Here is a 72,089-nt window from a genome sequence, read left to right on the forward strand (position 1 = left end):
CCTCATGACAGGTGTAGAAATTTGGTTTCAGGAAGATCATCCAAATGCTTGTCCCGATTAAAGCACACACTGTCACTGATCTGTAAAGGTGGACTCATGCGACTCCATAAAGCTTTACTGACACTCTTTACAAACAACTCGGTGTGCACCTAAGCAGACTTGGAAGAAAAGCAAACGATATTCCCAACTGCAGCTTCCATGGCAAATACAGAAGGTGCTGAAACTGCTGTGTGTCTCTGGGGGGAAATCGGAAATGCTCTGTGTGTCTAACAGCAGCAAAAACTCCCGCACAAAACGCACTTCCTGGGTCTCTCACAACACCTGTCGGCACACAGATTCAGACTGAAAGAGACTGCACAGGGGACCACCCAGGCCTAGGAACAACTGGGAAGTTTTATCATTACATAACCTGATATTTTTTTTTAAAAAAAAGACCTTTCACAGAGCAGTTTTAAGTTTCACATGCCCAATATGTTTTGACTTGAATGGGTTCCTCCACACCCCCAGTCAGGGCTGAAGCAAACTCCCAAATCTCTCCCGCTACATGATGAACTCTTCCAAACTCGTTTCACGAAATAATTTTCTTTTCTTCCATTGACTCAAAACTTTGCTTTAAATCTCATGGTAAGACCCTGCACAACGCCTTCCATGGTTATCTCAAGACACAGCACTATTTTTCTTATTTGAGTCTCTAATCTTTCAGTAGTCTATGGTGAGCTGTCTTATCCTCAACAACCCTGACTTATTCTCTTCTGGAATTGCTTCAAATACTTTAAGCTTGGCCCCCCTATTTAGATGATAAAATAGAAAGGGACCACGGCATACATGCATTTCTTTAGCAGGGAGCAGTTTCTTGGATGTTTATATCAATACACAGCTTCAATTTTTCTGGATAAGGCAGCACATTGTACAGGTTTTTCTACTTCTGCCATCCCAATACCCAGGCTAAATACTCTAGGAATAGAAGAGTCTGCCCAAAGCAGTGCAGAACACTCCCATTTCCGTCCACTAGTCTGCTGAACCACGTCGCAACTCTCAACTCACTAACAGAGTAACAAATTCAGGTCCTCAACTCAGATTCCTTTATTTCCTTTAGAGCTGACGAAGACAAACAAATAGGTAAGATACTACATCTGCTCAGTTATTAACTTTATTTTCCATTTTCTCTACCCAACAGCTCTCTTCCTTGCTGTTACTTTTTGAAATAAAATAAATGTTGGTGTTCATTATATTCAGAATATGTGCTAATTGTAGATATTTTGGAAATATAGAAAAGTAGAATAATAAAATTATACATAATCCAGAAATAACCCTTTTTGATCATGCAAATATATATCTATATTCTTTCCATATTTTATTATAAAATCCATAGTAATCATAAAGTCTATATATCACACACGTTATTTAAATATATTTTTTCTTAAATGCCAAGTTAAGTGCTTACTTTTAAATATAAAAAAAATTAATTCTCAGAAATCATTTTTGAATAAAGAATATTAAGGTATTAGCACACTATTATTTACTAACTGTATTTAAGGGAATGCAGAAGACTTCTACCGCCATTTATTGTGATTATCCTAATAAGCTTAATTCTTTATAGACTATAAATTCAGATCAAATGTTACTGAGCCCCTACCAGATGTACAGACTAAATAAAAAGGAAATTGTTTCTCTCAAACCAAGTATTTTAGTTTCATCTACATCTTTGGTATTTATTTCACTACATATTTCAGTGACAACGACATATACATTCTAAAGAAATACTTTGGCTTCATTTTTGTTTCCAGCTCTTCCAAAACATTTTTATTAGATCAGTTTTATTAGATTATTTGGTATGAATACTTCTAAAATTAGGATTGAAACTGCTTTCTTTCTTTTCTCCAGAGCCTGCCTTTATACCTGGGTCAGTATTCCCCAGTGTTCCCCTTGCTTCCTTGGAGATGGAATGATGGCTCTTTGCCTCTAAAAACCCATGAATGTTATTTCCCACCTCAACACAATCAACCAGTACTGAATACTCAATAAATATCACTTATTATTTATTATGTAAATGTTCTACAGAACAGATTCCTCAATGTTACTGAAAAATAGCACCAACACCCTCACTTAGTTGTTTATGATTTTCTATTAGTTCTCACAGTGTTGGTACAAAATACTCATATTTTTTAAATGGTTGTATTCTTTTAATCCCTCAAAAGTTTAATTTGAAGAATTGTCACTAAATTTGACGATTCTCATAGAATAGTCATATGCGTACTGTGAGATGCAACTATTGTCTCCTCCTAAGGGAAGGAAAGGAGAGATATAGAAAGAAAGACCTAAGTTCTTAATTTTTAATAAGTCAGTTCACTAGGGTCAAAAGACTAGCTAGGCCTTCTTTTCCAAAGCACTTTCCACTAAACAAAGACAGAGTCTACATATTATGGCTGAATCCCAAACTGGGATTTGGGTCATGGCATATGTGGGAAGAAAGTGAATATGATAAATTTTGCACACTGACAAACAGACCAGGTGGAATAAAAAGAGGTCAAGGGCAAAGGCAAGATTCTGATTGGTAGCACTGTCATCCAGGGAGTACCACGTGATGCATCTCTGGGTGGACCAGTTGTCTGAAAAAACCAGTGATAGATAACCAACACTGGGAATGGGTTGCGGGAAGATGTGTTTTTATTTTTATTCCATCTACCCTTTATGAAAACATCATTTCCCTTTGTCTTATTTATCGTATTTGCCAACTAAAATTACCTTTAAAACTTCAAGTCTCTTAGAGCTTCATAAGAAAAAGAAGTATTTCACTTTTTCCATAATGAAAGTTAGCAACTCTCTAGCCAGTAAATAAAGAGAAGGAGCTTTGATTCTATTGATCAGAGGATTATCTAAGGCATTTCTGTTTTCTGTGAACCTGGAAAGAGCACACACAGTGAGATCACTAACAAGGAAATAAATAATCCCTGAAGGATTATTCTCGACAGATGAAACCTAAAGCAGAAGATAACAAATATCCCTCCATATCTTTGCAACCAGTAATGTATAGGGTATGCACATGTACGTTATACGTTCCCCAGGGCCAATGGGGAAAGAAAAAATTATCTGATTTTATTTCTCCTCCAGTACATGCTCCAGAGAGAAGGGAACGGGGAACAAGAGCTGGGGAAGAAACACATTTTATCTGTTTTTGGAGCTACTGTTTTTGGCCTCATTATTTTACTTGAATTCCTAGTTAAATTTAAATATCAAAAAAAATGTATATTCTAATTTTTAAAGTGATTAGGCATGGTGATAATTTTTAGTGTTATTAATTATTTCTTTTGAGTTGGATAATATGGAGATATATGACATGGAATTACAGGAGCTCATAACTTATTATCTAAGCACTATTGGTATATCAATTACTCAAATGAGAGAATTAAAATACAAATAAATTACATAGTTCACCCAAAATCACACAGCTACTAAGGGCCACAGTCAATACTCATGACAAATATGTTGGTTTAAATTGATGTCAGCCTGATAATACACCTAATTGTCTACCAGAAATGCATGCAAATCCTATTTGGAGGAATATGCTATCAAACAAGACTTCAAAGGAGTTCTACGTAGCTCCCACCAAGCATATAGTGACAAAAAAATCACAGGATCTACAGGTAAGCAAAGCATTATGATGGAGAGTCAGGAGGTAGAACAAACAGCAAAAATCACCACAAATTCAAATACTGCATTTACCTGAAAGACTAAAAATGTTTAGAATGTTTAAAGATATGAAAAAGAGATCAAGATAAATATATAAGAAGGGACTGTTAAAACTGAAGAAAGCTATTTTCAAAGAATAAAATCAAATTTGTTGAAATTCAACACTAGCAAAGAACTGGGTCAGTTAGAGAGTACAGTCAGGACACCCAAAGGACACAGTAAATTGGAAGACAGATCTAAAAAAATTATCCACAGTTCGAATAAAAAAATGAAAACATAGTAGTCATATATATCTAAGTCCTAGATGGATACGATAGCTTTTTACAAAGATTTTATTTTTTTATCTTTAGAGGGGAAGGGAAGGAAAGAAGGAGAGAAATATCAATGTATGGATGCCTCTCATGTGTCCCCTGCTGGGAACTGGCCTACAACCCAGGCATGTGCCCTGACTGGGAATCGAACCGCGGTCCTTTGGTTCATAGGCCTGCACTCAATCCACTGAGCTACACCAGCCAGGGCCAATATGATAGAGCTTTAATTAATGAAGGGAGGCAATACTTTTTTAAAGTAATACTTGAGAAAGTTTTAGAGCTGGAAAATATGCAACTGCAAGTTCTGGGTTGTCAGTGAAGCCCAAGCAGCAAAAATAATAAAAATCACACTTAGACACACTGCAGAAAATTCCCCAGGACCCCAAACACACCAAAAGTTCTCCAAAGAAATCCCCCAAAAAAGTTTTTCTCAGAACAAATGAGCAAACAAAAACAAGAACAACAAAGGTATCTGGCTTTCTGCCATTAGCAATAAAAAAGAGTAAAATAATATGTATATGTAAATTATTGAGAAATAATAACTATCGGCATTCCATATATTTATATATACTTTTCAAGAATAAGAATGAAATAATAAAAATGTCAAGCCCTGGCTGGCATAGCTCAGTGGATTGAGCGTGAGCCTGCAAACCACACGATTGTGGTTCGATTCCCAGTCAGGGCACATGACTGGGTTGCAGGCCAGTTCCCAGCAGGGGACTCACGAGAGGCAACCGTACATTGATATTCCTCTCCCTCTCTCCTTCCCTTCCCCTCTAAAGATAGATATCTAGACAGACATATTAGATAGATAGATAAATAAAAAATATTTTTTAAAAAATGTCAAATAATAACAGAAAGTTTCCCATAAAATACTCTTTATAAACTTTTAAAAATACTCCAGAAGGAGTATAAGAAGGAAAGAAGCTGTGAAATGCATGAAAAAAAAAAGTAAGCAAAGAAAGTAAAATGCATGGTGCCAATGCAAAGAAATATGGAGAGTATAATATTTTGGCAGCAAGCACATGTAGTAGAAAAAGGACCTGACTGAAGTCTTGATCTGACTCGGCAGTACCAGTGGCATGCGTGGAGGAAGGCAGAGACAGCTCAGTTTCTCCGTTGGCAAGATAAAGACATTCACTACTTCTTATATCGAGAGTTAATGCTGAGGTCAAGACAGAACATCAGTGTAATTCCACTCAAAATCTAGAGAGGGATACTGTAATTCGAGTTAGCTATGCTACTTTGTTCAGCTTCTAGATGGAAAAAATATATAAGTAAATCTTTAAACAATTGCACCCCTTATGAATACCTTTTAAACAACTTCTGTAGTGAGGGAAAGGTACTCATTCTTGGTACTTAAAATGAAATAAATTGAAAATTCTCAACCTTTTAATCAAGGAGCGTAAAATAGTAACTCAGCAAAATAGGCTAAAAGGGAATGGAAAGGGAAGGAAAATGATCAGTAGAGTGAATCAATGGAATTTTTAAATCAAAGTAATATAAGCTAAGATATTCATCCTCCCATTTCGTCTCTTTCTGGTTCTAAAGCACACTTTGCCTTTAAAACAGAATTGACATCCCCCTGGAAATGAAAGTGAAATTTGCACAGTTTGTAAATAGCCTCTTGGATACCTTAATAGTCTTGACAAAACAGGCATAGGGAGGCGTCTGTTGTTGTTACTCCCGTAGCATGCCACGGTGAGCTCAAGGAACGTTTGCAGGGATATCTAGTACAGGAAGCTGCGGCAGTAAACAAAAGCATCAGAAAACCGGGAGCAGCACCGGGCCCACTGCCTGAAGCATCTACAGTGAGAGAGTGGCTGTGTGTGCTTCTGACTACAAGTGGACCTGAGGCTGAGCGCTTAACTGTTTGTTCTATGTTATACTACAAACCACACTGTATGTGGTTCAGAATTTAGGAAGCTTAAATTGAGTGTGTTTGAGGAAGACGGAAGGATACAACATTGTAATACCTAGCATGGGCAGAAACCTGGATTGGGTTAAAATGACACAGTCCTCTTACCTTCCGCTCTGTTTACATAACATCAGTCAATAGCACCTGTCCGTCAAGCAACGGATCTATTTTTTTTTTCACATTTGAAACTGACTCCCTACCCACAGTGAGTTCTTAAAGGCAAACAGAAAGAAAAACATTTATTTTCTCTTTTAATTTTAGTGAAATTGTAACTTCAATTGCATTTTTTAAAATTTTTAAAAGAATTCTTCACTAATGGGAAGCAATCATGATTATACCAGGTTTCTTTGTTATGAACAGCCCTATGGGGAGCCCCACATGGTAAGGAAATGAAACCTCATGACAATGGCCAGGTGAGTGAGCTTGGAAGTGGCTCTTCCAGATCCTTCGGAGTGCTCCTGCGCGATGCTGAGCCAGAAGCACTCGGCTAAGCTCATCCCAGATTCCTGGGCCTAAGAAACAGCATGAAATGATGTTTGTGTTGTTTCCATCTGCTAAATGTTGGGTAATTTGTTACCCAGCAGCCAATAATGAAAACACCAAACCCTCTCAATTTACCTAACCAGAAGAGTCAACAAAGAAGAATGCATGACTTTTAGCCACAGGCGTATTTCTTTGGTCTCTCCTATGGATATTTTCAAAATGGACTCGTGAATCAGCCTCCCAAATTGTCATTATATCTGTAAGTACAGTTGCTTCCTGAGCAAAAGGCAAGCTCCTGCTAACTGGGTGGCATGATTCCTTGGGTAGGACACGTTCTAGCCGCAGTCCCTGTGCTGTTGGAATCCACGTGCGGAACAGTCCCATGCTTCTCTTTGGCCTTTGGGGGATCTGGGGACTGACCAGATGAGGGTGTGTTCTCTCCACTCATTGCTGCCATGTGACATAGGATGGGTTTTGTCTTTTATTGTCATATTTTGTTCATTAACTCTGGATGGCATGTTAAGTTCAGTAGAAATCAGAAACCCTTAGAGGTAGATGTTTGTCTTTTCTTGACAAGTAACAATTTGGGGTTAATGTAAAGTGACCCATTTAAATCAGCCCCTGTGGATAATAAGGTGATTTAAAGAGCTTTTTTAAAAACAGTCACGGATATCACCGTTAACAGGAATCTAAACAACAAAACAAACAAGCAAGCAAAATATGACCAATGACACTCAAATACGGAATAGGCTGACAGGGTCCAGAGGGGAGAAGGGAGAGAATCACAGGGGAAAAGGGGATGGACTCACATGAACAAGTATAAACGACACATGGACAATAACTAAGGTAGGGGGAGGAAATGGGAGGGAGGTGGGGAGCACTGAGGGGGTGGTCAGGGCTGGGAATATAAGATAGAAAACTGTACTTGAACAAGAATTAAATAAAATTAAAATTAAAAATAAAATAAAACAGGTCTGTGGTTTCTAATCAGCATGCAGCTTGCATTCTAACTTGGTTTATAGCACACCTTCCTTTGTGGTTGTTTTTCCCTCTCTTTCTCTTGTTTCCAATCACAACTAGTATGAGGACATATTGCATAGTTTATAAATAGTTCTGACATGTTTAGAGGGTTTTAGAGTGAGGTGAATTTGTTTTTTTTTTTCTTCCTTTCACTTTAAATGGGAGAGGAGATTATTGCCATTATGCCTCATGCTCTTTTATTAAAACGGAAAGTCTAAACTAAATTACCTTTCTGGCAGATAGTTCAACAGACTTTTCATGTTCTGCAGGCAGCATTTGTGGAGATGTGGTGATTATGTTTCCAGGGAGGGGGATGGAAGCATTCTCTGTAGGCACACACACCAGGAAGGCACCTCGTTAATTAAGCATGCTGCCACCTCCTGAAGAAGGAAAAGAGACTGGGAGATGTTTATTGATTTGTGTTCTTATTTGAGCGTTTGGTTTTTCACTATTCTTTTAATAGCAATATTTTACCTTGTGTTTTGTGTCTTTCTCCACATCTTTTTGTACCATCTAAGTGCAGAATAGACACAAGATGAACTTATGACTCATTTAACACTTTTTTGCCTAATATTTTCCCTAGATATAGTGTGTTAGCTTACATATGTTCTATTAAAAGGCTTTCGCAATTTTAGACCAGCAATTACCTGTTTAATCTGGCTTTCAGAAAGGGGCAGTTGTTCTATATTTTAGAAACATGAAATGGAGTGCTTGAATATCTGTCTGTAATTATACAACTATTTTACCATTGCATTTTATTATTAAACAATAAACTTTACATTACTGGGGTGAATGTCTTTCTCTCCCCTGATTTCTGAACTCTCTTGGGAAACAAGATATCTTTATTCCTACTGCATTCAGTGTTCCAGAGGGAAAGTTAGCAGATAGATGTCAAAAAACTCCAAACGTTCTGATACAGTACAGATTTACTCCTCCTTTCAAAGTAGTCCTGCTAAATAAAAATTGGGAGCAGAGAGCTATAAGGCCTCTAGTTAGGGTAATGTGGGCAGTTTTCATTCCACACTTCTTCCTGGTCCAATCCCCTTCTAGAACAAATAAAACTGGCCATGACTAAGCATATATTAATAGTCAAATCTCTTCATAAGAAATTATAGATAATTCCATAAACATGCTCCAAATCTGTCCTTCATGTTCTGAGAATGGATACAGTTGGCATATCTTATGTGTTAAACAACCACACTAACATTAATAAAAGAAGTATCCCAAATACCAAGTAAATGCTATTTTTCACTTGTCCTCAAACTATCTGTGGTAAAGGATCAGTGGGGTATTTTGCTCATTTATCTTTAATATCCAATTCATTCTGTATGGATTGAACTAAGAAATATATTTTTAAAGAATGAACAGTAAAACAAGACATAAAGAAAAAATACAAGCCTGTCAAGACAATATCAAATTTATCTTCAAGTTTCTAAACACTGTCTCTCAATTTCTATATTTAGGGCAAAAACCTGGAGAAGCCTCAGTCACAGGAGACAGTCTGAGCAGTGTGGCTATAACTGATGTGAAATAATGATGCAGCTGAAGCTCCAAATAACTTTTTTAACAAGAGCAGTTTTTCCCAAACTGTATCACACCCCAATATACTTGAGCACAACATACGCCCATGAGCACCATCAGCTTATTATGGTAGGAAAAACTAGGATCTTTAAGGGTTGTGTGTGAAGTTTGGAAAAAGCTCCCCATATAATTCTGGTGGATTTCTCCTTGTTCTCACTTCGAGTCACAGAAGTAAGGAATTTAGTGAAGATCCAATTTATTGTCCACAAATAAGTACTGAGCCTCTCATCTGTAAAAGGCCTTACATCACACACTTAAAAATACAAAGACATATGAGGCAGGGCCTGAGTGCAACATTAGAATGTGGAGATCACACAAAGATAACAAAATATAACAACGTATGAAAAGGAAGTTATATATCCATATACAGTTGAGTAGCCACATAATTATACATTTATAATAGTGGTATTTATAATTATAATAGCTAGAATGTGCTAATAGCCTTTTTAACATCAAAAACTATTCAAAGCATGGGACATATGTTACCTTATTTAATCCTCAAAAATCCTGATTCGTTGTGCATCCTAATCATTAATATTAGAGATCAGAAAACTGAAAAAATGGAGAGGTTCCATTGTCCAAAGACACAGAGCTAGTGAGCAGAAAAGAAGGAATCCAGGCCCAGAGCCTAAAACGTTACCCCTCACGTTGTTCTCCACATTGTAAAGCACGAGAATAGGACATTGCTTATGCTGTCATCCACACTCTGGCCCAGTCTTGATTGCATGGAATGATTTTCTGCTATTGTCATCATCTCTATGTCTTGCAGTGATATAAACAGAACCCGAATTTGCAGAGCAGAGGGCAACAAGCCAGGTATTTTGATTAGGAAATGAGAGCCAGGGCAGAAAAATCACACCACGGAACAGTGCATAGCCCATCTAGTTGTCATTTGATAGAGTGATTTTTTTTTTCCCTTTGGAGATGGTCCGAGTTTATGAGGCATCTCCAGTCAGCTGTGTGGAACTTCTCTCTGATAAGCAGAGTCTTTGCTGTGCCGAGAAGCAAATCCTATTTTCCTTTCCACACCACTGGATCTTCAAGACTGAGCACATATCACACAGCAATTTATTTTCTTATTTATTTTTTTACCTCGGTTCTTCATAGGTGTGCAGAAAGGTGATCGGTGGGAGGGATGCAAGGAACAGTCATCAGGGAAAGTCTGGCTGATGACATGGAAATATTTCTAATTAAAGATGGACAAGACACATGAACACAATCTCCCCACTTCATCCGTTTATCTCAGGGTTTATCCTCATTGGTGGCCACACGGAGCCCATAGAGTTGAAGCCTCATTAGGCATGCACCAAATGCTCTGGACCTCTCGCAACAACAATGGTTCGCCCTGCACTCATCTGTCTACATTACGGCAACATTAAATAAGCATTATGTCCAGCATAAAGAGCAATGACTGCTCTTTATCTCAAATGCCACTGATTCTTTATTTGTTTTTGAAGGAAATGTCAGTGGAGGGTGGGGGGGAAAGCATGCTAGTAGTATTAAAACAGGATGTGACTAAGTTACAAAGCACTTCGTATTTGTTGCCTAAAGAAATTTGGACTTCGTAACAGTCATTGCTATCCTGAGGGTGCTCCACCCCCGTTGGGAAGCACGGGTTCAAATTCCTCTGCAGCTCTGGCCCAACCCTGTTCACCCCCAGCCTTAATTTCCTTACTGTCTGTAATAGCACTTCTCTAACCTACCTTAGCAAGGTTTTGTAAGGGTGAAATGACAACATGTTTATAAATTCTAATAATAGCAAATGCAAAATCGCTACGTAATTGTTGGTTTACGTTATTTTGTTCAAGGAAAGGATTCATGTGCAAATTTAACACATAGTTTTACAATGGATCCTAGTAATTACGCTTGCTGTCAGTACAGATTACATTAATGTCTTTCTTCTATGATTTTATTCTCACACTGAGACCCTCCCAGTGGTTTCACGTGTAATTTTTACAAAGAGCCAATGAAAATCGAATCTGATTTCATATAAAAGTTTGACTTTTGCGTTATTGGTGATGCACAATTAAAACATTTTGTACTGGGCCCTGGCTGGTGTAGCTCAGTGGATTGAGTGCAGCCCTGTGAACCAAATGATCGTGGTTTGATTCCCAGTCAGGGCACATGCCTGAGTTGCAGGCCAGTTCCCAGCAGGGGACACATGAGAGGCAACCACACACTGATATTTCTCTCCTTCTCTCCTTCCCTTCCTCTCTAAAGATAAATAAATAAAATATATATTTTTAAAAACCATTTTGTACTGGAAGACAGTCACTGAAGGCACCAGATAAATGAGACCAAAAAAGGGAAATTTCATACATGAAGAAGATAAATCAGCTAATAAAAAATGACTACATGCTGCAGGAGAAAGAATATGAGCTTTAGAGTTGAACCAAACAAACTCAAATCTTGCTTCTGCTAATTTATATCTGCGGGGACACAGGCAAGACAATGCAATTGACGCTCTATTTCCTCATTGGTCAAGTGGAGATGACAGAAATGCCTAGTATCTATTGAGGGTTCCCCATGTATAAAGCACTATGTTAAACATACACCATTTAATTTTACCAAAAACTTAATAAAGAAAATCTAATATTTCTTAAGATTATTAAGAATTTGAATATTCTGGAGTTTCCATTTTTAAAAAGTGTTGTTTGAGAGACATTCCATTAAGTTGTTGATTTCCGAATAGACATTTTTCCAAAGAAGATATACACAAGGCCAATACCACATAAAATGTTGCTCAACAGCATTAGCTATCTGTGAAACAGAAATTAAATCATAGTGATATATTACTCCATACCCACCAGGATGGCTATAATAAAAAAGATAGACAATAACAAGTGTTGTTGAGAATGTGGAGAAATTGGAACCATCCCATATCACTGGGGAGAACGCAGAATGGCATAGTCACTTTGGAAAAAAAGTCTAGCAGTGCCATAAAATGTTCACCCAAGAGATACCATTTGACCTAGCAATTCCATTCCTAGGTATATACCCCCCAAAAATCACAGAATATGTCCATTAAAAAACTTGAACATGAATTTTTATATCAGCATTGTTCATAATAGACAAAAAGTGGACACAGCTCAAATGTCTATCAACTAATGAAAGGATTTTAAAAATGCAGTGTTCCCATACACTGGAATATTATTAAGTGATAAAAATAAATGAAGTACTGATGCAAGCTAAACTATGTATTAGCCTTGAAAATATTATCTTACGTGAATGAAACCAGTCACAAAGGACCAATGTTATGTGCTATCATTATGTAAAATACCTAGTATAGGCAAATCTGTAGAGACAAATGTAGATTCGAATTCAATAATTTTCTGTGACTGGAGGAGGTAAAAGGATTGACTATTCTTGTCTGGTTTATTACTGTTGTCCCCAAATTTCCCCCTTTGTCCTCCCCCCTGCTCCCATGGTCAATCCCCACACCACTGTCCATGTCATGGGTCATTCATAAATGGTGTTCTGTGTTCCCATGTCTCTGGTTCTATTTTTCTCATTAGTTTATTTTGTTTATTAGATCCCAGTTATAAGGGAGATCATATAGTATTTGTCTTTTACCACCTGGCTTATTTCACTTAGCCTAATAGTCTCCAGTTCGAATTATGCTGTCACAAAAGGTAGGAACTCACTCTTTGTTTCTGCTGTGTAAATTCACCACAGTTTTTTAAACTATTCATCTACCAATGGTCACTTAGGCTGTTTCCAACACTTGGCTATTGTAAAAAACACACACACACACAGTGTATACACTATCTGATGCACATTTTATAAGGATATATGGACACAGGAAGGGTAAAATTATTGAGGTGGTTTTTATTTTTTCTTTGTGTTTCTGTGTGTGTTGCAGATTGTCTGTCATGAATATATACTCCTTTTATAATCAAACCACTAACTGTTATTTGAACCTTTTTATGATGCTCTGCTAACATTCAGATATGTAATAAAAATGTATCCATTAAAAAACAAAAACATTAAAAAAAACAGGTTGAGGGGCAATGAGAAAGGGATAAAGAGTTTCTTCGTGGAGTACTAAAAATGTTTGAGAACTGATTGTGTTAATAGATGTAGAAGTAGGTTCATTAGATTTCAAAAGCCATGGATTATATACTTTAAGTGGGTGAATTATATGGATATGTGAATAAAGGCATTGAAAATATGCAAGGAAGGGAAATGCTCTACACTGGTGAGAAGGAAGAATTCAAAGTCAGAATCATGAACTGATATTATAAGGCTCACCGACACATAATACAAACTACGAGAGTTAGGCTTCAACAGGCAAATGAGGATAAGAAAGTGACCTGAGGCCCCTGTCTAGTGGGAAGCCCTGCCTAAATCAAGAACAGAAGTACCACCCATTCTATGAGAACCTAGGAAGTTTCTAACCTGCCATATAACCTACTCTGGAGAATGTCTGATAGGCCTAGTTTGTGTATAATGTCATACGAGTCCTCTAGTTCCTCATTGGTCTTTTATGTAGATATGTTATCCATTATTGATAGTGGGGTATTTAAATTGCTAATCTTTATTGTCAAGTTGTCTATTTCTCTTCTTAAATCTCTTTGCCTCTGGTATATGTATTTTGAGACTCCACTGTCTATTGCATAAATGGTTATGGTTGTTATAACCTGCCAATAGATTGGCCCATTTTTCATTGCAAAATACAGCTTTTTATCTCCAGTAGCTTTTAATTTTTAAATCCATAGTTTACCCAGCAATTTTCCTACTGAGGAACAGGTTACTTCCACTTTTTTCTATACAAATATTGCTTGATCAAACAACTATGTTTTTGTCTCTTTGCATATGTATGCATGAGTTTCTCTAGAGTAGGTATACAATGTAGATGCTGTATTGTAGGACATCCACATCTCCAAATATGTAAAGTATTGCCTAAGTTGCTGACCAGGGTGACCTCAACAATTTACATTTCCACCAGCAATATTAGAAATAATTAATAATAATAGCTATTTCCTTATATGCTTTCCAACATTTAGTGTTATCACGGTAATTAATTTTATGACTCTGATGAATGTAAAATAATTTCTATGGTTTTTTTAAATTTTCAATTTTTGGTTACCAAAAAGTCTTTTTTTTAATTAATTTATTTTTTTTCTATTTTCCGCCCCCCACCTTCATTATTGTCCATAAATTAATTTATTTTTTAAATGATTTTATTTATTTAGAGAGAGGGAAGGGAGGAAGAAAAAGGGAGAGAGAAACATCAATGTGTGGTTTTCTCATGTATCACCTACTGGGGACCTGGCCTGCAACCTAGGCATGTGCTCTGACTGGGAATCAAACCAACAACCCATTGCTTCGCAGTCTGGTGCTCAATCTACTGAGACACACCAGCGAGGACTTTTTTTTTAATTCATTATTGTTTAGTTAGAGTTGTCCATCTTTTTACCCATTGTTCTCTCTGATCTTATCTCCCTCATTTCCACAGTCAATCCCCTCTCATGCCTGTGAGTCCTCTATTCATGTGCCTTTTATTGTCCCTTCCCCTCTTCCCCTATTATCCTGCTCCCCCAGTAAATTGTTTTTTTTTAATCTTAAAGTCAATTTTGTGTGATGTTAGTACAGCCCCTCCCCTATCTAATGACTGCAACTTACATGCTAACTTTTTCCATTCTTTACCTTCAATCAATTCATATTTATGAGCTAAAGTGTGGTTCTTGAAATCACACAATTGGATTTGTTCTGTTTTGTTTTTGTTTTTAAATCCACTGGGCTAATCTCTGGTTTTGGATTAGATTCTTCAACTCATTACCACCTAATGCTATTATTTATATAGTTGAATTTTTTATTATCATTTTACTTTTTTTATGTGTCAGGCCTTTTTTGTTTCTCTGTTTTCCTTTATTATTTTGCATATGTGAATATTCTCCAGCATAGCATTTTAATTTCTTTAATGACATTTTAACTTCTTTTTAGTCATTTTCTAGTGCTTATCATGCATAACTTATTTTATCACAATCTCCTTCAGATATATCCTCTCTTAATTCTGGTGAAATATAGAAGCATTACTCCTATACCACTCTACTTTGTCTTCCTCATCTTTTACTACCATTATTAAACATATTATGTCTAATTTCATTACAAAATCAACAATAAGTCAATACTTATTTTTTCTATTAAGGAATCTGAGAAAAGGAAACAAGTATATATTTTTAGAGTTTGTTATGCATATATTTTTAAATTTTAAGCCTTATTTTTACATTAGTTTTAGGTTTACAAAAAAGTTCAGTGGGAGGTAGAGATTTCCCCGATACTTCTTGCCTCCACGCATGCATAGCCTCCCTCATTATCAACATAACTCACAAGAATGGTATATATTTTTACCAAGGATGAACCTACATTGACACATCATAATTAAGTCACACTTTATCTTTTGTTTCACTGTTGTACATTCTATGGGTTTGGACAATAATTAATGACATATATTCATCATGAATTATCACACTGAGGATATTTAAAAGGAGCTATTATCTTTAAGATTGCTCACAGGCTTTAATTTTCCAATATTTGTTTCAAATAAAGTCAATTCACATTGTAAGAGCTCTGTAGTTTCTTTACTTATTGTCTTCCCTCCTGAGTAAACTTTCTGAGACACGACTGGGCTCTGGGAGGAATAGTAACCTGTGGTCTTCTTGGTTTGAGTCTTCCTGCGTAGAACCTTAACCTTAAAACTGAGCTGATGGAAGAGTGCTGGGTTTCAACAGGGCTGGATGGAGGAAAGGAGTTGCATTCCCCATGAATTTAGACTCTGCATCTCGGAGTTGAGAAAGACAGGCAGTGCTGGCAATCTCCCCCTCCCATATGGTATGATGAGCCTTGACTGGAGGCTGAGGGGATCCCCATATTCATGGTTTTGGCATCAGACAGTTCCAGCTTTAATATTCAGTCTCCCGCATGATAGCTATAAGGTCTTAAGAAGTCCAACTGACTTTACTAAGCCTCAGATTCCCCATCTTTAAAATAAAGATCATACTGTTTACACTACAGAACCATTGTGAGAAATAGAATTGATACATGGAGAAAGCACTTTTGCTATGTTTGCCTTAAAGTAGAGACTCTATAATACATCTATTCAATGATACATTGAATAATAATTAAAGTCATTTTCAATGAAAGCTAGGGAATGTCCTGTTTTATTTTAATATTCCAAGCCCCACAACTTGATAATTTTACATCTACCACATGAATGGTGAAAGACGACAGGTCTGAGCAATCCACATACACGTTCACCATCTACCCATCCACCCACGCATAGATCCATCCACACATCGATCCATCCATGCAATGCTCATTCATTCATTACAAATATGTATAAAGTATAAATGATGTGTCAAGTAATGTGCTAGGTCAATCTTATTTAAGCACAAAAATAAATGCCAGTCATTATTTATTAAAAGAATCTTAAAAGAATAAGGTAAAAAAAGTATGTGGTGATTGAGATAGAATGGCAGCGGTGAGAAAAGGGCAAGTAGGAAGGTGTGATTTACATTTGCATTGATGACATTTGAAAGAATATATATATATATATATATATATATATATATATATAAAACACTTTCCAGAAAAACAAAGAAAGTAAGAATGTTCTTGACATATTAAGGCACCAGCGGATAAGGCACAAGCTGGCTCCAAAAGCCTCCAGAGTTCAGTTCATTACAAGAATTGAAAGAAGGCTGATAGACTTGCATTGGGTGACAGATATAAAGTATCTCAATAAACTTTCCCACTGAGCCTGAAGCTGCCTCACAAATCTCCTCAACTAACAATCTGTTATCAGTAGAATTACATGGGCAAACAAGAGGTAAGCTAGTTGTGTTTTTGTTTCCTTTTTTTCTTTTCTAATTTCTTTAAAATTTTTATCATGTGATAAAATGAAGATTGACATTATATTAGTCCAGAACTAATGTGATACCACTATAATGCAGGTGATGATAATAAACTTGTGTCAAATGTGTGATTCAATGAAATGAACAAAGTGAAATTGGGAGACATAGGGCCAATTATTAAAATGAGGGAGATCGGAGAGCCATATATAAAGAAGTGTACATATCACCATGTGGGATGTCTGAAATTTTTCTGCCTATGTTTCCCTCTAGGACTTTTATGGCATCATGACATATTTAAGTCTTTTATCCATCTTGAGTTTATTTTGGTGTATAGTGTAAATTGGTGGTTTAGTTTAATTTTTTTTTTGCATATACCTGACCAGATCTCTGAACATCATTTACCAAAGAGGTTATTTTTACTCCATTTTATGCTCCTGCCCCCTTCATCAAGTTTCAGATGTCACACACAGAATCATTTTTGCTGATATATCTCCTAGGGTATGGGTTATAAAGGAAAAAATAAACAAATGGTACTACATCAAATTAAAAAGCCACTGAAAGGCTAAAGAAAACATCAGCAAAATGAAAAGGCAACCAACTATGTGGGAAAACATATTTACCAATGATACCTCAGACAAGGGTTTGATCTCCAAAATACATAAAGAACTCATACAAATCAACACCAGGAAGACAAACAATCTAATTAAAAATGGGCAAAGGACCTGAACAGTCGCTTCTTCAAGGAAGATCTACAGATGGCCCACAGACATATGAAGGGAGGCTCAACATCACTAGCCATCAGAGAGATGCAAATTAAAAGCACGGTGAGAAACCATCTCACACCAGTCAGAATGGCCACCATAAACAAATCAACAAACAACAAGTGCTGGCAACAATGTGGAGAAAAGGGAATGCCAGTGCACCATTGATAGAAATGCAGACTGGTGAAGCCACTGTGAAAAACATAATGGAGTTTCCTTAAAAAACAAAAAATGAAACTGCCTTCTAATCCAGTGATCCCACTGTTGGGATTATACCCTTGGAATCCTGAAACACCAATTCAAAACAACCCATGTACCCCAGTGTTCATAGCAGCACAATTTACAATAGCCAAGTGCTTGAAACAGCCTAAGTGCCCATCGGTAAATGAGTGGACCAAAAAATATGGCACCTTTATACAATGGAATACCATGCAGCAGAAAGAAGGAAGGAACTCCTACCCTCATGACAGCATGGATGGAACTGGAGTGCATTATGCTAAGTGAAATAAGCCAGGCAGTGAAAGACAGATACTATATGATCTCACTTACAAGTGGAACCTAATGAACAAAACCAACAAGCGAGCAAAACAGAACCAGAGACATTGAAATAAAGAGCAAACTGACAGTGACCAGAGGGGAGAGGGGAGAGGGGAGAGGGGAGGAGGATAACAGGGGGAATAAGGGGAAGAGTCTAGTCAAGGAACATATATAAAGGATGCATAGACAGGGACAGCAGGTGAGGACTGACTATGGGAGGGGGTGGGGCAGGGCAGGGGAGAGTAAAGGGGGAAAAATTGGGACAACTATAATTGAACAATAAAAAAAGAACTGTACAGAAGAGAGTAAAATATAAATATCAATGAATATGAAATGTTATTTGTAAATGTCCAAGGGCGACATGTTTCTAGACTGAGACTGCCCCTCATACAACTCATATTTACCCCAATAAACAATAATATACATACTCTGCTCACATCGGGGAAAAGGAATCCTTCTTTCTGGGTCTAAATTTCATTTAATAATTTCTTAGCAAATTAAATCACCACTTTTAGTACCCATTAAGTCACAATTTCAAACTGTAGGGAGCAATAATTTAGCTTAATCCAATCAGTACATATTCACACACTAAACATGATACTAGCATTTTTGTTTTACTTTTTCACGGATAAATTTTGTAACTTTGATGCGTAGATGATCTGCTTACAGCTGGGAATGCAAATATAAATAAGAAACAACCCTACTCTAGAGAGTCAATAGCGGGGATCTCAACAGGAACATTTGCAATGGAGAGGCTGAGATTTGGTATTATGAAGACATGGACTGAAGGAGGGAAGTCACAGGGACGTCTCAGAAAAACAGGGACTTAAACACAGGGTCTCAGAAACGCCTGTGATCTTAAAAGGTGGTTGTGTGAATACATTACAGTGATTTTCAGCTTTTAACCTAGACACAGAGGACAAACAAGACTTTATTGTATGCTGACTACTGAGATATATTGTATCATTTACTAAATGTTACTAGAGTTCGAGAAAGTCAGAAGTGGGAGCTCTTTGTACTGAAGAAAGCTTCTAAAAGAAGAAAATTTGGTCTGCGCCTTGGAAGACATGCTAGGACACAGAGAGCACACCGAGTCCCCTGAAGGTTACATAACTTATGGAAAACGGAGGAATGATTCACAGTCACGGAACAGAGGCGACTTGAGCCCACATGCTCCTCCTGCTGCCTCCTGCGACTGCAAATGAGCTGTCCGCATCCTTCTGAAAGCGAAGCCTGCCTTGTGCACCAGGTCTTGCTCCTTTGCCTATTCAAGCACACGGATCCAGCGGTTTCCTTGCATCAGTCCGACAGGGTTTCTACTCGCTTTTCTAGACATTTTCTTCAGCTTACACATATTTGTAACTTCCTCCACCGTGTAAACAAACCCTACTCTGACCTCTTTTTGCCTTCCAAGTACCATCAATATTATGTTCTCGATGACGTCAACACTCTCTGAAAGTTCTATATACTCCCCTTTCCCAGTGTCTCCTTAACTATTCTCCACTGATCCCCTCCAGTCAGTTTGTTGCCTTTAATCCTTCCTTCATTACGAGCAACCAGTGGCATTCATTCTATTCTATCAAACAGAATATTTGATCCTTAAACTTCATCATTGCTGAACTTTCCGCACATTTAACACTTCATTCACCCTCACTGAATACTTTCCTCATTTGGTCTTCAGGGCACTATGTACATCTTCAATTGGGTAAGGACATAATGTAAGACAATGATGATGTTTCATTCATCTCAGGTTGGGACTATTATAAAAAATAATATTGCTGGGGACCTATCATAAAAACTTAAAAAAACAGGACAGAATTGATATAAAGTAAAACCTCTTTAACATCTCTCTCAATCCTGTGAGGCACAGCAAGTGGCCTATTAAAATTAGTTAATACATATCTAATTAATGAGGCTTGATACTTGAACATCTGCATTTTGCTCTTCATTTATTTTCCTTCTCCAGTAAAAATCTTCTGAACAAATTATATATACAAGATAGTGCAATTAGCAGAAAAGGAACATTTTTCCAAGATTAAACCTGATTTTTTTCTTTTACTTTGTTTGTTTTTCTTTTTCTTTTCTTTTCTTTTTTTTTTTTGGTCACTGCCAGGCAAAGTATAGTACCCATAAATTAAAGTACAAAACAAAAGAAAGAGCCAAAGTTATGACAAAAAATAATAGCACATGGCTTTGCAGACCATGGACCAAATGCCAGCTCTGTGCCTGTTCAGGGTAGTTCGGGAGCTTGAACAAAATTTCCAGAAACTGAAAGTATCTCTTGATGCCTCCTCTCCCCGGCTCCCCTTGTAGATGAGTGGTCAGCATCATCGCCCATTTTTTTTCAGTATGATCACATTTCCTCTAATGCTTTTCTGATGCCATTTTTCCTTTCTGACATCACCACCCCCGTGGCTCTCTTTCAGTGTGAGCTTGAAAGCCCAAATAAAGTCAGTTTCTCATGAAGACTTCTATGGTTATTCTAGCCATTATATGTCTCTCTTGCTGATCCATTTTTAATATCATTTTCGATCACAATTGTAAACTTTTGTTATTAACTGTCAATTTTCTAGTTTTCTGTTGCCCCCAATTTGCAATTTATTACATACAGTCTTGCTCTCAATGCATCAATCATTTGATATATCTAACATGTGCTTTTTTAATGGCTAAGGATTACATTATGCCATTTGTGATCCCCATAAAACTTAGTATGTGTTTGTGTATATGTGTATATGCCTACCTTCAAATTTCGTGATTGCACAAATCATGTGAAACAGAAACGTCATCAATAACTTATGTGCCCTCATTATATAAGACGACACCTGTGTGTGTTTTAGAATTCTTGTTCTTGCTGATGAAATGCTTACATGTAACAAATATCCAGCCATGAAAGCTAAAATTAGCACATCTTTCTGTAATATTAAGTAGAATGTTCTGCAAGACCGCAATGGAGTGGAATGCCACATTTGCTGATTTTAGACCCTCTAGGAAAATAGGGCATGCTCTCACTTCAACAGATGGGAGCATCACTGTACCAAACATCCAAGGCTCTGTCTTCCTAAATGTATGTGTATGACATTGTTGCTAAAATAATAAAACTCACCATGTATCGATATGTTCACTGGATTCCAGACACTAAGATTTCTGCACGTCTTGTTCCCTATGACCCTCCTGACAACTTTGTCAGAAAACTGAGGTCTAAGCAGTAGTACTTGATTTGCTATAGCTGTACTCGATCCTACTAGATCCTTCTTGGCTGCATTTCAGATACTTCTTAGTACCATTTCTTACCAATGTATTGCAGGTACATTCCCTACTGGGAAGAGACCAGGCCCTCCCCATATACCGTTGTCCTCATAATCCCTCAACCTGATTGTACACTTAGATTGCCATTTTCCCGTCTATCCAACAGGCATTCACTAAATTACTTCTCTACATAAGCCGCAGTTCCAGCAACTGTGAAAGCCACAGAACTTCAGAAAAGAGCTCCTGTTGTCATGGAATCTACAGTATGTTTGGATTTAAAAGGAGTATTAGTGTTCAATGGCTGCTTCAACAAATCATCACAAAGTCAGTGGCTTAAAACAGTATTAGTTTATTACAGCACAACTTTGTGGGTTGGAAGTCCAGTACAGATCTCACTTGGCTAAAATCCAGGCGCCGTCAGGGCTGTGTTCCTCTCTGGAGGTTCTAGGAGAGAACCTATCTCCCTGCCTATTCAAGCTTCTAGAGGCTCCCCACGTTCCTCCATTCATGATCCCCTTCTTTTACCTTCAAAGCCAGACTCTGCCTCTGTCTTTGCCTCTGCACATGTCCCAGTGACTCTCCTCATTTACATCCTTCTTCCATTTAAGAGCCTTCATGATTCTATTGGGGCACCCTGGATAATCCAAGAAAATCTCCAAATCCTAACATCGACTAATTAGCAATGTGCATTCTATCTGCAACCTTAATTCCACTTTGCCATGTAACCTAGCACGTACATAAATTCCAGGGGTTTTGACAAAGACATATTTGGGGAGGAGGCCATTTTCTGTCTCACCAAAGAAAGGCAAAGGGGAATAACACCAAACAAAGAGGGATCCATGAGAACAAGAGCACAGAGTAGGGGAAAAACAGATTATGCCCAGGAAACAGTGTTAGATAGAAACCCCACTTCGAGTTACATGAAAACATCTTGCAGATATGTTGCAAAACTTACAAGAGTGCAAAAACATATGAGAATTTTTTAAGTAACCCAATTTATTTATTAACATAAGTTATAAAATATTGATAGATAACTATGGCAGAGAGGAGGGAGAAAGCAGAAGAAAATAGGGCAAGTTAGAGAGAGAGCGCAATCAAACGCTGTGGAAGTTAGCAGATTCAATTTAGCCTAAACTCCCAGTCCTGATCGTTCAGTTGTAATTTCCACACATCCATTCAACTCTGAGAAGCTGGGTTGTCATCAGCCAATACTGGGTGGGGTGTAGGGAAGCCAGAAATGAAGTGCTGGGTTCAAAGATGAAAAGTATGGAATTGTACATGAGATGAATCATACATTTGCAGATTACTTTTGGCAACAAGTTATAAAATCATGTATGGATATAATTAAGCATCTTTTAAAAGTTATCTCTCACTATTCACCATGAAGAAAAAGAACTTTTGGTAATTGTTTATAGTTTGATTTTTTTCTCTCTTCTCTTTAAAATAAAATCACCTAACCTCTCATTAAACTTGACTCTAGCTCTTCAAGGAAAATTTACCAAATTCAACTTTTAGTCAATATCACCTGTATCTTACTACTTAGCATTTGACTATACTTCTGCAACTATTATCCCATAATTGTTTTGAAAATTTAGGGCATCTTCTCAATTAATTTAATTACATACCAGTCAAAGACCACTTTTTTAAAAAATGCCTCATATTTATAATCACAGTGATCAGTATATAATACATATATGCGAATACAGCTGAAGTGTCCAGGTCAAAAATACTTCTCTTGAGTCCATTTATATTTCAAATCTAATCACTATTCAAATATATTTGAATCTTTACTGTTGTGACTATTGTAGGTATTTATAACATTATATAGCATGTTTATGTATGCTCAAGTTTCACATACTAGGTATAAGTAAGGAAAAGAATAATGTTACATTCGTCGGACAATCACTATGTGTCAGAAATCACTAACTGCAAGTATTTTACAGGCATTAGCTCATTGAATATTCATCAAAGCCCTTGATCACAGATCACTTCATAAGTTAAATGAAGGGAATTAAATAATGTCCTAAGCGTGGGATCTTACCAATGATCAGCGACGAACAGCAGAAACACCACTCCAAGTCATGACTGTAGGAGTGTAGGACATACCACCCAAAATATGCCCCCTGGGTATACGGATTATTTTGAGCTGTAGAAATTTTAAGAACACCAAATACAAGGATGGCTTTTGTCTGAAGTCCCCTTATCTGTCGAAAGACAGATCCTCCAAAAGGAACTCAATTGTCGCCAGTCCCCTCCCTGGAGTTTTATAAATTACAGGAGATTGACTCATCACAGGACAAGAGACTAGAAGCTGACAGTGCACCCAGACAAAACTTCTGTCGGGAACCCTCCTATCTCCCACCCACCTTTCCAAGGGCCCATTTGTCTTTCCTGAAACCATCTACTCTCTCCCCGAAAGGCCCACTGTCCTCCTCCCCTTTCCCTGTTAAGATGGTATTTAATAATAAGATGGTATTTAATAATAAGATGATATTTAATAATAAGTTCTAGGCCACCTGGAGGGGTTACTTGGTTTTGCCCTGGCTATCTCCCATGGATATAGGAGATTTACAGAATAATATACTCCTGCTTGCTCGTCTTGGTCCAGCTGTCTTTTACTACAAGGGTCTCAGCTGAAAACTCAGAAGAGTAGAAGGAAAATTATTTTTTCTCCCTTACAGTCAGCCTTGGAAAACTGTTAGTTACTTTTTAATCTTTACATTATATCATTCCTCAAACTGGAGTTCAATTATTCCAATGTCCCATTCCTTAGTACCTAATAAAAATTAATAACCTCTCGCCCTGGGGGGTGTAGCTCAGTGGATGGAGCGCAGACCTGCAAACCAGATGATCACGGTTTGATTCCCAGTCAGGGCACATGCCTGGGTTGCAGGCCAGTTCCCAGTGGGGGACGCACAAGAGGCAACCATACATTGATATTTCTCTCCCTCTCTCCTTCTCTTCCCCTCTAAAGGTAAATAAATAAAATCTTAAAAAAATTAATAACCTCTCCATAACTAAGAAGATCTGAACCGGAGCACTGTGAGTTGTTCTGACCCCGTGTGGCGCATTCTCCTCCCCTTTCCCTCTTCCCAGTACGCACACTTGTACTCCGCTTTCCAATGAGGGTAGGCAGCTTGTCAGACTTTGTGTCTATGGCCTCAACATCATTCCATAACTAGACGTTTTAAGTGAAAGGCCTTGGGTGATTGGATGAAAGTGACCAGACATAAGCATCCACCTAAGCAATCTGAGCCCTGGGAAAAGCTGAATGCGCTAATGGAACTGTCTCCCTGGGGAGAGAAATACGGGAAGAGCCACATTCTCTTTGTGTTTTTAAAATAAAGCATACGATATTCAGAAGTCCAGGACACTAGCGAAGGATGCTACTCTTTGGTTTGGACAGCAGAACAGTTTAGGTACTGGAAGCCCCCAGCGGCACCCTAGGTGAGTGCACGCCAGAGAGACCCACGTCACAGCGTGAAGGGGCAGGTGAGTGATGCATGCAAAACCTGAGGCACATAACACAGGAGTCTGAGCATCTTTGAAAAAAAATGCTGTACACTGTAGCAAACCTTGAGAGAAAACAAGTGTTTCTTTAGTGTTTAAAATTAAGTACAGTAGTTACCTGCCGTGACACTTTATCAATCATCAAAGCAAGTTAGTGGACTACAGCTTAGGGCGCTGTTCTTCAAAGCGCTTCTCCCTTTCTTAGGATTTAGCATTGCCCTTCAGCCCAAATCACCATACAAGTCCCACCTGCTATTTCAGTGCAAGCCTAAAATATTAATGGTGCTGAGGAGCAATATTGCCTTTAGACAGCCATCTATCATCTGCTCCCACATTTTATTATCCAGAGAATTTAGATACTTCCATTCTGAAATGAAAAACAGTGGAGGAGGAAGGGCAGGTTTTCCACTTCTTTCCAATCTGCATTTTTCAGGAAAGTCAAGCAATCAAATTCTCTTCCAGACCAGATTCTGTTAAGACCCCAACCCCCTACTCCACCCCAGCTATACTTCATGTCTTAAAAATCCTTACCTGGTTCCATTTTGTTCTTCATGGATCTTCCTCCTTCAGCTGTGCAATCTGAGGACAACATTGTAGAAGCTCATTTTGATACACTTTGTAATGTGGAAAAGTGGTCATTTCAACTAGTAGGCAAATTCACCTAGGTAATGAAATAGGTGCCTTTCTGTTTTTGAATCTACAGGCATAGTCTCTGAGATGGGTTCTGGCCAGACCACTGCAATAGAATGAGTATCACAATAAAGCACGTCATGGATGGTCTTGCCTTCAGCTTGTAAAACCAAAACAAAACAAATAACAACAACAAAACCAGCAGCTACTAAGTGCTGCAAAATGAGGTATACTGGTAATATCAGTCCTCAGGGGACCAGGAAAGAAATAGTTTCTTACTTTTTAGGTTGTTTTTACATTCATTTTACTTATTCATTTATATTCATTTTACTTTCACACTCTTCACTGAATTCATCATAGGCGTGCCAATAATGGAAAGTGTTGGGAAACCATTCAAGACATAAGACGAACCCAATCTAACTCAGGCGAAAAACATCATGCTTCTGTCATATACGGATTTACTATTTTATTCAGCTGTCGGCAGGTAATATACTAAAAACTAATGATGAAAACAACATCATTGACATTTACAGTGGCATCATAATGTAAGTAAGCCCTATCATCCATGATTTTGTTCAATCCTCATAAGAAGCTTGATGTGTTAGGTACCATTATTCTACAAACGAGGAACACAAAGCACAACGTGGCGTAAGCTCCCCACCTAAGACCACCAGAGTGCATCATCGCGGACCGGTGATGACCACGGTCTAAAGCCTCTCATTCATTTGAAAGAGAGTCGCCTAATCTATTTCCTTTCTCACATGGAAAAAAGGAATTGGGGGTGGGGACCTAATATTTCATTGAGACTAGCGTGTTCTAAGCACTGAGGCAGTATATTGCTTTATTCCATTGCCCTCGTAATTTTTTTTTGTACAGCACAAAAACAGTGAGGTGCTTCTAAAATGTCGATGTTTTCAGCGCTTTACAATATTCACTTATTTCATATTTAACTTGCAACATTTCAATGTTAACTCATTTAAGCTTTATCGGGTAAAATAACCCAATAAAGTAGATTTTGTCATTACATCCATTTTTCAATTAAAATGTGTTCAACACACAGAACTTAAATAATTTACCTAAGATTATGCAGATGGTAAATGGCAAGATGTTCTCAAAAAAAATTTCCCGTAGCCAGTGTGCATCCCACCACCAGTGTCATGAAGTGGATGGTCCTTCCTCTCAGGAGAGACTCTTGTATTAGCACCCACGGCTTTGCCAAAAACAGGGGGACAGCACTGTTAGTAACGGGGCATATCTATTTCCTGCCTTCCAGGGCTCCAATTAAATTCATTTTCACAAGGTTCATTGGAAGAGTTCCATTTTCTCTTATAATAGCTAAATTATTCTTCTTAGTTCCTTCTAAAACTGTGTCCCTCATAGATGTCTAAACAACACAAAAAAAGGCCAGTGAGCAACTGTATATAAGAGGGGAGGGGTGGCTATGTGTTTCTCTCTGGAAAGTTTAATACTAACTTCTCCACCAGAAAAAAAGCTTGAGAAATGATTTTAACAAGTTGCAAAATTTCAAATTATATTCCCCAAACTCAATATTTATATAAGCTACATAACTTAGTATGACAGGAAAAGTTATTGTTTTTAATATCCTGAAACTAGAGATTATAACTATCTAATAGAATTTAATAACAAATTTATTTTTTAATATATTTCTTTGTGTGTTTTTAAACTTTGTGTGTCTTTACATATTTCTGTGAATTATATTTTTTCTGTGAATTATAATAAAAATTATCATATATTCTCTGAATTATAATAAAAATTATGGTTATCTCTGAGAACTGTATTAGTAGTTTCAAAAGGCACAAAAAGTCAAATAAGTCAAAAATGTAATCTAAATAGCAAAGATGCTACAGAGATGTGGAATATAAAGGGAAGAGGATTTCCTAGTGAAATAAGAAAATAAGGATAATTTAATTGGCTTAATTGGATCAATAATCAGCTAAATAACGCTACAGCTGCTGACCACATCAAGGAGATAAAGGAGATAAACTTCTACAAATTACCTCTAGGAGTCTTCTCTATCTTTTCTTTACTTTTTCCTTCTTTTTTATTTTTTTATTTTTTTAAATATTTTATTTATTTATCTTTAGAGGAGAGAGGAAGGAAACATCAATGTATGGTTGCTTCTCGTGCATCCCCTGCAGGGAACTGGCCCCTGCCGGGAACTGGCCTGCAACCCAAGCATGTGCCCTGACTGGGAATCGAACCGCGATCATGTGGTTCACAGGCCCGTGCTCAATCCACTGAGCTACACCAGCCAGGGCTCTTTTTCCTTCTTTTTTAAAATGTTGATGAAAGAGGTGACTAAGTAACTAGTCCTGCCAATCAAAACAGTCATCTTTTCAGTTTATCTCCAGAAAATTATGTAAAGTTCCAGAAAATTAATCACTTTATGCAATCTAAAAATCTATACACTGGCTAAAATGTTTGATCAGCTCATTTTCACAGTGAATTTGGGAAGAAGCAAAATAAAGTCCTTTGCTGCCAGTTATTATACTTTGACGTATTTAAAATAAGCACATAACCCAATATGTGTTCTATTTTAATCAACTCTATGACCACATCATTTCCTGAAAGAAACAAATATCTCATCAATAGGTCATTTAGAAGGACTGAAGGAGCAGGGTTGTCAAGGAGCATGGATACAGGACCCACAGACAAAGCCAAAGTGGGCAAGGAGTGAGGGTGGGAGGTGGGGGTGGGCAGGGTGCGGGAAAGGGGTGGCCGGAAAATGGAGACAACTTTACTTGCACAAGAATAAAAAAATTTAAAAATAAATGATAAAAAAGAATGGGCCTGAGAATTTAAGCTCCAAGAGCAAGCCTGATGTTTCCTTAGCCACAGCTATTTGAGCTTTATGACATGTAAATGGACTAAATGTTGATTATGTCACACGCTTTTAAAATCAATGCACCCCTTCCATGCAGCAGCTCCCTGACAAAGTCTGGAGACCAGAAGTTACTCACCACCTTCCCAGTTAAGCTCCCCATTCCTTTCTCCCTCATAGCAGAGCTTGGTAGGACCTCAGTCCCAGATACCTGCATCTCATTTTGAAATCTCACAAGTATACTCTTTTGAACCTTAGCCTGTATAATCTATAAAACTTTGCACTTGTCTTCATGCTTTGTGAACTCACACTCATAGCAAACACTTGTCGGAGGAGGCTATTGGAAGGACATGACTGTGGTTGACTCTCAGACTGGACCTGGGCAATCAGAGGCTTCTCACCCCCACCTCCATCCTTGGAAGGTTCATTCCAACCCCCTTCTTACACTGGAGCTGTTTCGAGAACTGAACCCCATTAAGGTCTCTGTATCAACTTTTGAGATTCTGGCGGGCAGGTGTGGAGATCTACTCGCCTGGCAGACCCCAAGACAAACCTCATATGTAAGTTTCCTTGCTTATTAAACCTGCCACCTACCAACCTGGAGTGGTCTGCCTCTTCTTCAGTCTCTCCTGGCCCTCTGTGTGTATGGACACCACTTTGCAAATCAACTATTCAATATATTCCCACTGCCTGCTCCACCTTTTTGGGACCCATCCTGACCAGGCCAGTTCACCCAAAAGCAATAGTTATCAGGAAAAAATGGCTGATTCTCAGAAGAAAAAAAAAGTCACGTATGGTTGTGGGCGATGTCTTTTGGGTTTCTGCAAAAAAAGAAACTTCAGAAGAAAGGGGGAAAAGATAACTGACTATCTTACTTCTTCAGTGTTGCGGAAAGAAAACAGAAACAATGACTTGCCCTGCATGGAAATTACAGATCTCTGCTCTGCAATTTTCACCCCGCCCAGCAGATCACGGTGCTAACGATGCCTCTTCCTCTGGTCCTGCCTGTGAAGAGCAAGCTACTATGCCTGCCGTGGCTTCCCATCTGTGATGGCCAGTCTCTTGCAGAAATTCCATCATATCTGCAGTTTGGGAGGGTCTACTTACTCTACATAACCCTTGTGCAGGCTCATTCCGCATGTTGCCCGTCAAGCCTGTGATTTCACACCGAAGCCCTAATTCTATCTCCTATCTTTAGCCTCTGCTTTCTAAATCAGCACTTTCACTCCTGCGATTCCAACAGAGAGACCAAAATTCAAAAATGAGGTGCAAATAGTGCCTCCAGAGTTGTATGTGCCCAATGTATAGCAATAGAATTACGGGATTCTCTCCTTCATAATATCCACTGCTAGAGGTCAGCTTATGTTCATTGTGCTCCGCAGGAACTGTCCTAATTTCACCCTGGCACCTGCACACTCATTGTAAATAGTTTCCCATTTAAAATATCTTGCCCGAATCATGTACTCAGAAGTGCAGACTCACCGCCCAATCGGCAAAGAGAAATAAAAATAACTTAGTGTTCAGCAACAAACTAAGAACATATCATGGCATATTTCCAACAGAGCATCTCTCTGGAAAACAACCCTATGGATTGTAAACAATGGCATCAACCAATCACCACTAAGAGAAGGTAACGTAGAAACTGAGGGTTTTTTTTTTTCTAGAGTGACCAAGAGCGAGACTTGCCTATTTTGTGATCATTAAAAACAAACTGCAAACTGTAGGTGCCCAGTCTCTCCTCTGTCCTCATAAAGAGTCAACAATGCTTTGCTGTCTCTCAGTACCCCATTTGCTGCATCTTAACCTGGCTCTCTTTTAGGTCTTGGTTTATTCAAGTAAATGTTGTACATTCTTGGTGTGCCCCAAAATAAACGATGGCTCATATTGTGCGTAGGTTCTTGCTCATGACAGCCCAGACTGTTAGCAGATTGCTAATATGTTAACAGCTCTATTATAAGACTCTCAAAGATGCAATTTTTTATGCCATTTATGCAGTTGCAATCTCCATATTAAAGAAGTACTGCGCAGGACGGTTGGCATAGATGCTGAGGAGCCCATACACATTTTACATGCAAACGTCTTCAGGGGGTGGAAGAGAACCTTCTGGTTGGGCCTCTCAGGTCACTGACTTCCACGGACGCTGCTCACTTGGGTGTGCCCACTCCGGGAGCCAGAACGCTGCCTCTGAAATAGTCAGATAGGACCTCTGCCTCCCGATCCAGATCTAAATATAATAAAATGAAAGGCACTCTAAGTGCAGGGGTTTCAGGAAATGATGAAGCTCTTAAAAATTTAAGAAATGCTGGACTCCATAGTGAAATGAGATATATATTTTTTCAGGTCCTCTTTCCAAAGATACTGGTAAAAACCTTTAGACAGATATGATTCAGAGTGTCTCGAGTACTGTGTGATTCAGATTTTTAAAGATATATATTATTTCCACATGTTAATATTCTTTTGTGACTCCTATGCTGTTTGTCCCAGAGTCTGGGTACTGATGTTGTCAGTGGGGAGTCTGACTTTAGTGTGGATGGTGTCTAGGAACTTGAATATACACGTGATACATGGAGTGTGCTCCAGAAATACACCCCAGCAAGATTCTTGGAATGATGGGTCCTAAATTTTTCTAAACCAAGAGTCCTGGTTGCCAAAGTTGCTTATGGTGGGTAGGAACACATTATGTGGCAGACCGCCAGGTCCCTCAGTCTTTAGTTCACAGTGTCAGGGAGGCTCAGCCACAGACCTGCAGCGACACAGATAACAGACCCACAGACCATATTGAGCACAGACTCTCAGGCACTACGGCAAATACTTGACATGCGCAAAATTCTGATAAGAAGGATATATATTCTGATATTCTGTGTACTTAACACTTTTTGCAAAAAAAATAATTGACAATCATTTGTTTATGAAATTGAAATGGTAAGGGAGTGATTTGGCATCAAGAAAAGCAAGATTCAGATGGCCAGACAATATTGTATAAATTCTCTCACTCTCTCTAGTTGCTTTGTTTTCTACCCTGCCAATTTTATTTGGAAGCAAATTCTTTAAAAAGAAAAACAACAACATGTAACCAGCCTTCCATATTTGTCATTCCTGTAGATTTTCTAGTATTCCAAGTAAGATCCTGGCACCATTTCTTTCTCATCGATACTCTTTTTTGCCATGTCCAGGTGATGTGCCTCCCTCTGAACCCACACAGCAGACTCCACCCCACCTGAAGCACAAGCACCGAACCTGAGGGAGGGTGGTTCACCCCCCAAAAAACTCATGAAGCTGTTACTGGAAGGGAACAGAATGGATGTTACACCAATGAAAACAATACCTATCCATTATACCCTCCTATTATATATATTTACATTCAAACTTTGGTAAGGTGCCAAGTTAAGTAGAAATAAAAGTCACATTGAAGCCTTCAAAGTCACCATTGACAACTGTACCATATCATCTCCCAGAACCAATTTGACTACCTCTGACATCAAACTTTACAGAGGATGGTTTATTACGACCTATTCACTAGAATGCAAATGACTGTAATTCAACAAGCAGACATATGTGTTCTTCACAAATTTTGTCCATACAGTATTTTCCAATAAAACTCAGGTTTTGTATAAATACCAAGTACTTCAGAGGTATAACCCACTGAGAACCTGACATCCCTTAAGGGCATTTTATAAAGGGTTCAAAATCTCAGAAAACATGAACTATTAGTCAAATGCATGGTAATATTTTGTTGTAACTTGAAGGGTTTTTTATTATTTTAAATATAAGTAATGAGTTCAAAACTGATTTTTTCATTTTCTTTTTTTTTTTTAATTTATTTTTCAGGTACAGTTTTCTGTCTATTACTCCCATCCCATCCCCCCCATGCTCCCCCCTCCCTCCCATTTCCACCTTTCTCAGTTGTTGTCCATGTGTCCTTTATATATGTTCCTCTAAATCCCTCCCTTATTTCCCCTGAAATTCCCTCCCCTCTCCCCTCTGGTCACTGTCAGCCTGTTCTCTATTTCAGTGTCTTTGGTTATATTTTGCTTGCTTGTTTGCCTTGTTGTTTAGCTTCCTGTTAAAGGTGAGATCATATGGTATTTGTCCTTCAACACCTGGCTTATTTCACTCAGCATAATGCTTTCCAGTTCCATCCATGTTGTTGCAAAAGGTAGGAGCTCCTTCTTTCTTTCTGCAGCATAAAATTCCATTGTGTATATGTACCATAGTTTTTTGATCCATTCATTTACTGACGGGCACCTAGGTTGCTTCCAACTCTTGGCTATTGTAAATTGTGCTGCTATGAACATTGGGGTGCATAGGTTCTTTGGGATTGGTGTTTTAGGGTTCTTAGGATACAATCCCAGCAGTGGAATTGCTGGGTCAAAAGGCAAGTCCAATTTTAGTTTTCTGAGAAAATTCCATACTGTTTTCCATAATGGTTGTACCAGTCTGCAATCCCACCAACAGTGGACCAGAGTCCCCTTTTCCCCACACCCTCTCCAATATTTGTTGTTTATTGCTTTGTTTATGATAGCCATTCTCACTGGTGTAAAGTGGTATCTCATTGTGGTTTTAATTGGCATCTCTCTGATAGCAAGCGATATTGAGCATCTCTTCATGTGTCTCTGGTTCCTCTGTATGTCCTTCTTGGAGAAGTGTCTGTTCAAGACCTTTCCCCACTTTCTAATTGGGTTAGTTGTCTTCTTAGAGTGAAGTCGTGTGAGTTCTTTGTATATTTTAGAGATTAAACCTTTGTCTGAGGTATCATTGGCAAATATGTTTTCCCATACACTTGGTTGTCTTCAAAACTGATTTTTTATCAACATAGCTCTGGAATATGATAAAGACCTAAGGCACAAAAAGTAGAGGGTGATTCAAAGCTCTTCCTTTTAAAATTTCTTTTAAAAATCTCTACTATCCCTCATCCTTTCTGACCACTGACGACCACTTGTTAAAAAGGCTTTCTGAGAGTGAAAACTAAGCCAAGATTCACAGAACTGGGTATGAGTGTCTGCTCACTCAGGACTGACCGTGGCCTGACATCTGAGTCCTGTACGTCTTATGCTCTAAGTCAGCTAGTAGCCGCTCATTATGACTCCTAATGAAAAAATTCTCATTATACCACAGCATGCTTGGCAGGCTCACACTGCTTTACATAAAGCATCTTCAAAGTGAGGATGACACTACCCATCACCCACACAGAAGCCCTGTTGATTATGACATTATCATTTTCAAGATGACAAAACATGGTTTAAGTGGCTATGAAGGTCACACACTTCCTCTGGCTGAAGGAGGGTGATGGTTTTGAATGCAAAGTTTGGAGAAGGGGAAATGGCATCATCCAAACAGTCACAGAGCCATGCACGATCACTGCACCCTCCAGCTGTACCATACTAGTTATTAGAGATGCACAGAGACTCATCTATCATGTGTCATTGTTGTTTTGCTCCGATGTGAGTCATTAATTAGTCTCCACAGTGATGCTTAAACTGTTAGAAGTCCTTAGTTCTCATTTGGTTTTACAGAAGAGTGTACCAATTTATTTAAAGATGGTTCTCCTAGGTCTCATGAAACATTGGTGTCTTTATGGTATCTGGTAACTGAAATTCTGTCACTTCTATTTTTCCATAATTTAACATGTGAGAAAAATATGAGGAAAGATACAGGTATCTATTTAGCTGACTCAGCTAAAACCTGGTTCTTTTTAAGTTACATTATGTGTTTTCACCGATTTTTTTCATGGCATAAATCAGAATGTCATCCACAGCAAGCTTACTATGTAAATCAAGAAATGGGTAAATGTGAAGAGTGAATTTTTGTGATAGAATCCCAGCTGACACTGATTTTTTAATATAAACTTATAGGTACTCTAAAACCATATCAACCATTTTTCTTTTCTACACTTTTACACTGGCAAACCTTGAACATCTGTTTTCTAGAGCTTTATAGAAATTCCAAAAAATACTAAGAAGACATTTCAACTTTCTTATTATGTCAAGGACATGGCTCAATTCTTAAAGAAGATTTGACACTTAAAGAAACTGCTCTTGTATATGAGTGGATCAAAAAGTCATTTTGGGAACACAAAAGACTTCACTTAAGAGTGTAATCACAAAATGACTACCTTTGTTCAGAAAATATGTATTGCCTATATAAAAATTAAAAGTCACTGGGCTACATACAAAATAAATTGGACGAAGTTCCTGTCTTCATGTAGTTTTTAAGCTAGTGGTGTTAGTTAAGCATGTGTAAAATTACTTTTAATACAGCTAAGATGTAATTCCTGTCATAAGAGATTCTCTCTTCCACTGATTTTTAGAATATCACCATTTTAATCATAATCATTGTAATAATTAACATTTAATAAGTTCTCATAATGAATCAAGTACTCTACTAAGAGCCCTGTATGAGTTACCCCATTATACCTCACAAGAGTTCTATGATATGTATTTAAATACCTACTTTTTATACACATGAAGAAACTGACATCTACAGTTGAGCCCCTGACAGGATGAAAGAATTGGGGATCTCATATGTTGCTTGTCCAAGTTCAATGTGAAGTCCCTAGACCAAGACCAATAAACTAGTAAGCTGTGGACTTGAGGTTCAGTTTACATTTGTCTGTGAACTAAGCCCTGTCTCTTAACAAATATGCTTTGTTCATTCTTCACATCCCTGCATTCTCCAACAATCAACACATTTCCTTATCATTTTCAAAGTCTGACTTTGGCCTGCTGACCTGGCCATGTGTCCAGTTGTCCTTGTAAGAAAACTGTACTTGAACAAGAATTACATAAAAATAAAAATTAAAAGAAACAAGAACTTGGATTTTCTTGATAGGACAGTCTTTGAGGCACAGTTTTTTTTAATCACCCCATGTAGCATGGCTTGTCAAAGCAACTTACTAACTCTGTTGTACTTCTAAAAAATCCACGTAAAATTTGGGTTTAGAAACTTTCTTAGCTTGTGGAACTAAGGAAAATGAGATGAATAATGTATATGAATGCAAGATTGTGAATATACAGAACAAAATCCTGAATGCAAAATGACAGCTCTTTCTATCTCATTAAATATGTTTATTAACTCCCAATCTAGGATCTGACTCACTACACCTCCTCATTTTGATTACATTAGAACCTCAGCTTCTGTTCTAGTAAGCTTATCAGATCAATAAAGTAAAAAAAAAAATGCTGAATGAAACTATTTGAAATGGCAGATCAAATAACCAGGAAAGCTTAAAGAAGATTATGTAGGCTCTAGGCAACCATTTGATCTCCAATGACTTTAGAAAGATGCAAAAAAAAAAAAATGCTTCACATTCTGAAATACAAGTTGAAGGACAAAACAATGTTTGCAGAATAACCAAATAAAGGTAATGCTAAAAATAAAATATATATTGTGTAATATATATATTGCATAAGAGTAGAGATCAAATTTTTCCCGAGAAAAATTTTTAATTAAATTTATTGAGATGACATTGGTTAACAGGATCATATAGGTTTCAAGTGTACATTTCTATGACACATGGTCTGTTATTGCATTATGTGCCCACCTCCCAAAGTCAGACCATCTCCATCACCATTTCTTTGGCCCCCTTTACTCTTTACTACCCCATCCCCTCTCCCTGGGGTAATAACCATGCTGCTGTCTGGGTCTATGAGTTTTAGTTTTATATCCCACAAAGATGGACTTGTTAAAAACCCAGTTTACTATATATGATGTTGGGATGGATATGACACTTCAGTATAAGATGTACATTTACTCTGAAGATAACACAAGTTATAGGCTGAAAAAAAACTAGAAAGCTGATATATAGGAGTATTTCCATGTTATAGCTTTTTTACAAGGCTAGAAAAAAGAAGGTAAGTCAAATATAACGTACAACTCTCAATTTGGTTCATTAAGACCGAAGCTGCCTTCACTATGCTATTGAACTAATCTGAGAAGCCCCAGAAATATTTAGATTAGGCCCAGAGAAGTTTCCTCCAGTAAACTTCATATTATTCAGGACACTTTCATTGCAACAACAGAAACTCAACTCAAGCTTGCTTTATGTAAATGAAAGATGAATTTATGGGGTCATGTAACTGAAAGTCCCATAGCTTGGGAGATGAATGCTTGTGTCTTTATGTGATGATAGTTTCCTCTTCATCTTTAAGCTCTGTATACTTCACTAGTGGATTTACTCTCCACTAAGCCTTCCCTGTGCCGCCCTTAAAACCTTCCAATTCCAATTCCATTGGACAGACAGGTATCTTCTTCTGAGATTTTAGGCAAATGTTCTAGAATTAAGATCAGTGTCTCTGATTGGATAATAAACCCATTTCTAAACCAGTCACTTTGGAATTAGCAGATTGGCAGGCAGGCTTGGAGCCAGAGCTGGCCAAAGGGAAGGGTGGATCCCACGGAAAATGGGATATAACACTTGCTAGGAGAAGCAGGAACCGGTACTGGAGAGGCCAAAGCAACAAATATTCCCTATTCCTGTTTTTTGTTTTCTTCCTCTGAGAAAGACAGAAACGGATGCCTTTGTTTATGTTCCTTCTGCATTTACGCATCACCGTAGCCCACACAGCTAAGAGTAGTTTCTTGAATGGATCAGAATATTTTAACTCTGAGGCCTTAGTACAGCCCTTCTCACTGCCTAGAATGCCTGCCTCTAATTCACTGGGAGGGAGGGCTCTTCTTCACTCTATTGCATTACCAGTTCCATTAAATCCCTGTTTCTACATCAGTTCCTTAAAAAAAAAAAAAAAAAAAAAAAAGCCTTGGAGTAAAGGCCCAGAAACTTGGATTTGCCCATTAGCCTCCTAGATCTTAAGCCAAATGGAACCTTTGCCCCATCGTGCATGGGAAAGCACTTGCGTCACTGGAAACCAGAAGCCCAGATCTCATGAATGTGCTCCATTTCAGCATAATCAATATTGAATGAGAGCAAAAATGTACTGAAAATGGAGACGGGCAGAGGGAAACACAATCTGACAAGACTGAGTCACCCTGGCTGGAGGGCAATAAGTAGAAAAGTTTGAGGGAGAGTAGAAAGTTAGAAACACAGTCATTCCACATTGGGTCTTTGACTAGATCAGTGTCCTACGGCTACATTGAGCCAAGTATGGGCTGACATCTGAAAAATTCAAAAAAACCCAATATCCATAAAAATCATAAAATCAAAAGTGACTATATAACTTAAAAACAACTATAACAAAATTCAATTGAGACAACATTCTGATGACTACCTCTTAAGTACTTTCTCCTCTCTTTTTATAAATAATTTCAAAAGACAGGGGGAGGCGGAGGAAGCAGTTGTAGGCTCTTTGTTCCAGGAGTTTCTAACCCACCTCTCTTGGTTATGTTCTGAAATCACTCATTAGTATAATGTTCATGGAAGGCAATGATCTAAAGACTCTGCATTTTGCTTTTGGCTGTTTTAGGGCAAATTTCCCTGAATAAAATAAAGTGAACCCTGCTCTTCCTACCTGGTATGCTCTTCTCCCTGACTTTGCTTAGCCATCTTCCACTTAACTTAAGGAGTCGTCTCAAATGTCATTTTCCTTAAGAGAGGTTCTTCCTGAGCAATAAATCACAATTTTGGTCCATATGCAGTACACTGTTATACCTTATTGCATTTTTCCCTCACCTATCATATATTATTACTTGAGGTTATTTGCTTTCTATCTGTCCACTTGCCAGGCTGTGAGCTGTAAGAAGACTGTGTCTGTTTTGCTCCCCTACAGTATATCCAGCGCTTAGCCAAGTTCCATAAAAGTCACTCAACAAATATTCATGGAATGGGTAAATACAACTCATCCTCAAGACTCAGCACAAATACCTGCGACTCCAGGCAGCCATCCTTGACACCATCAGCCTGTAGGTGCTCTTGTTCTCTGTCTCCAGAGAAATCTGTGGATACCACTGTCAGCATATACCACATGGTGCTGAATCCACCATTATTATTCTCCCTTGCCTTCTAGAAGGAGCCTGACATGGTGCCTAAAATACAAAGAGCACTAGAGTGAATGTTGTTGAATAAATTAACGTATGAATGAAAAATTAGTGATCGTGCTCTCCATCCACAGCCTCCCAGGCCAACCTGGTGTCACAGCCTGGCTGAGGATCTGAGGAAGCACTATGTTTAACCCCTCTGAAATGCGCTCTTCTCTTGAGAAGCTCTTACCCACAGAGAAAGGCGCAATTATAATAGCCTCACCTCCTAAAAACATTTCTTAAAGGTAAGCTCTGAGTGTCCTCTCTACCTTACACAATGAGAAAATATTTTTAGCCACCTGGTTCTAAATTTTTTAATGGGATGAGTTAACAGCGGCACTCACTGCACTTCCCCTCATATGAACAGACTAAATAGTTGACGCATTCGTTGTGGGGCGATGCAATTCCAGCATGATTCAGCTGCCTTTCGGGTACGTGAAGTGACAGTGACTCAGAACACCTGGGGAGCGGCAGCGTGACTCCCCTGGAAAAGAAATGCTAATAAAAATCCAGACGAAGGCCTCCAGGTCCCTCTCAAATAAAAGGGATGAGGCTCTCTATTCCCAAGTACCAAACACTCTTTCTATTTGGGATCTAGAGGAGATTCATTTGCCTCTGACAATAAGAGAACAGCTGTCACGACTACTAAAATGTATTTTTACTGGCAACTAAGAAATTACACATGTATCACTTGTATGTGTGGCAATGGATAGTATACCAATCTCATATATTGAGAGACAGCATACATATACAATCTATACATAAATAGCATTTATGTATATATGTATGTGTATACTGAAGGTCATTCATTCAACAGATAGATACTGAACACCTACTATGTACCAGAAACCCTAGGAGTGCAGTGATGAACAGAGCATAGAAGGTTCAAATCCTTATGGAGTGAATATTATAGTAGAGGAAGATATAATAAACAAATTAAAAACAAAATAAATTTTATAAGAGGCTGAACGGGATACTACATTAACTAGGAAGGGGGGGCCACTTTAGATATTCAGACATACTGAATGTTTAAGTGAAAATCTAGAATATTTTTAAACAAACCAGAGTCTAATAACTTATTTTTAATGATCCTTTAAACAGTGTAAGGTTGCCTCATGTTTAAGCATTTAAGTCATCAAACATTTTAATTAACTCTGGTCTATTTTTTCAAATGAGATCATTGCTAAGTTCAGATTTTTCCAAAACTACAGAATACTAAAATGACATTCTATTAATATGTTTTTAAAAAGTCATTCCCAGGTGTGGTTCTGATAGGAATCACCTGAGAACTTTTTGTGACATATGGGTTCTGACTGCCCATCTTCACATCTACAAAATTACTCTTCTGTGGATGAGAACTGTGAATAGAAGTGTTTTTAAAGCTCCCAAGGTAACTTTGATAGCTAGCCAGGTTTAAAATCTGTTCCGTGTGGGCATATCAAGAAAATATGCAGAAGAGTGCTTTCCAGATTCAGGTAAGCAAACTTGCCAGCTGGGTAAAAATCCAAGTTATGGTTCCCAGCCCAAGGATTTTATTTACTGGGTTTAGAGAACTGTTTGTCCAAGCTTTTATAGAACTCCCTGGAGAAAGCTGATGTGCGAGTAAATTTCTGAAAATCATTGTTTTGAAAAAATATTCTGAACAGAATAATTGCTCATAGGTACAAGTATGGTAATTCTTTCAACAAACCTGGGGCAGTCTACCAGCAAAGTTTCAAATAGCGTCTTCCTATGAGAAATCTACAGAATATGTCAACAACAACTATACTTTCCTAAGAAAATGCTGCTTTTGAAAAATCAGAAATAGCTGTTTATGATATTTGACAGAGAAGTATATTTGGCTAGCTGGTTTTCATGAGTATCTACTGGGTAGTACATTTAAATGAAAATAAAAGTTTCTATTTGTACATGAAAGAGGAGATTTCAGAATTGTTGACAATATTTTTTATGACAATTATTGAGCATGAAGACCATAATGATAAATTTGACATCAAGACATGAAATTTACTATGCTTTATTTTCCTTTTTAAAAAATTATTTATTTTTAGAGAGAGTGGAAAGAAAGGAGAAAGAGAAGGAGAGAAACATCCATGTGTGGTTGCCTCTTGTGCACCTCCTACTAAAGACCTGGCCCGCAACCTAGGCGGGCATGTGCCCTGATTGGGAATTGAACTGGCAACCCTTCGGTTCACAGCTGGCATTCAATCTACTGAGCCACACAAGCCAGGGTTTGAGTTATTTTCTTATGTTTGTTGCCTATTACTTGGAAAACATAATAATTCTGTTCTCCACCCTTTTCCTAGCCATCCCTTGAATGACTCACACCTAGAACATCCTGAACTGGAAACTGTGGGAAAAGGAAGGAGTTCCACCAAGGGACATCAGTGTTGGACCAGGTAGAAGAAATCATGAAGGAGAAAGTGCAGATGGTGGGAAACACCTGGCTTCCTCACCAGGACTCATTCCAAAATGGTGTTTACATGAACAGGGATATCACAATGACTTAATGTGAATATAAGGCCTTCATCACACCTGGGACAGTAGCCTTTGGAGTGGGAAGGTGAGTGAAGGAGGTTCATTGAAAAGAAAGAGGCAGAAAGCATGTAGTATAGTTAGTTGAAAAGCAAATACATTCTAAACCTATAGTAATTGAAATTGTGTGGCACTGAGTAAGAACTGACCTACAGCTCAATGAAAGAAACAGTTTCTAGAAAAAGAACTGATTGTATATAAAAATAAAGGAGGCATTTCAATTCAACTTAATAGAGATTGTTGCAAGAATCAGAAATCAGGTAGATAAAACATAGCTAGAATTTATGTGGTTCCAACTATTAAAAATATTGTCAAGTATAACTTAAAAATATGTAGGACCTGGCCCTGGCTTGTGTAGCTCAGTGGATTGAGCGTGGGCCTGCACGGCACACAATCATGGTTCGATTCCCAGTCAGGGCACATGCCTGGGTTGCGGGCCAGTTCCCAGAGGGGCACTCGTGAGAGGCAACCATGCATTGATGTTTCTCTCCTTCTCTCCTTCCCTTCCCCTCTAAAGATAAATAAATAATAAATAAAAAAAATCTTTAAAAAAAATATGTAGGACCTGGACAATGAAGTTGGAGAAGGACTTGGAAATGGTGGGTCCTTATCCCATTGTTTTATTCTGGCTTTGGGACTACACGTCTTGAACTCACCAAATAGTTGATAACTTTTTTAAATCTTCACCTGAGGATATTTTTGTTTTATAATTATTAAATTTAGAGAGAGAGCAAGAGAGAGAAAGAACAAAATGCTGACCAACTGCCTAACTGGCAATCAAACCTGCAACCTAGGCATGTGCCTGGACCAGGAATGGAACCTGCAACCTTTTCACGTATAGGATGATGCTCCAACCAACTGACCCACTCAGCCAGGCAAGTGGTTCATAGATTCAGTGACATCCCCTTGCAATTACCTTTTATTCTGCAGGCTTCCCTCTCTTGCCAAAGCTCTAATCTGGGAAGTTCTGATTTCCTCACTTTAAAAACAGAGAGCAAAAAGATAGAAATTAATGTACCCTTTTTTATTACGCAATCACTGTCAGAAAAAAAATGTTTTCATTGACTTCAGTTTGAAAATAATTAATGCAATGCATCTCAAATTGTAAATATACTCTAAATCTGGTAAAGAGGGTTTTAAATTATATAATCATAAAATCAATTATAAAAATATTCTATAGGTATTACCTAGTAATTATATACCATGCCATTTGATATTTATCAACAACACCACCTTCAGTTTTGCATTTACACTGAGTACAAGCTGAAGTTGATATTGTTTACCTTAAATTTGTAGAAACTCTCTTGCATAGCTCAGAATGCTAAGATTCATTTCACTTCTTGGACATACTTTTGCAAAAATGGCAAGACTGTGACAGTTCTAAGGAAAAGGGCTTTAACTGGCACTGAAGCATTCACTATTTCTAATTTTAAATGGAAGTGAAGCCAAAGATACAAGTTTATTATAGGCCACTGACAAATGAATAACAGAGAATAATCCACTGCAAAAAATGAAAAAAAAATCTCATTATTTTCCTTATGTTCCTACAGCATCATATAAGTGTGTAAAGCCTGACACATTATGTATAATGTTTTCGTCTGAACATTTACTTACTCCAGGCACCTATAAACCTGTAAATAAATTAAAGGACAATATTGATCCTAAGTTGCTCTGTTCTTGGCAGATGCGAGTATAACAAGTCTTTTTTATAATTTGTTATCACTTGATTATAAAAACACATGCTCTATCTTTTTGTTACAGGACACTGCAGTACATAATCAGCAGTTAAGTTAAAAATCATTCATCCAGAACTGTTCTAAAAAGGTAATTACTGCATACGTCTATAACTGATCTGCCTCCCAGTGGCTTGACCACAAAGGAGAAGATATTTATAATGAACACATATTTGGAGAGTATTCCTTCTATGGAATTGTTTCTCTAGTTCTAACAAAAAAAAAAAACAGTTTCTAGTATGATTCTTCTTAAATAATCCACATCGAGCTCTGGTTGGTGTGGTTCAGTTAGTTGGAGTGTCATTCCTTAACCAAAAGTTTGCTGGTTTAATTCCCAGTCAGGGCGCACACCTAGGTTGTAGGTTCACTCCTGGTCCTGGTGCATATGGTCCCTGGTCTGGGCAACACTATGACCCCTGGTCCAGGCGTGTGTGAGGGGCAGGCAACCGATGGTTCCCCCTCTCCCTCCCTTTCTCTCTGAAAGCAATGAAAACATGTCCTTGCATGAGGATAACAATTTAATAATAATAATTTTTTAAATAACCGACATCAAACTAGGAATTCAAACATGATTTCAAACTATTGTCCTGTTCCATTTAATCCTCTTATTTTTCTGAATATAAAGGCTGAATAAACAAACCACATGGTCCTTTTATTTGATACAGATAAAGCAATCTTCCTGGAAATTTTCTTCTGCATCCAAAGTACCAAGCCTTCCATTAGTTATTTAAAGAGTTTCAACTTCTACTTGGAAAAAATTGACAAACTTTAAAAGCCTTCTCTATTTTAGTTTTTCCTCACTCCTTCAAAACTCCCAAAAGTCTAAGAAGGGAAAATGAAAATCAACTGCATTAACTTATATACCTATCAGCTGTTACTATCTACACTGGGAACATTGTTTCATCTCTTTTATCAGGTTTAGAATGGATTGAAATTTAATTGAAAAATATTTCAGATGAAAGGTTATAGCACAGGGTCAAATGGGTTTTTGAAGACATAAATTGTCATATTTTTTATAATGGAACAGATGCCTAACACAGGAAAAATTTCCTAGTGACTAAAAAACATGGACATTTTTAAGTAGGTAAACCCTGATTATAATGTAGAAAAAACAAATAAACCTTCTGCAGACCCACTTGACTCAGCAGGTTAAGAATTATTTGTAATTATAGTTTTGACTGCCCCCCACTAGATGAGCTTGGCTTTTAAAAATGGTTCTTCATAACATTCTTTGCTCATAGTCTAGAGCCTGCTCCATTCTTGCACATGGTTTCCTTTCTGTCTCTTTTGCCTTTTTTCTCACCTCCATGTTCTAACATCCTCCACATCCACTGATATCATCTCAATAACCTTCCTTCAGGTGGGCCCGGCTGCCTGGCCAGATATAATACCTTCTTGCTGACACCAAGAGATTAATTTACATGCATTATGGCCATGCATATGTTTGGTCTACCTACTCATCAATATTTTGAGCTTTTGCAGCCTACAATGTATCTGAGTCATTCTTGTAGCTTTAAAAAAAATGAAAGCTGATGACCATTTTAATACTTTATGTATATTATGAACATTTATTAATAAATTTAAAATGCTGTTACAATTCTTAGATGGGTATAGTATAGGTCAAATAACTCATTGATTGCAAATACATTTTTAAGTGTTCAAGAGAGTGAGCGTGATTAGGGGAGAAAAACTATAAATCACTGTTCTACCCATTTATACACTCATTGGTTGATTTCTGTCTGTGCCCTGCCTGGAAATTGAACCCACAACCTTGGTGCATTGGAATGAAACTCAAACCAACTGAGCTACCCAGCCAGGGCCCTGTGGTGGACCCTGGCCAGCAGAGTCCGCCTATTGTGGCTTACAATGAGAATGAATGCACAGGCAACAACAATTCTGTGGAGAGAAAGGGAATAGACATGACTACTCTTTCACGGGGAGAGTGTCTCAAGAGAGGAGCACCTTGACCCTTGCCTAGACAGGCTTTTATTATTTTCCTGGGGTCTTACAACAGAGAAAGATTTATTATCTATTACATAGAATATTATCGTCTACATTTTAGGTACAATCAAGAAAATGAAAATAGCATGCAGAGGGGAATGGCGGTGAGCTGATTAGCCCTGTCCTTGGGAGAACTCATACAGGCTTTGGAAATTACCTTGAAGATAGACAATACATATTGGTTGTTTTAGACCAGGGTGATGGAGTTTTAGCAAGAGCAAGCCATAACTATCTGTAAGAATTTTCTAGGTCTGATTCCCACAGGAAAACTCGGTTTGAAGGTCTGGCTCCTGCCCACCACTTTGCTTCTGTAGGTTTTCCACACAGAGCTGAGTCACATTTGCAAGGCCAAGACAAACCGGTCCCCTACAGGACCCAGTGGCTCTTATAATTATTTTCACAAAATAAACATGTTGCCTTAAGTGGATTTGAATAGGATACCTTAAAACTGTGGAAAGAGCATGATATTTTGGTTAAAGGTATCCTGACCCCCTACAGCTAAAGTCAGATTAAAACAAAAATCAATGGGATTAAAGTTAAATCACTAAGGAAAAAAAGACAGAGGAAAGGTAAAAACATATCTGAAGTTCACGACAATGTTTTGAAGTGATCTTAAAACTTATCATACAGTACTATAAAACCCCACCATACCAGTAGTTTCTTCTTCTGAATAGTAACAATGAAGGTGATTATTTCTTTAGCACTTGCTATATGCCAAACGTGCCAAGCACATGAGATTTACAATTTCACTTGTTATACAGTGGTCCTAAATTACTACACAGCACTAATTTATAATAATTCTATGTATCAGGTGAGTACGTCCATTTCACAGATAAGAAAACTGACAGAAAAGCTGCATTGTCACTGGATGTGCTTCTCCCCAATTCCAATGAATCTGCAGGAAGCAGGACTGTATGACTAGTTCTGGGCAAGGGGCTACAGTTGGCATTGGTGGGTGCTGCTCCCAGTATTTACAAGGAGTATGAAGGGTTTGCTAAGCTCGTTCTTCCCCTGGAAGCTAACTGAAGAGATGCTGGTGTCAAGACTAAATCACATTGGCTTTGCTGAGGTACATGTGGGGTTCAGCTGCGTTGGAGTAGTCACTGACCTGCATTAGATTAGATGAGCAAGAAATAACTCGCGTTAAGCCACTAAAATGTGGCCTATTATTTGTTTCCACTACATAATCCAGCCTACCCTAATTAATACTCTGAGGGTCTGAAATGTTTTGTATGTCGCAAGGTTGGAAAACAGTTGAGTGGTTTTGAGAAAAGTTCAGTTTTACGCCAGAGCTTACAATTTTGCACAGGCGCTTTTTGCAAGGGAGCAAGCAGTTCCAAGTGTCTCCTCCCAAATAGGTTCGCTTACCTCACCTGCATAGCATCAACACAACCCCCCTGGCCTTCTTTGGGGAAACCAGGGAACAGTGCCTAAACCCAAGTCACTCTGTGAAGGTTGGATATGGGGAAAGTCAATGTTCCTTAGTAAGATCCCCACCCCCACCCCACCCCGGGCCACCTCTGGGAAGTATCAAGAGCACGGGAAGAAACTGGCTGCTGGAATTCAGACTGAATTCTTGGAATACTGCTGAGATCAGGTTCCAGTTCTCTGTGAGAGAGAACTCCATTCCAAAATCCAGAATAAACGTGAAGCTGCCAAGGCCTTGCCTGCTACTTCCCTTTCTAGGTGTCCTTATAAAATCCACAGCAGCAAAAGTAATCTAGCCTGTCTCTTCTTAGAAATCATACAGAGCCCAAACTACAAAGGTATCCATTCTTTTTCTAACAGCATGCTCTCCTGGCAGGCTCATTAACCTAGATGTCCTCAAAATTGTAGGCCAAATAATGTTGCACTTTTAAAATAGTGTTTCGCAATCACTTTTCCTGTGGAATCTTGATTTACAGTTCCTTGGAAAAAAGATATCTCGGTACAAATGACAACCAGTGGATTCAGGAATGTTATGAATTGTGTTGCTTTTCTAACTTCCAAGTTTGCATGCAAAAGGATTGTTGCTGTCTCTTATCACAAGAAAGCCCTGTTAATCTTTCAAAAGACAGCTTTGCATGCAAAAATTCTGCAACCAAAGTGACCTAGAAGGACATGTGCTTCTTAGCATACTAATTGCTTTTGCCATGAGGAGGGAGAAATACCTTGCACGGGCTTTGCATTCCTAAACTCCCTATGTAGCCACATCCACGAGAGGAAGTCACTCAGTGTGCTATGTAACTTTCAGAAATGATTACTCGGTGGCCCTGCAGGTACCGCTACATTTCTGGCATGTATGTATCTTTGCAACTGCATTTATAGATATATGACTACTCAACTGAAAAATCCTGGGAGAAGGGAGGAGAATTCATGGTATCTAGTCCAGGGCAAGCTAGATAAGTTATTGAAAAATAACACTTGATTTCTTAAAACATTCATATAGAAATTGTGGATGCCAAGTCCTCCTTTAAATAATGAATTTCTGGGATCAGGATATAAAGTTATACACATTGGGGAAATCATTAAACATCCAACAGCTTATATTTTCTTTGTTTATACAAAGGTTAGCACTGGCTTTAGAAGCTTTAAAAATGCCCTCCTTCTCATAGAGGGCATTACAATCAAGAGTATGGCTGGTTCTCCCATCTGCAAGAGGCTGATTGACCAGTTCTGCAGGCACAGAATCCATTCCCACTGCTGTTGGTAATAGAACATATTTTATTTGGAAATTACCTACCCCACCCACACATCAGGTAATTTAATTTATCTGACAGTACCTCTTGTTCAAGTGGATGGTATGTAACCAAGGCCTGTAAATCAGAGCACAGAACCCTTCATATAAATGGTTGGTTCAGACAGAAAAAGACAATCTAACTCGGACTCATGAAGCTCAATTGCAGGACATTTATCAGCAAGAAGAAGACAGACACCGTTAGACTGGGAGCTTGGAGTGTGGTTTGTCTGAGAGCAAGGCCAACACACACAAAGAGGAGAGCCAAAGATGGAGAGAGAAATTACTCTTGATATCCCATAAGCCCCTAGATTCAGCTACTACTGGACTACCCAGTGCCATTCAGTGATTTGAGGCAACAAATTCCCCTGTTCAGTTTAAGTCAGTTTGATTTCAGTTCTAATCTGTTTCATTCGTGTTTCAATTGCATGCCATGACAACTGGCATATAAAATTATATTTGACTACCTTGCTTTTTGGGAGGATCGGAAATCAACCTACTAAATGTCATGAGACCCATTGCAACGGATAACACTGATTGCTTTGTTGTTGTTGCTGTTTTTGCTTTCCGATATCGTCTACCTATTTTCTCTTATATTCACTCACTGAGGAAATATTTGAAGTCTACTATGGACCAGGTACTTGAGCTATCACAAGTGGTACAAGTCTGTGAATGACACCAAAGTATCCCGGGCCTCGCATAGTATTTTGTCGAGGGAGGGAGGCAGAACATGCTGCATGAAAGGGAAACAGACATCAAGTGTTGGGATGGGAACACAGGTGCACAGAGGGGGGGCTCATCACTCAGGTCCAGGGGTTCTGTGAACCTTCCTAGAGGAGGCAGCATGTAAGACCAAAGGGAGGTACAGAGGTTGTCGGAAGTGGACAAAGCCACACTCAGCAACTGTATGCACAAGAGAATCTCACTAAAAGAGAACACATGGAAGGGGCAGCAAGTTCAGGGGAGAGGGCAGGAGAGGAATAATGACACAGTAGAATATCCAAGAATGAATGCTAGCTACTTGGCTCCAGCACTCTGAGACAAAGATCTGTGACTCATCAGCCAGTCTTTAGAATGTAAGGTCCTGAGAGCAAAGGAATTTCCTTAGAAAGCTCAGAGACTGAAAAAATAAACAAGTAAGAAAAATAGAACCAGAGACATTGAGATAAAGAACAAACTGACAGTAACCAGACGGGAGGGGGAGAGAGAGAACAGGGGAAAGAAGGGGAAGGGTCATCGAAGAACATGCATAAAGGACCCATGGACAAAGCCAAAGGGGGAAAGGAGGTGGGGGTGGGGAGGGGAAAATGCAGACATATGTATTGGAACAACTATTTAAAAAACGATGAAAAAATTTTAAATAAGAAGCAGGCTTCGTCCAAATCGAAGGGCAATACTATCACGAACATGGTCAGAGGACTCTGGAGAGGAAACAGATAGAAATACCCACAGGAGGAGACAGAACAGGGAGTCGAGAAACATAGGAGACCAGAGAAGGGCATGTTTCAAGGAGGAATTCTAGTTATTCTCAAACAAGTAACATTGTAGAGGGGTCAAGTACAATAAGGCCTGAAACATGGTCATGACATTTAACAACTAGAGAATTTTTCATATCGCTGCTGACATCAGTTTCAATGGAGTGGTAAGTATAGAAGACAAATTATCATGGGCCGAATGTATGGTGAATAAGCGGTGAACAAATGGAGACATTCTTGCAAGTAACAGGGCCCTAGAAAGGAAGAATGAGAGATTCCAGTGATTTGATGGACGTATTACATTGGGAAAATTAAATATGAATATAAATATAACTTTATATTTGTTTAAGCTTACACGTAGAAAGCTTATCTAAATTCTTGTTTTAGCAAGAAGCTGGCAGAAGAGGAGGTTTAAGACCCAGGAAAGAAAAGAATTGTTAATAGATAATCAGGCACAGAGACTACGAGGTAGAAATACATGGGAACGAGTTTATCTTTTTCATTGCTTNGAATCAGATAGAAATACCCACAGGAGGAGACAGAACAGGGAATCGAGAAACATAGGAGACCAGAGAAGAGCATGTTTCAAGGAGGAATTCCAGTTATTCTCAAACAAGTAACATTGTAGAGGGGTCAAGTACAATAAGGCCTGAAACATGGTCATGACATTTAACAACTAGAGAATTTTTCATATCACTGCTGACATCAGTTTCAATGGAGTGGTAAGTATAGAAGACAAATTATCATGGGCCGAATGTATGGTGAATAAGCGGTGAACAAATGGAGACATTCTTGCAAGTAACAGGGCCCTAGAAAGGAAGAATGAGAGATTCCAGTGATTTGATGGACGTATTACGTTGGGAAAATTAAATATGAATATAAATATAACTTTATATTTGTTTAAGCTTACACGTAGAAAGCTTATCTAAATTCTTGTTTTAGCAAGAAGCTGGCAGAAGAGGAGGTTTAAGACCCAGGAGAGAAAAGAATTGTTCATAGATAATCAGGCACAGAGACTACGAGGTAGAAATACATGGGAACGAGTTTATCTTTTTCATTGCTTGAAAAACACAAAGCACGGCATTGCCACGAGAAATATTCAGTCTTCATATGACTAACTGTTCTAGCTCAGCTTATCCCTTCCTTGTATACTCTGGCTTCACCCTTCCTGAAAGAGTCTGAAACCCAGGGCTGCCACAGTAGTGCACTGAGTTGTTTAACCTGTTCTATCAAGAAACAAAGAGAGGCTGGGTCAACGGAGAGGTCACCCCTTCGCCATACTTTCAGAATTTACAAACAGACATGTATTAGTTTTATGGGAAAATGAGGGAGGCAAGAATTCCACACTGTATGATTTTTATGACTTTATAAGTTGCTATAAAAATATAAATGTACCACACAAAAACATTACCTCTTTCTATCTCATCTGCCTAACTACTATATTCACTTACCCATTCTGTTGCAGTTCAGAAAAGTTACTGTGATTCCTCTGTAATTTATACATATGTTTTTGTGTTTCTTCAGTAAACCTGTACTCAATATATTCTTTAAAAGTACTTGAAAATAGTTTGAGTTTAAAAAGATAGTTAAAGGTGAAACCTTTAACAGAATTTTAAAAATGTATTTGGAGCCCCAGCTGGTATAGCTCAGTGGACTGAGCTCGGGCTTGTGAACCAAAGGGTCACTGGTTCAATTCCCAGTCAGGGCACAGACCTGGGTTGTCAGCCAGTTCCCAGCAGGGGACACACAAGAGGCAACCATACATTGATATTTCTCTCCCTATCTCCTTCCCTTTCCCTCTAAAGATAAATAAAAAAAATATTTTTAAAAATTTATTTGGAGAAGTTAACCATTAAAAATATAAATAGGCAGATATCCTCTGTAATACAAGTATTTGGTTGATTTTGAAAGTGTACTTTGCTCTCTAGGCAGAAACAGTTTTTCCATTCTAAATTAAAGCATTCAAGTACAGATGGATTAAATTCAGCAGATAATTAATTAGTTCTTTATACAACTATCTCATATTCCCATCAACAAAAAAAATTATACAGTGCACAATGAACATTTGATTTATGAATAGCTCATTAATTGAGCCATTGTTGCTTTAACCAGTGCTCAAAAAGAATATTGAAGACATTGCTACCATGTGGTTTAAAACCTGAAGTATCTTCCACATTCAATCCAAAAAACATTTTATGACAGATTGAAATAAAAAAGGTACGGACTTGCAGCCATCTGAAAATAACCTGACAGTTTCATAAATTTATAAACTATCCTCACTGAAAATGAAGAATTTTAAGAAGCAACATTGTCATATTTAACTTCATGTTATCTTTCCTTGGACAGATGAAAGAAAACCGATAATCACCAACAATCCATCAGCCACATAATGGAGTTTGTGCTTTAACGAGTTGACTGAATAATGGCTCATATTTTTAAAATGGGCTTTTAACATGGCCTATTTATAGTTCTCATCTATATTTTAAAGATATTCTTTGGAAGACTTTAAACACTGTATAATTGATTTGATAGGTAATGCAATCATGTTTGGCTTTAGGGCAAACAAAACAAACATACCATCTCATCTAGGAACAAGAACTCCCAAGAATAGTAAGAGAAAAGGAGACAGGGAAGCTTCCTAGAAACAAAATGAACCTGGCATATTGTAGCCCCAGGCAACCAAGGAAGCAGTAAGAAAATCAGAAAGGCCTAGGACAAGTGAAACTCAGTTGTATAATGACTATGATTGCGACTTCCTCAAGGAGAATGTAAATTAGACTTTATAGACTTCACAGGCAAGTGGACAAGGCATTGCAAAACCAGCCAACATTCTTTACAGGCTAATTCAGGACACTGGGTTCTGGGAGACACTATATACATGAAGCTACTTACCCACAGTGGTGGAGAAATGTGTCCTTAAAAATAAAACTAGAACCGGACACTTCCACCAAGATGGAGGCATAGGTAGAAACACTCTGCCTTCTCCTACAACCAAGTTTGAATACAACAAAGGTTTGGAGAACAAAGACACAGCCAAAGAACAGAAAATTGAATTATACGGAAGTCCGACAACAATAAACCGTTCAACCCAGACGGCCCGTGCTCAATCCACTGAGCCACACCAGCCAGGGCGCCAATGCTCCTCTTTGACCCCGCCCACACATACAGCGTCACAACCCAGCGACTGAGTTGCGCTGCTCTGGTGAACACCTAGGGCTCTGATCCTGCTACATAACAGGCATGAACAGCCCAAAAGATGGTGCAAGAACTCAAAGTCCCAGAGCTGATAACTCTAAGCAACCAAGAGATTGCCAGCCTCTCAGATGCACAGTTCAAGACACTGTTTATCAGGATGCTCACAGAACTGGTTGACTATAGTCACAAATTAGAGGAACATATGAAGGCTAAACTAATTGAAATGAAGTGAGATGCACAGGAAACCAATAGTGATGGAAAGGAAACTGGGACTCTAATCAATGGAATGGACCAGACGGAAGAACGAAACATCCCACCAGAAAAGAATGAAGAAACAAGAGTTCAAAAAAATGAGGAGAGGCTTAGGAACCTCGAGGACATCTTTAAACGTTCCAACATCTGAATTATAGGGGTACCCGAAGGGGAAAATAAACAGCCATGAGTGGAAAACTTATTTGAACAAATAATAAAGGAGAACTTCCCCAGTCTGGCAAAGGAAATAGAATTCCAAGAAATCCAGGAAGCTCAGAGAGTGCCAAAGAAGTTGGACCCAAGAAGGAACACACCAAGGAGCATCATAATTACATTACCCAAGATTAAAATGAAGGAGAGAGGACTTCCACCAAGATGGAGGCATAGGTGGAAACACTGTGCCTTCTCCCACAACCAAGTTTGAATACAACAAAGGTTTGGAGAAACAAAGACACAACCAAAGGACAGAAAATTGAATTATACGGAAGTCCGACATCTAACCGTTCAACGGGACGGTAAGAGGGGCGGAGCCAGCAGCGAGCAGGGTCGGGCAGGACAGGGCCCCCAACCCAGGCACGCAGGCAAACTGGAACCAGTTGGGGTGCGGGGCAGACTGACCGCGGGCGCATATTAGCACACAGTGAAACAGACCACGCAGGCCCCAGTGGGCGAGAGCTGACTGCGGTGGCACACTCGAGTGCAGTGGGACAAAACGCGTGGGCCCGGTGACGGCAGCAACTGCAGCACCGGTGAGGGCCGTGGCGGCAGGAGGCGGACAGAACGCCATAGTCCCTCTTTGACCCCGCCCCCACATACAGCATCACAACCCAGCGACTTAGTTGCCCTGCAATACCAGTGAGAGCCATTGTCCCTCTTTGACCCCGCCCCCACATACAACGTCACAACCCAGCGACTGAGTTGCCCTGTTTTAGTGAACACTTTAGGGCTCTGATCCTGCTATGGAACAGGCACGAACAACCCGAAAGATGGCACAAGAAGAACTCAAAGTCCCAGAGCCAATAACTCTAAGCAACCGAGAAATTGCCAGCCTCTCAGAAGCACAATTCAAGACACTATTTATCAGGATGCTCACAGAACTGGTAGATTATAGTCACAAATTAGAGGAACATAGTCACAAATTAGAGGAACATATGAAGGCTAAACTAATTGAAATGAAGGGAGATGCACAGGAAACCAATAGTGATGGAAAGGAAACTGGGACTCAAATCAATGGAATGGACCAGAAGGAAGAACAAAACATCCCACCAGAAAGGAATGAAGAAATGAGAATTCAAAAAAATGAGGAGAGGCTTAGGAACCTCCAGGACATCTTTAAACGTTCCAACATCCGAATTATAGGGGTACCAGAAGGGGGAAAGAAACAGCCACGAGTGGAAAACGTATTTGAACAAATAATAAAGGAGAACTTCCCCAGTCTGGCAAAGGAAATAGACTTCCAGGAAATCCAGGAAGCTCAGAGAGTGCCAAAGAAGTTGGACCCAAGAAGGAACACACCAAGGCACATCATAATTACATTAGCCAAGACCAAAATGAAGGAGAGAATCCTAGAAGCAGCAAGGGATAAGGGGACAGTCACCTACAAAGGAGTACCCATCAGACTGTCAGCGGATTTCTCAAAAGAGACCTTACAGGCAAGAAGGGGCTGGAAAGAAGTATTCCAAGTCATGAAATCCAAAGACCTACAGCCAAGATTGCTTTATCCAGCAAAACTTTCATTTAGAATGGAAGGACAGATAAAGTGCTTCTCAGATAAGGTCAAGTTCAAGGAGTTCATCATCACCAAGCCCTTATTATATGAAATGCTAAAGGGACTTATCTAAGAAAAAGAAGATGAAAAATATGAACAGTGAAAGGACAGCAAACTCACAGTTATTAACAACCACACCTAAAACAAAAGCATACCTAGAGGACAGCTAGATCAGGAGTAGAACCATAGAAATGGAGAACACATGGAGGGTTAGCAACAGGGGAGTGGGAGGAGGAGAAGGGTGGAGAACATACAAAAAATAGCATAGACAATAGGTAGAAAATAGATAGGGGGGAGGGCAAGAATAGTAGGGGAAATATAGAACCTAAAGAACTTGAGACACGTGGTTATAAACTAAGGGGGGGAGAATGATGGGGGAGGGAGTTTGCAGGTGGAGGGGAATGAAGGGGGGAATAGAACAACTGTAATGGTATAATCAATAAAAATATTTTTTAAAAAATTAAAAATAAAAATAAATAAATAAAGAACTTATGACACATGGGAAAAAGTAAAATAAAACTAGAACCAAAAGTAGGAGCCAACTCTACCATTTTGGAAAATGAAAGTTTCTTTGGCTTATGAGTAAATCTAACCCTCTACCTTTACACTTGAAGGAAAATAATGACTTAAGCCTTATTTTTATCCTTTATGGCACATTAAGGCAGAGAAAACAAACCACAAATCCCATAATTAAAACATAAGTTCTATGCAAACCATATGAATTATTACAATCATCTTCCACTTGGCCTTGAATGTGAAGATCTGACCTACTATAGCAGATTGCGGTTTCCCTGTCAGCTGCTGCCTCTTTTTAGATGACTCACCAAGCTTATCACGTATCATACACTTGTTCAAAAACAGTCTTGGCTTTGATTAGCAAGGGTACAACTCAGTACCACATATAGTAATTTTCCAGAAATTGAAGTTCAACATCAATGAATGTTGACAAATCAGCAACATCAGGTCAGCCAGATTCACAGATTAGTAAAACAGAAAGACTTTTTTCCCACAAATAGGTCACCTGCTATAACAAAATTGTTCTATATGATCTTGCAGAAGTAACCAATGCATTCATTTGTTTGCAAATATCTTTGTTTTGAGGTTTGAAATCAGTGATATTTTCCTCCAACATGGTGTCTACATTTGGAGAGAAGTTAAACTACAGTAGAGTTATTGGGTAACAATCAGGTAGAAAGTTTCTCTGGCTAGGTAATGTGCACTTGTGTAATAAATTATAAACACACAAACACAAGTTCATTGGTAGCAAGCACAGAGAATCTTGGGGGAATCTATGGACCAGAAACAATTGGATAATCATTTTAGGGTATTGTTCCATGAACTGCTCAAGATTCAGGTTCCCAGGAGGAAAATCTAGGCTTCTGGGTACATGCCCATCTCTTGGCTGGCTGAATATGACTACTTGTTTGTAGTTTCCCCCAAGGTTAACATAATGAGGATATGCAGGAAAGAAGGTTGATTATAGTTGGATATCTGGCCTGTAATTTATCAATATCCTTCCATAAATTTATTTTCTACTACATCATTCATATGTTATTTCCTTTGTAATTTCAAAGACTGACTAACCACATTTTGCCATTGGAAATCTATATTGTGCATGCCTACAATGTATCAGGTGATACCTAATATAAACTGAGGATTGAAAATTAAATCAAATTAGGTTTTGAAACTCAGGACACTACTAATATAAATAGGAAAGGCAACTAAGTTTATAGTACAATAAAAGACTAGCCATATAGATGCATATGGCTAGCGGAATTTTTCCTGAAGCAATTCGTGATATCCTACAAGAAAAGGAAAATAGATCTTTAATCAAATAAATTTTATGGGGCCCGCCCTGCATTCCAGGTATGACTGTTGATTATTGCAAAGTAATAGCTGTTTGTGAGTTGACCATAAAGTCAAATTTAAGGCTGGCTACCTTCTTTTGTAATAATATTTCTGGTGCACTCATTCCTATTGGTCTGATTATTCCTCCATCCACTGAAGAAAAAGAGGGCCCCTTTATTGCTAAAGCATGGTGGGAAAACACCACCAACAAAACCAAGTCTCTTGAACACTGAAGGTGACAGGAAAGTCCCTATGGTATCATGGTCTGTGTGCATGTGTGTGCATGGGCATGTGTGTAGGGATACCTTTTCCCATATATAAATATGCCCTCTGAGAATTCTCTAACATAACCCACTGACACCATGCCTCTTGATATTTTCTAAACAAAGGAAGTAAAGGAGATTTGAAAGTACAGTTCTGGACTACATGCTATGACCAATATTTGGATTCCTAAAGAAGTAATAAATCGATATTTTTTAAACTCCAATTTTATTGTTGACACTATTGCAGATGTCCTTCTTTCCTCCCCTTTGCCCACTCCCACCCACTTCTTGCCCCTCTTCCCCCGGCCATCGCCACATTGTTGTCTGTGTTCATGGGTTATGCATGTCTGGTCTTTGGCTGATCCCCTCACCTCCTTTCACCCGGTTCCCCAACCCCTTCTCCCTTCCCTCTGACAGCTGTCAGTCTGTTCCATGCATTCATGCCTCTGTTTCTATTTTGTGTATCAGTTTATTTTTTGATTAGATTCCTCATATGATATTCATTTTTCTCTGATTAGCTTATTTCACTTAGCATAATAATAATATTTTATTGCAACAAAGAAACTCACAGTATATTAATCTTCAAAATGTGTTCCTATTCCAGAGCACCCTCTGTGATTTCTTAAATAAATGTTAATGCATATTTATAATTAAGAGTAATAAAATAGCAGAGTTTATTTAAAACACAATAAAAGGCTTATAAAACTTTAGTAAATTATTGGAGATTATTCAGGGAGATTTATTTTCCTCCTGAAATGGTGCTCTCCTTCTCTTCCGAGCTTCTGGAACTTTATCTACATTTACTGGGATTAGAATTCTTGCTGCCTCAGTTGCGAGCTGCATTCTAAGTATTTTTCCACTGATGGCCAGAATCCTAATGGAATAGATTGAAAAGGTCACTGAGATACCTTTGAAATCCCAGCAGAATATTGCAGGAGAGAGTTGACTAAATCTTAAGGGCAATTTAATCATTTTGTGTCTGTACTGTTTTTCATTCATTCACTCTTGTCATGAAAATTTGTACAGCCACAATATTTTCTTTTTCTTGGAGGCTTTTGCAACCCCTCTCCTGTGGAACACATACACACTTTCCTCCCGATGAAGTCTGTTTGCTAATCAGCCAAGGAGCCTGAGAAGTCAAGTGCAATCAGTTATTAAGAGGCAAGTGATTAGGGGAAGTATTTAAGAATCAGAAGCAGAAGCCATATTAAATGTAAATGCTTCTGTCTCTGAACTTAGAAAGTTTTGCTTTGTGACATTTAATTTCTGTCTCGTCTGTATTGCCCATCTGCCTTTCTGATGAACATTTCGCATTCGCTCTCAAGATCAGCCTCTCCTATTGGTTTGTATCAATATAAAGGTGGTTTCTTTCCAGCAAACTAGATCTTGAATAATTTCTAGTGAATCATAGTGGGCTCTAAAGAAATGAATTATTTAGCCACGAGTCAAATATGCCTTCTGTTCAGTTTCTCAATTGTGAAACGGAACTACCACTTTTTAATATGACTGTTTAACATGGCCAAATGAAGGTTTATTTTATGGGGAAATCTCTGTCCCATTAACACTTTGTGTTAGGATATGGTATTGATGATTGAAACAAACACTCTAAAATTCTATTTTTGTATCAAACCTTGGAAACTAAATTTGAACTACACTTAGAGGTTTTACATATTCTTGTAAGTGAATATCATTCTGAAAGAGTTTGAAATAGGTATGTCTCATAAGGGGCTTTTCTCTACCATGTCTCTGACAATGTAAGCCACACAGAAATACAATTCAGCAACAATGGGGAATTTTTAAGGACTGAAAAGCCAAACGAAAGTTATTTTATCCGGAAACAGTTTTTTTCAACCTTAACAGAATATGAAAACCCATGGGGAGATTTTTAAAGCATACCTATGTCTAGACTCCAAACAAGCAAGCAAACAAAATTAAAGGCAACATTTTCAGGACATGAGACCCAGACATTGTATCAAAGTTCTCTAGGTGCTGCCGACGTGCATCTGGGGTTGGGTTTTGCCACCCTGGAAAGTACATGCACCCACACACACACACACACACACACCCAAAGTGGTCATTTCAAGTTTTCAGTGAAGAGAATTAAAGTTTATTCCCCCAAGTTTTTAATTATAATAGACACAGATACACAAAAGTTATAGTAGGAAAATTTCTCATCCATTTTGCTGAAGAAGAAATGCTTACTAATTTTCTAAGGTGCATTAATGGGCTGAAAAAATAGAGGTGAAAAGGGCAGTATTTTCAAAAACAATAGAATTGGACACAATAATTTCTCAATTTAGGTCCACTTGGAAAAATCTGGGTGGATCTCAAGTACCAAGAAATTAATGTAGCAGAAATTTATTCTTTAATATTATGGTTGCTTTTATTTTTTTCTTAATACTTCCCCAAATTTCTCAAACTATTCTCAAAGACAAGTAATTAAACTCTTGGAGGACAGCTGAAATATGTTAAATATTGAATCTTTATTAATATTGAAAGAAATGAGAATATTATGTTTTATTTATTTTTGTCAGGTTTTCCCCTTCCACCATGACTTTGTTATAAAGCCAAAAAAATTTTATTCTGGATGTTATTTTTCTATTAGTCTAGATGATTCTTCATCAATTTAAAGGGTTTTTTTCAGCACCCTCTCTCTCTCTTTCTGTGATTCTTCTTTGTATAACATTATTGCCTGTGGCTGTTACCTTCCTAGTCACTATTACCAAATTTCTCTTCAAGGATTTGAAGTCCTATCTCATTGGTTTTGTATTGAATTGTTCGTGCTTCTTGGTGTTATTTATTGCAGATTGGCCAAACGCCAACATCAGGGTGAAACAAATGAAGACAGTTAGGCTCCCTGACAAACAACTCTTGGCTTTTGACATGGCTGATGTATCTAATTTATGCTTTAATTCTCATACACTGAAACAACTTGACAATCCCTAATTAAATAAAGATGTGCTTTATCTCTGGATCACCAACAGTGAAGTGCTTTGGGCACCAACATACCCCTAAGTGATTTAATTTTTAACTAACAAGTCTTCCCCAATCCAACATAAAAACATTATCATTCTTCGTGATCAGGACGGTATTGGTCACCATACCATACCCCAAAATCTGCTTGATTTTGAAGCTAAAATGCTGTTGTAAAGTCTAGTCTGTTGAGGCAGACCATGCCATCTCTTGTATCACATCCCCTTTGCCATATACCCATCACTGTCTCTCCTCTCCCCAGCCCCCAGTACTATAGTTAAACCTTTATCCACTTGAATCCTAGTCATTAACACAGCGGTTTGCAAGGTTGTCCCCAAGTATGTCCACTCATTACTAGAGAGTGGGCAAGAGTTACCTAGCCCTACCTTTGACTTAAATAAATCAGAATTATGATAGAAGAAATGCTACTACACAGCATTTTCTGATAGAAAACCCTTGAGAACAGGGAGTAGATCCTCCAAGCTGGACCTCTTACTACACTCTGTTCAAGGAATATGGAACAACTGTACAAATGAAACAATGTGTGGCTACTCAGAGGTGAAAAAGGGTACATTACTCCCATATTGTACCTTACTCCTATATTCTACAGCCTGGACTGGATGTCTTTACTAGCAAATTTTACCAAACTTTTAAAGAAGAACTAGGACTTCCGCCAAGATGGAGGTGTAGGTGGAAACACTGTGCCTTCTCCCACAACCAAGTTTGAATACAACAAAGGTTTGGAGAACAGGGATGCAGCCAAAAAACAGAAAATTGAACTATACGGAAGTCCAACAACAATGAACCATTCAACCAGGCGGTAAGAGGGGCAGAGCAGGGTCGGGCAGGAAAAATCCCCGGACCCAGGCGTGCAGGCAGCCGAAGTAGCAGCAGGTGGCAGCGCGGACCCAGTGAGGGTTCCGGGCAGGCTGACAGCGGTCACACATTCGCGCGTGCAGATAAACCAGCAGAGGAGTGAGCAGTGAGACGGACCGCGCAGGCCCCAGCAGGGGAACCCAGTGAGTGCGCAAAGCAGTGGGCTGACCTCAGTCGCACAATCGCGTGCAGTGTGAAGGACATGTGGCCCGGGCGAAGGGAGGTGGCAGATGGGACCGCAATTGCTTTCCTTTGACCCTGCCACCACATACAGGGTCACAACCCAGCAACTGAGTTGCCCCGCCCTGGTGAACACCTAGGGCTCCACTCCTCATACGTAACAGGCACTAACAGTCCAAAATATGGCTCAAGAAGAACTCAAAGCCCAAGAGCTGATAACTCTAAGTGAAAAAGAAATAGCAAACCTCTCAGATGCACAGGTCAAAATACTGGTGATCAGGCTGCTCACAGAACGGTTTGAATCAGTCACAAATTAAAGGAACATATGAAGGCTAAACATTGAAATGAAGGGAAATGCACAGGAAACCAATAGTGATGGAAAGGAAACTGGGACTCAAATCAATGGAGTGGACCAGAAGGAAGAACAAAACATCCAACCAGAAAAGAATGAAGAAACAAGAATTCAAAAAAATGAGGAGAGGCTTAGGAACTTCCAGGACACCTTTAAACATTCCAACATCCGAATTATAGGGGTACCAGAAGGGGAAGAGGAACAGCCACAAGTGGAAAACTTGTTTGAACAAATAATAAAGGAGAACTTCCCCAGTCTGGCAAAGGAAATAGACTTCCAGGAAATCCAGGAAGCTCAGAGAGTGCCAAAGAAGTTGGACCCAAGAAGGAACACACCAAGGCACATCATAATTACATTAGCCAAGACTAAAATGAAGGAGAGAATCCTAGAAGCAGCAAGAGATATGGGGACAGTCACCTACAAAGGAGTGCCCATCAGACTGTCAGCTGATTTCTCAAAAGAGACCTTACAGGCAAGAAGGGGCTGGAAAGAAGTATTCCAAGTCATGAAATCCAAAGACCTACAGCCAAGATTGCTCTATCCAGCAAAGCTTCCATTTAGAATGGAAGGGCAGGTAAAGTGCTTCTCAGATAAGATCAAATTGAAGGAGTTCATCATCACCAAACCCTTATTATATGAAATGCTAAAGGGACTTATCTAAGAAAAAGAAGATAAAAAATAGGAACAGTGAAAGGACAGCAAACTCACAGTTATTAACAACCACACCTAAAACAAAAGCAAACTAAGAGGACAGCTAGATCAGGAGTGGAACCATAGAAATGAAGATCACATTGAGGGTTAGCAACAAGAGAGTGGGAGGAGGAGAAGGAGGGAGAAGGTACAGAGAAAAAGTAGCATAGATGGTAGGTAGAAAATAGAGGGGGGGGGGGGAGGGCAAGAATAGTATGGGAAATGTAGAAGCTAAAGAACTTACAACAACACATGGACATGAACTAAAGGAGGGAATGGTGGAGAAGGGGTGTGCAGGGTGGAGAGGAATAAAGGGGGAATAAAACAACTCTAATGGAACAACTCTAATAGAACAACTCATAATCAATAAAATATATTTGCACAATGGAATACTACACAGTTGACAAAAGATGAAACTCCTACCCTTCACAACAGCATGGATGGAACTAGAGAATATTATGTGAAATAATATTCTCTAGTGAAATAAACCAGGCAGTGAAAGACAAATACCATGTAATTTCATTTATAAAAGGAACTTAATATTTAAAAAACTGAGCAAAATAGAACCAGAGGCATGGAAACAAGCAACAGACTGACAGCGACCAGAAAGGAGGGGCAGGGGATAAGAGTGGAAAGAATGGGAAGGGAGTAGTCAAGGAACATGTATGAATGATTCATGGACATGGACAATAGGGTGGGGATTGACTGTGGGAGAGGGAGTTAGGCTGGGTGGAGGACAATGGGGAAAAAATGGGACAACTGTAATAGAACAATAAAATATTTAATAAAAATAGAAAAGTATATTGATTACCACTGATATAACCATCATAGTAATATTTCTGTGAACAACTCCATAATATTTGATGTAAATCTTGTATAATAAGCAGATCATTTAGTAGCCTAAAATTTACTTTAAGCCATTTGCCTGCATGAACATGATACCAATAAGTCTCAGTTTGCTAATGAATACAACATCTTATTATAGTCCAGAAACAAAGAAATATTATACTCTAACATTATGCAAATAGTAAGATACAATTTAGCCTATTAGGCTTCTTAAAACATTTATTTCTATTTTATATTTGTTGAGGGGCAGGGAATACTTTGTATTTAATGCATTGTTCTAAAATTGACTAGTGCATATGAGCCAAGAATAAAATTAAGTATGGTATCAGATATTGATGGAAATTACAGGGCCATTGATCCTTCACCCTTGGTGGTTGCTCATTTCTGGAAAATTGTTCGGCATACAAGTGACACTACCTATTAATCTCTACTATAGGGATTTTACTTTCAAATAAATTCTTTCTTATTTGATTTTTATGTTAAATTTTTGGGTTGAAGGAAATACCAGTGCACAATAAGGGAACTCATTGCCAGCTTCCCATCCAACTGCATTTTCTCAGGGTTTTGTGGCTCCCTCAGTTGGCTGGTTTCCCACTTGTATTCAAAGCAGAAAGAATAAGTACATAGTAGTAGATGAACAAATGTTAAGAAATGGACTTAAGGTGGGTTTTCATGCTGCTTTCTTTAATTTTACTCCAACTCTGGTTCATTCATTCAATAATTATAACTGAGCACATACTGCATGCCAGACACCGCTCTAATGCACAAGGCAGAGAAGGCCACTGTTCCTGGGGCTTTAAATCTATTGGAGCTTGAGTAAGTTAAAGGTGAGAAAGACAAGATCAAATGCAAGCACATACATCACTTCAAATAGTGACAAATTCTATGGAGAAGTTAAAACGGGCCAATGGGAGAGAAGGGACTAAGAGAAGCTGCTACTTGAGCTAGGTTGCTCAGAACTGTCCTCCGAAGGGGCTGATGACTGAGATGACAACTTGAAAATAAGTGAATAGTATAAAGAACTTCAAGAAGACGAAACAGTAAATGCAAAATCCCTGCAGCAGAAATAAGCTTGGTGTGCTTAAGAAATAGCAATTTTTTTTAAAAAGCCTAGGAGGGAAGAGGACGATGGTAGAGGATGGGTTTAGGCATAGAGAGAAGGAAGACATCAGAGCCTTGTAGGTGTGGCAATGAGCTAAGACTTTATTCTGATCACAATCAGAAGCCATTTGAAGCACTTTAACCAGAAAAGCGATACAGTCTCATTTCTACTTTTAATAGATCATGAAAGCAGTTTTGTGGACAATGGGCTGAAGGCAACAAAAAGAAGCAGGAATATCAACTGGGAAAAGCAGGATGTTGCCAGGTATTTCTGCCAGGTAATGGTGACATGACCAGAATGATAACAGAGGAGTTGAAGAACAGAGTTCCAGGATACGTTTTGGATGTAGACATGATCTGCTGATGGGTATGAGCAATGAGAGAAAGGGAGTAAGAACAGGCAAACCCCAGGTTTCTTCTGAGGGAGTCAAGTGGCTGGTGGTTTCATCACCTCAAAGGTAGTTGTCATAGAATATATCACCCCATTAAGCTTACATGAAGGATGCCCAGCAATGTCCATTTGGCCCAGCAGACCAGAGAGGGCAATACGTCTTAGTCACCAGTTTGGTTATGGCCAGAAACAAGCCTCTGATCATAGGTGAAACTGTCTATCAGGATTGATGCAATTGGTGAAAGATGACTTAAAACCATTGCACTGCACATTAATTCTAACAGCACAGAAACACAAAACAGCCCTTACCCTGAAGATAAGGAAACATTAAACCTACACGGGGAAATATTTATACATGAAATGTGCCAGGCAAATTATCTTTCAGAAAACATTGATAAAAGTCTTTAAACATATAAAACAATAGTAATAGGTGATTGTATTTATTGTAGCCACTTGCTTTGGTTAGCCTCTGAAGTTAATTTTGTTCTCTCTAATGATATTTTCATTAAATGCACACTGCAAGTAGGTCAATGTTATTAGTTGGGTCAATATAGTTATGAGTCAGTTTATACTTTTAATGATTTTCTTGCTCCTTTCTAGCAAAATTTAATGCCCTATAAACTAAAACAATTGAATTGCCTCTTGAAATAAAACTAAGAATTATTTTCAAGAAATAATATTCAAAGTAGGGTAATATACAATGAGTGAAATATGAGATGGTTTATATTTTGGCAATCTCAAGTATAAGCATAGATAAAAAATCTGAAATAAAATGAATTAGTTCTCAAATAAAACAATAACAAGTTAAAGTAAATTCAATAGATTTTGAAAAGATATCTCAAGGATAAAAAGCAAGTTACAGACTTCTAAAAGCATTTTAAATTATACAAGGCCTGTACAGAAGGTATCCAGCCATTTAATGTGAAAAATACAGACATCTATTGAAGAAGATAACAAAATACAAGAAACATGGTACACAAGACAATGATGCCTCAGTCCCCTAGAAAGTAGGTGCCTTGGGACCTCACACAGTTCTCCCAATCACCATCAGCTGTCCTGCTGTATTTTGCTCAATCCGATCAATGGTCTGAAATTGCTTCCCTTTGAAAAATGACCTTAGTTTTAAAAAAAACAGAAGTCACAGATTGCCAAACCTGGGCTGTAGGGGTGCTGGGTCACCTGGGTGATTTGATGTTCAGCCAAAAAACTCTGCACATGACATGATGCATGATTGGGTGCATTGTTATGATACAAGTGCCAGTCAGCAGTTGTCCATGGCTGCGATCTTCTAAATTATCTGAAGAGTTTCCGTGAAGGAATGTTCAAGCTTAACTCAAAATTTGATGCAGATTTGTTGCTGTACTCATTTAATTATTCCGAATCCAGTGGCCACAAAGTACACATGCTCAGTCAACAGCATCTACCGCCCCCACTGACTAGTACAGTGACATTGTCATTGTCCATGCATGAGCATTCCAGTCCACTCTCCTTGGCTGCCAGGATACGATAATGTCATACAAGCTGTTCTCGTTACATTAATTATGGTTGTACTTTTTTTCAGACAGACCTCATATATCTATATTCATATAGAGAGAGACATGCAGTGTGTATGTGTGTGGTGTGTGTTTATTTATATAGCCAAGCTAACCTCAAGCTAGATGAGATCATTTATCAGAAAAAACAAAGTTTTATACAACCTCCCATAAGGCTTATGCTTTTTCAACTCAAGAGATAATTTCACTGAAGGTGATAGATACTTGGTGATGACAATAATGAGCTGAAAAAAAGAGAGGCCAACCTCAAGTGTCAGCAAAGTTGTAGATATGGAGTCCCCAAAAGCATTATGTCACTGCATTGACAAGAGTCTTTGTGACCTGCCTCATAGGACCAGGGGTTGAATTTATGGATAAAGCTTCAGGAAGGTCACACTAACTAGAAAGTTCCATCAACTTAACCAACATATTTCAACCTACCCCTGAATGTCTGAAGGATTGACGTGTTCAGGCAATCACATTATGGCCTCATATTCTTTGACCATTCAGAAAAAAAACTATGGCTGAGGCAGAGCACAAGTATATCTCCCTAGTCACCTGCAATGTGGGATGCACAATGAGATTCCGAAATGGCAAAAAATGTACAACTTCAGGTTTTATTTATCAAAGTTATAAACCCATCTCTTTCTGTGATATGTAAAATAAAAGTAGACAATTTCTTCCTACACTAATTTCTTTTTCTAAATGTAAAACTGAGTTTTAGATCTATTGAGTCATCCTCTTCCATCATAGGTTTTCATTTGAGAAAAGTACAACTCAGATATCTAATAAATAAGCAAATTATACCTAAAAAATAGCATAATATCTAAAATTTTAGAGAACAAGGTTCTAGAAATGTGTTTACTCATAAATATTTGTTTATTCTGCAAGCCTAAGAAGAGCTACTGGGAATATAGTAATAATGGTGCAATAAATTTGAAATAGGAACACCTTGCTTCCATGGAACAATCCATCTACTGGGAATGATAAGACACACACAAATGTTGAGAACTAGGAGTGTAGTAAAGAGAAATAGAAATTTAGGTCCTAAAGAAGATAGTTCCTGTCACCTTTTAAGTGCCCATTTTTGCACCAGACATCCATCACCAATACTTTGCAAACTTGTATTTTTTTTAAAGATTTTATTTATTTATCTTTAGAGGGGAAGGGAAGGAGAGAAGGAGAGAAGTATCAATGTATGGTTGCCTCTTGTGGGTCCCCTGCTGGGAACTGGCCTGCAACCCAGGCATGTGCCCTGACTGGGAATCGAACCGCGATCGTGTGATTCGCAGGCCCGAGCTCAATCCACTGAGCTCAATACACCAGCCAGGGCTGCAAACTTGTATTTTGATGCACAAGTAAAGTATTATCTAACTTATGATATGTAATTTTTTACAAAATGTTAATACACAAAGGAAGAGAATAACATGGGGGGAGGAGAGAGGAAGTTGGTTGAGCTGTATGTTCTCTAAAGGTGTCAACCCAGAAAAAAAAAATAAAAGAATTTCAGTACTCTACAAATGTCAGTTACTATGCTCATTATTATTATCAGTACTATTTCTAATGTTATTATAAACCATTCCCAAAGCATGAATATAGATGTTTCAATATTCTGAAAGATCAACATTTCCAGAATTGTGTTTCTCAGAATACTAATTCTGTGAAATATTCCTAGTAGAGTTACAATTTTAAAGAAAACTTTCAGTGTCAAACATGTTTGGAAGATGTTGGCTTAGTACTTCAGGAAATATCTGTAGGACTTTTCTAAGCGTTTCACATGATTTCCCCAATAACAGAGCATAGCAATTCCATGCCCATATAAGGGCACAGAATTATCTTTTGCTCGGCTCATTGAAAACTAATTTTTCTAAGATGTTCAATTTGAACTACCAAGATGGCTAAAATTCACTCAATTGCCATTCCTGACCAAGTCTATTTTAAATCAGTAACTACTTTCTATTTACTCTTTCCTTTCTCCTTCTCCTCCTCCTCCTCTTCCTCCTCCTCCTCCTCCTCTTCTCTTCTCTTCTTTCTCTCTCTCTCTCTCATTATCTTCTGTTTATAAAACTAATGAGAAAGGCAGATGACACCACAGCAGCAGGTTGCTTGAGGTTAGAGCAGTTAGAGTTTTCCCAGAAGGTCCAGTATGGTTGGCATTAATGACATAGACAAGATGGTGATCCAAGTCCTAAAGAGAACAGAAGATGACTAAAGGAAGACATGAATTGAGGAGTATGCGTAGATCCAATATAATCTCTTTCCGTCTATTTTTCTCTCTGAAGTGAGAAATTAAACCAGTGCATTCTCTGATGTATAAATATACAGAAAAATATCTGACCAAAATAGTAGTTCATACTTGTTCCCGAAGGAGACGGAGCTGGATTTCAAACAGGCTTGAGGCATGAGTTATTAAGACATATTTCATTATGTATCAGACCAAGAATGCAGCACAGCAGGACACTCTACTGTTTGAGTACTGGCCTCACCTTCTATGTCCCTCCTATCATTCTACATCATCCTGGTTGCTTGTATGTTGCCGTGACTCAACAGTATTTTGGTTTGAACAGCTGCTAGGGCTGAATTAAAGTGAAGAGAGTGAGATATTCACTTCAGGGACAGAATTTAAGCCAAAAAAAAAAAGAAAAAGGAATCAAGATAAATAATATTTTAATGAATTTTTAAATCAAATTAATGTAAAAACCCTATGATGAATAAAACATCAAAATTCCAAGTGAAGGTAGAATCACAATATCAGCCTTTCTTTTGCCTTAGTTTCCACTATAGCTTGCAAGACACTCATAGATTCTCTTTAATCAGAATTTCCTGCAGCACTCTGTCAAGTTCACATGTAAGAACGCATAACCTCAGGACACTTAATTTGTGGTAGTTGCATTTTACATAACCTCTGTGAATAAGCACATTCGAACACAAACAAACGGTTTAGTTCAATCACTTTAGGTGTTACTTGTGTCAAAAACCATTAAGTACTTAGTAGCTACATTAAATTGATTGTTTTTCTTTTTCTCTACATTTATTTGTGAATAGATATACCCTATCTGAAAAGATCAATGAAAAAACATAAACATTGCTTATTAATATTCTGATGGAAACTTCAGAGCCCAAGAAGTGAACACAAGGTCAAAGAAAGATTGCCAGATTCTGAAAACCTCCTAGCTGACTTTTCCTCTCTCAGAGTAAACATTTCTTTTTTGGCAAATAAAAAGCAAAAATCATGACACTAGCTTTTCTTCTTTAATAAGTGTTAGGCTTATTTTGATCATTTTTCTAGATGTTAGAATGGGGGATTTGAAGAGTTTGGTTTTTTTTAAGAGTTTTATCTAAAATAAATTCTATGAACCATCATTCTACTGCCCTCTATTGTTAAACAGTGAATAATAATGTCCTTGAACAGGGTGAAATAGAGAATTTCATTTACAAAGCAGCAATGTATATGTGTGTATATGTATATATATGTACACATATACATATATATGTGTATATATTTCTTCTATATATTTGTTGATAACCTAGAATATTTCCTAGAAAGCAAAACATATGTGGTTTCTTCTGGAAATTCAAAATCCTTTAGGTAATTTTTTTTTACTTTGGCATAAATACTTCAGCACATGATAGGACATACTACAAGATGGCTTAAATTTACTTATTTTAATAAAATTATATACATGAATTTAAAAATAACTGTGCCATGTAGAAATGCACAAAGATCACAAAAGTCACCCAAATTCTATACAAGAGGCCCACACTGTGACATCCAAAGCTATACTTTCAGAGTTCACTATATACAATTTGACTTTTAGAAAAATCACAAAAATTCTTAAGTAAACGTTTTGTTTTTACATAATCTCATTGTATTTCCTTTCTTTCTTGATTGTTTTTTTCTTTTTTTTTTTAAGACTTTATTTATTTATTTATCTTTAGAGGGGAAGGAGAGGGAGAGAAACATCAATGTATGGTTGCCTTTTGTGCATCCCCTGCTGGTAGTTAGCCTGCAAGGAACCCAGGCATGTGCCCTGACTGGGAATCGAACCGCGATTGTCTGGTTCGCAGGCCCGCGCTCAATCCACTGCGCTACACCAGCCAGGGCTTTTGATTGTTTTTTTCTAAATAATCTGAAATGTTCAACTGATTAAGCAAAGCCCCCATGTGGACCCATACTAGAAGCAACGAAGAATTTTATAAAAACTACAACATAACCTTGAGCAACATAAGACAAGCATACACAAAACCACCTACTGAGAAACATGGATGGCAGCACGGTGTTGTAAGAATGGTACACAAATAAGTGAGGAAATGCAAGGCAGCTAATGCATTGCTGCTGTTCCCAGCTGTGAGGTTGGTTACACAAGGTTTCTCCATTCTGGAGAAAGCACAGGTGAAGAAGGGACAGCGTGACATTATTGCTATGACAGGTGTAGACTGAGTAAAGGTAATGACGGGTCGTATCCCCATGAGAATGAGCACAATTCTCACTGAGAATAGTAAAAAAATGAACAGTACAACAATGACAACAGAAATAATAAAAGATGACCCGGCTCACTGTAGTCTGTGAGCTCTTTAAGTGCCGTAACTACCTCATGATGTGTGTAGCATTCTTAGACCAAGAAGCAGTACACAGTCACCAACAAGAAATGTTAAAGAGAAGGAAGAATGTTATTTTTAAAAAAAGCTATGGGGAGGGAAGGATAAAGATAGTATAAGAGAAAGAAGAGAGAAAGAGATGAGGGAAAGCCAAGAAGAGAAAAAAGGAAACACCAAAGATAGGAAGGAGGGAGGGAGAGGGGGAGGGACATAGGGAATACTGGAAAGTAAAGTATTCATATATTCACATGTGTGTTGTTTTATTGGATAAAAGGCACAAGCTAGTAAAAATGTCATAAGAGAAACAAATAAAACCTTACATTCAATCTTTAACACATCCAGGCAGACACTGACATTTGAGCAGGTGAATGACAGGATGGAAATATAATTTGGCCTTAGGTGGTATGCAGGTGCACAACAAATAAATGTTGACATTACCTGATTGTGAAGAATGGGATTTGTGATAACACATTACTGCTAATGATAATCTTCCCATAATTATAATGTACAGAATAACATTTCCAATACTCCCTAGCCTGCTTAGCCTGTCTGCTATGCATTTATCCATTTATTCATAGAGCAAACATCTATTGTGTATGTTATGTGTAAGAGGCAATGTTCCAGATACAAGAAAGTGAAGACTTTTTATATATGTACTTATGATGCACAAGTACAAATTTTATTCCAAATTTTATTTTTTTATTCCAAAAAGCACTTTTATAAGCATTATTGAAATTTAATATATTGCTCCTTTTTTTTACATTTGTAACTTTTATTTTATTGTTGTTCAAGTACAGTTGTCTCCATTTCCCCCTCACCACTCTCCCCACCCCACCCATCCCCACCTCCCACCCTTGATCCTACCCCCCCTTGGCTTTGTCTATGTGTCCTCTATACGAGTACTTTGATGACCCTTTTAAGGCAAGAAAGTATGATTAGTATATGATCGTTTCTCCTAAGACAGTTATCATCTTAGAAGGGGAACATATGTGTGCGTAAAAAAATCAAAGAAGTCAATCGTTCTCTGGAAGTTCACAGAAGGCTAAGATGAATTCCAAATTTCTGGGTTGGGGAAGTCTTCCTGGAAGGTACGGCATAAGAGACATGAAGGATTCAGAGGGCTCTAATAGGCAGAGGAGGCGCACACATACTGAGCACTCCCATATAAAGGGAAGTTGTCTCCAGGAAACGGAAGGGTTTCAAGGAACAACCAAACATACGAAGCGGCTACAGCTCCGGGGAGAGTGCGCTGCTAGTTAGCGAGTGATTGGACTGCACTTGCCATGCTGGGTGATGTTAGAAAATTGGGGAGCGTCAAATGTCGAAGGTAAAAACACCAAATGAGATTGGTATTTTTTTCTGTCAGAAAAATATTTCTGGTCAAAATAGAAGGAATTAGTCAGATTTCATAAAGTAGTATTAAGAAGAGTACCAAAATCAAGTAGAGACACAACACATGAGAGCCAGAGACAACATACAGAATGCTTAGCAATATTCCTGATCACCGAGAGGAAGGTATAATTTGGGGGGTTTTATGATGAAGAATGCAAAATTGAAAAAATCAACTATATTTAGTGGCCAGGTTTGTGAGTGAGAATAAGTATAAGGTGGCGGTGGTATAAAATAATATTTCTAGCTTTAGTGACCAAGAAGTCTGTGTTTTTTAGAAGAATCTTAGCTGTTGTAAGAACTTCTAATTAAAATATGTTGGCTATGGTGATATTTTGGACTATTGGGCTATCCAAAAGATGTTACCATAGAAACATAATTAGGGATAAAAGGATATTAGGAGTGCAGGGACAGATTTGGAAGTCATCTTCAACAAGAAGATTCTAGGTCAAGTCACTGGACTGAAAGAAGTTTTCCTGGTAGAGGAGGCTGAGCTAAAGAAATTAAGATATAAGATGCAACCTGGGGAATGCCTAAACTTTAAAAAAATAGAGGAAACAGGCATGAAGAGGATGAAAAGGGATAGTCAGACACGCAAGAGGTACAATTATCATTTATTGCTAATGTGTACTATAGGTCATTAAAAGAGATTTGTATTATATTAGACATATATATTATATTATTCTGATAGAAATAGGTGTGACCTTAAGCAGCTAGCTTGATTTTTATCCATGTGCACTATTATACTCTTTGCCCTATGGAGAAAAATTTTGCCTCAGAGACAAAATTGTGGTTTAATTCTTCTAAAGTTGTAGGTATTTTATTATTTTTAATAAAGTTATCCTGCAAGAAAATTTACTTTTGGGTCTCCATCTTTGTGCATTTTGAAGTATATATTTGTATAAGCATCACCATAATCAAAGAGTCACCAGTTGCGCCCTGGCTGGTGTAGCTCAGTGGATTGAGCTCGGGCCTACGAATCACGTGATCACGGTTCGATTCCCAGTCAGGGCACATGCC

The sequence above is a fragment of the Sturnira hondurensis genome, unplaced genomic scaffold (genome assembly GCF_014824575.4).
Source record: "Sturnira hondurensis isolate 20B ecotype Veracruz unplaced genomic scaffold, ASM1482457v3 Scaffold0000022, whole genome shotgun sequence".
NCBI classification, from domain to species: domain Eukaryota; kingdom Metazoa; phylum Chordata; class Mammalia; order Chiroptera; family Phyllostomidae; genus Sturnira; species Sturnira hondurensis.